Raw genomic sequence first — 56628 nt, 5'->3', positions numbered from 1 at the left:
TTTCCTTTTCAACCAGTAAAAATATAATAATGTCTATATCATATTTACTCTCTTTAACTTCTCTATTTACAAAAGATCATTGATTTTCATTCTAGGTGTTTGTAAATGCTGTCATTTGTTGTATTTATTGATGCCAATAATCCCAATAGATTTTTAACTGGATAACACTTTTACATATTCATCTCAACCCTTTGTTGTAATTTTGTCATGGTAGTGTTTTTCCAAGAAACCAACAGTTGTTTCTAAGATAGAAAATCTTAAATATCTTGACAGTATGAGGCAAGACAAACAAAAATGAGCTCGAAATTAGATGAGAGAAAATTGGTTAAAATGGTTTTCTGGGTAAAGAGGATTTCATTGCAGTTGTACTGACTGGCCTGATCAAGTTGAATTTGCAGAAGGGTTATGATTTCCTGCAGTGTATTCAAAATATAGGATTCATTGTAGATAGAGCTGTATAAGGGAGCAATTCCACTGTAAATATGATACATTGGGTCTAGCTGAGGCCGTCTAAAGTTGAATGCTGTTAATGATACAGTATACATATCAGATAAAGAGATTATTGGGCATGGCCGAACAATAATGTCTTTCTTGTTAAGCCCTTTTATCTCTTTAGCTAAGCTTGTCATAAATCCTATTTAGCACTATATAAAGAATAGCAGAGAACTCATCTAAAAGAGCAAAGATGCCTCATGGGTGGCATTAATTATGGTACTTAGGGACAGAAAGCGAGAGGGGTGGTTGTTGGATTCCCTCCATCGCTTACTCATGAAGGTGACGCAAAGCAGTGACGTTGAGAGTGACAAGAAGTCAAAAGAAGTCATTACATAGTGGATACAAGGAAGAAAAAAAGCAGTGTAGAAGAATCTTGTTCCGTATTATGTACATGAGTTCACACCCCACTTGGATGCACTTAACTGCGGCAACATACCAGGAAACTTCGAATCAGTTTTACCTTAAACATATCAAGAAAAAGTATTAGTGTGAATACATATATATGTAATCCTAGTTTTTTCTTCCCTGTAAATTAGATTCAAAAGCTTACTTATATACACAGTTCATCGTTCAATCTTCAGTCATCTCATTTTGTTCTAGGAGTGCAGCTTGCATTATACTTTTTTAGAGTAGCCATGAGAAGTAAAGATAGAAACTATTCTCTGCTTGATAATTCAATGGAGATGGTGGTGAATATCATCAAACTGTCATCTTATTCCATTGCCAACATCATTCTTGGAGCTACCAGACCTTCCACAACTGCCAAAGGTCTCGGACCTACACAAGGCTTTATTACAGGTGATGATGAACCGCTGCTTCCTCAGTTTCTGGGGAGCCAAAAGTCAGATAAGTCATGGACGATGCATGAAGAGAAAAGTGTGGACAGAGAGGCTTCTGAATTCATAAGTTGGGTGCATCAGAAGAACAAAATTTCTTCTGAGACATCAAATCTTTCGGAAGACATACTGCCACCACCACCTCGTGCAGTAATGTAACCAACTATATCTTTGTTATGCATTTAAAATATGATTCTAGTTATGCTGTTTAGTATAAACCACTAAATAAAACAAAATAATTTGCAGTGATTTTTCTTTATTGTTCTGTTTGTTTTGGTAAGTGTACATATTATAATTCCTTGTTGCCTGGAGCTTATGGGGCAGGACATGATAAATGCTCTGTTTCTTTACCATCTAATTAATATTATATTTTTTGTGTCTCCTCCTATTTACAGATAAATTTTCCTTGTGATTCAATTCCTGATTAATCTACTCTTCATATAATTTATCATAGAGATATTATACAAACATCACATCTTGATTGGAGATAAGGTTACAGCCACTTGAAGATTCCAAATCCAAAACTAATATCTCTGATAGAACTGTTCTGTTCAGGCAATGCTTTCCTGTCAGTTTAGTTCAATCTCAAGAATCAGGGGAATCCATGATCTGCCATGTAGGTACTGGGTGATCTAATAGTTTATATTATCTCTAATTCAAACAATCAAATGATGACACATTAGTTTGTTTATATCTGTTTCTATCCAACCGTCTGTATATGAAATATTACTAAACTGATAAAGATTGTATATGAATATGAAGCTGAAAATTTGATAGAAAATGAACAATATAATAATAACACATGTCAAATATATATTTATTTGTGTATTCAAAATAGATACGTATAGCTTTATTACATAATGAGAGTTTTAAAAGAAAAAAATGGAGTAAAGCAGAATCTTTATTATTCTTATCCCAAATTTCTTTATGTGACGACCACCTGGTTAACAAAAGTGCCAAGACTAAATTACTTTCTTTATATTCCATTTTTCAAAAGGAGCATCTTCTAAAGTCTATTACCAGGCATTTTCCTTCCGTGTGAACTAAGTCCATCATCTTGAAGGAGAAATTCTAATTGAAATTTTCTTGTAGACTTGAATTGCAGCCCTACGATGATCTCTATGGAGTCCAGCTGGAATTCTGCAATCACTCCATTTCAAGGAAAAGTCGATAGCCAAGATTAGTTCTTTAATAATATTTTGAAACGGATACGATAGAGACTAAAATTTCATATTTAATAAATATAATATAAGTTAGTAATATATAAGTATATGAATTAGATTTTAACACAAGTCAATTAATTTTATATAATATGAGTTTCAATTTTTACACTTATATATTTAATATATATTTCCAACAGGATATATAAAGTCTTCTAAAATGAATGAACCCAGTAAATAAAATTTTGCACTGGCTTTGCTTTGATGAAGCAGGTTCCTAGAACTTACATGGAAAATCATTTTAGTTGTATCCATTTATTTCTTGGAAGCCAAAAATTCATAGTTTAATGGAGTCAAGCAATCGCTAACTTCTGCTCGTTTTGAAAATTTTGATTATGTTATGGCTGTTGTAAATTGGCATTTTTATTGAAAAGGGTTTCCAATATTTTCTCCATCCTCTTCAGAGGAAATTGTTAAACATCTACAGCTCTAGTTGCCATTCATTTTACATGAAGCTTGAACATGTTGACAGAGAAATTTCTGAGAGGGGATTCTTTTATTTTTGATTGCGTATTCACAATCTTCCTGCCGGTTTCCCAAGTTGTTTCTGAGAAAAAAAGCAACTTGAAGATACAGAAATTGAATTTCAAAGACAATCTTCATTTCTCTATCTACGCATCCATCACACCATTCCCATTGGTTACCACCCAAGAAAAAAGAATCCAAATAGGCACACTTGAAGTTGCCCACAGTTTCCACTTTCTTATCTGTCCCCTGTTTCTTCATACTTCTAATTCAACTTGCTATCCTCCACCAAACTTTCCATGGAGTCGGTTGAAGTAAGTTTCCAATCCAATGTAATCAAAATCAAGTGCTTCTTCATTGCTTTTTTAACTAATATTTAGAAAATTATTTACTTCTATAGTGTTGAAAATGACAACCACTTCTACATTTTATATTTTTATACCATTGATATAACAATTCTTTAACAAATATGTCTATTATTATAAAAATAGTGTTGTGTGTTGTGACCTGAAGTCTCACATCGCTCCCGTGCAGTCTACTGTGCTTGTATATAAACAGGGGCCAGAAGCCCTTAACTCAATTGACGCGTTTTCATAAGAGAAACAAAACCGTGCGGGTCTGAAGCCCAAAGCGGACAATATCGATTGGGTTGTTTATAACACGTTATCAGCACGATTCGCAATGGGGGGGTGTGTTATGACCTGAAGTCCCACATCGCTCCCGTGCAGTCTACTGAGCTTGTATATAAACAGGGGCCAGAAGCCCTTTACCCAAGAGACCCGTAATAAAACCTTGAGGCCTCTGAAGTGGCCAAAGCGGACAATATCTTTGGCCCATGCAGGTCCCGTAGACCTTGCCCTCCAGAGACGCGTTTTAGGAACAAAACCGTACGGGCTTGAAGCCCAAAGCGAACAATATCTGTTGGGTTGTTTATAACACGTTATCAGCACGATTCGCAATGGGGGGGTGTGTTGTGACCTGAAGTCCCACATCGCTCTCGCTCAGTCTACTGAACTTCAGTCTACTGAACTTGTATATAAACAAGAGCCAGAAGCCCTTAACTCAATTGACGCGTTTTCATAAGAGAAACAAAACCGTGCGGACCTGAAGCCCAAAGCGGACAATATCGATTGGGCTGTTTATAACATTGTGGGTGTATTAAAATAATATAACTTTGTTAGATATTATACTATTTTGAATGGACTGAGATAAACCGTGTTTTCTTTCTTTAAATTGATTATATTGGATTGAATGTGACATTTTAATTTATTGATTCTTCATCCTTTCTTCTTTATTCATATATAATATTATATGAATATAACTGAATTGCAATTCAGCAGAGTAGGTCCCCTTCAAACGACCACCATGCAAAGTGGAAGGCCATCAACATAGACATGAAGTAAACACTGATGATTAAACCACAAATCTCAAACTTTTCAATCTCTCTTTGTTAACCTTTCCCATCTGATGGAATGGGACTGGCTTAGCCCACATTCAATTTATCAGCTCCTCAGTATTTTAAATTAGCCCTATTTTTGAACAGAAATCAAATAATATCGTCATAAAAAATAATAATAACTGCTGCTTTTTTTTTTTTATTAAGAAATTTCATTTATTTATCATCTACCAGAGAGAAATGTCTTATCAACTGTGCTCAAATCAAAGCTGATTTTCATGTAAATTGCATTTCCACATGAAAAAAATTAGTATATTGCTACCCAATAGAAGCTCTTCCTATGGAGGAAGGCCTTTCACTGTAGAAGTTGCCCACCTGCAGGAGATAACAAACAAGCCCTATCAAACTGACATGACAGCACCATCTGCCTGTCTAATTAAAGGCCAATGGAGCCATACATCCAAACCCACCACACAAATGACAAGTCACTTTGCACCTTATATAAAGGCCAAAGATAAGGCAGCCTCTGCATGCCCCATACCACCAGTCACTAAAAAGACCATATCTATCCAAATCCGTGAATGAGGACCATATTCAATTGCACATTCATTCCCAAATTCAATCACAGAAAAAAAGACGAAGAAAAATATGCTTCCCCTGCCACTAACATCCAACTCGATATTTTTTCCCTCCTAAAGCTATCAACACCACTAGATCTACCACGATCATTAATGCAAAGAAAATATAAGTTTTAAGAATTGAAGATAATTCCATCATAAAACCAACACCACAATAACAGGAAATCATAGTCATTTATCATACTCTGTACAAAAACAAAGGATCAATAACACTCACCTAATTATCTTATCATCATCATCATCACCCTTGATTACCCACCTTCCTTCTAACTCAAATTTCCCTTCTCAAGCAACCCTGATCATGTTATTGTTATCCCCATTTCTTAAGGTGGGCATCGCCTGAAAAGCTGAATGCCTTGATGATGATTCCCTTTGACCCGATGGCAAGGACAGCCTCAGGGACAATGGAGATGGGTCCATCGTTAGATTCAAATTCAAGTTAAGATCGGACATTGTTACAGCCTGAGGAGCTGGAACTACAGGAATTGGACGGACCAGGTTCGTCCCCATTATGTTTGATTGATTGAGTCGTCCTACTGTCAGATTTTCCACCGGATTCTCAATCGTTACTGGTAAAACTACATGCACAGGAGGAGGCATCATGGCAAAGTTGTTTGTTTCAAGGTGTTGCAGAGTCTCCGATGGACTGTTGCCTTGCTGATCAACTTGTTCATCGTCAATTGAAATATCAGCCACCTGAAGATTCAATCAAGAATATAACTTTTTGGTTATTTTAAGATCTATAATTTGTACTTATTTGACTAAAATCCAATAAAATATACTTTTTTCTTATAGTTTGAATTGATTTATCTGAGTCAACTTATTCAGATTCAACTTCATTTTATCATAGATTTTCATTGTTTGAATCTGTAGTGATTACCGATTCTGTAGTGATATCAAAGAGGCTAGATCGGCGGCGTCGACGGTTGAGATTGCTCCGGCGAAGAAAGTACTTCTGAGCATGACTAGCCACCTGTGTTGGTGTTCTTGTTTTAACGAAGTTTCTAGAGATTCCTCTCCAATCTCCTCTCCCTACTTTCTGTAACCCCAACAAGAACAGCTTATGCTCTTCCTCCGTCCACGGCACTCCTAATAATTTTCAATTAAATTAAAAAAAAAATCAAAAACAAAATTGTAAATAAACAAACAGAGATCTGAATCCAACCTCGTTTCCGCTCACGACTCGCTCTAGAGTTCGGAACGGCGTCGTCGGCAGAGGCATAACCAGCAGCCGCCACGTCATCCTTATTGTTACTGTTGTTTTCGTGAGGCTGTACGTACTGAGACAAGTTATTCATACTCACACTCTTCCTCATGGAGTCCACCACCACTCTCACACCGAAAAGCATAATCTCGCCGCCGTCTTTGAGGGCGGAGCCACTGGTATCCGACATCGTACGACGACTGAAAATAAAAAAACAAATAACACAGCACAAGTGGAAGAAAAAAAGTAAAAAGCAGTACTATAGAGCGTGATGTGAAGAGCTGTAACTTGTATTTATAGATGAGATGGGCTAATCAGAAAGCACATGCAATTGCATTTCTGAGAGAGAAAAATAATTTCTTGAATTAGGTCAACCCAGCTTGTCGTATCAACTTGACTTAAAAAATTAATTAATAAATTTAATTATTAATTAAGCAACTAAACCAATCTTTACGAAAAGCGATTAACTCAACGTGCGGTTCATTATCATTTACAGAAACTTATTTATCTCATGAAAGCATCGGCAGCGCACACAGTTGGCTTCATGAGAAGATATTTTAAATCTGTAATGGGTCCTTCTTGTTCAATCACCTTTCATGGTGATGGTGGGGTGCATCTGGAAGATAAGCCAAGATAAGGTTTTTGTGGGTGCCACCATCTTCTCTCTTTCCTTAACCCATTTTTATGAAAAAGATGCTTCGACATTTTTTAATCCTCTTTCTCCCATTCTTTGCAAATTGCAGTCTCTGTCAAAGTGTTAAAGCTACCTAATTAATATTATTAAAAATAAAAGATGGGTTTCAGTGCAGAATGTGAATTGAGATTAGAGATGGATTAATACTAATTAAATTTGTCTTCAGAAGAAAAGGGATTAACAGATGCAAGGTTTTCTCTGTTCAAAGCTTTTCACCTTGCTTTTGCATTGAGGCATGTGATCTTAATTCTCTTTTTCATATCCAATCAATCCAGAATATCTTCAATACCTAGCACATTTCCTTTGTGTTAGAGTAATTCAGGTGTTGATACAGCTGGGAAAGGAGGCCATGAAAGGTCCCAATGAGCTTACTTTCTCTTTTGACAAGTAATAAAAGTCCTTGTACATATTTCATGGGTAATAAATTGATGAATTAATATTTAACATTTTCAAAGGCTTCTAGTGATCAATCTGTTGATAGAAAAACCTTTTTGGAATTTGATTAGTAATCCACATGGGCAATTAACCAAATCCCATCACATTACCAAAAGAAATTTCCCAATATATGAATAGGGAACCAACGCAAGTGTGCGATGTCTAGGTACTGGGGAAGGATTGGTGCTTGTCTTGGATAAGAAAACAAGAAACTAAAGTGGGTAAGCACATCATGGCTTGCCTGCCTTTCCACATAATTGTTCAATAATCTTTGCTAAATATGTTAAAATCTCATCTCTGTTATGAAAGAGGCATGGCTTCTAGTTTTGAGTAAAATGGCTACTTCATTAGTGGCCCATGGCTCATATAATTGTAGGTTTTCTCCCATTTTGGTTGACAAAAAATATTTGGTTTTGATTTTGTTTGAGAGCAGAGGCCCACACGAAACGAATTTCATTATTCTTTCATGTGGTTGAAATTCTAAAGCTCTGTGTCTCGACATGCTTCATACATATCACTGTCAAGAGGATTTCATTGAGACTACGTGAAGATCCTATTCAGCTAGAATTTGAGACCTTTGACTAAGAAATATAATGTAAATTTACTTGTAAATGAGGAGAACCTACCGCTGCAAAATCAAATTACCTCTTTTCATAATCAAAACTCTCCCTGCCGTGAATCAAGGAATCAGAATTGCTTTAACCAGTAAGCAATACTGCCCTGAGTTTCAACACTGCAATTTTTTTACCTGCCTCTAGCTTTGCCTGAGCTGATATCAAACTTGTCACGACCATAGTTTTTTTGTTTTTTTGTTTTTTTTCACTCCATGCAAACATCAACCAGTATAACAGCATAATTATCCTCAACTCTTCTCTTTCTTTCAAGCTAAGTGGGAGACACAGATCTTCTGAGCATTGAAATTGATGAATGGATTTTGTATATCTATTTATGCCGTGCTTGTCATAAGCTCTGTTCTTGTATTTCTTGTTTCAGAAGCAGAAGTATCATGATAATTATTTTTTACATCTGTTGCATATGTTTTTGTTCTGGGTGGAGAAAAGGGTGAGTTACTTAAAGTGATTATGTTATTCTTCTTAGACCCATCTGAAGATGATTCTATGCCTGTAAGAATTCGCTTGAGTTGAGACCGCGGGCAGATAATTCTCCCTTTATTCCATCCTGGGAAATTAAATAAAGGTGATACATCCTGCAGGAATGTGCAAGCAGCCTTTGCTATGGGATAATCTGGCATGACTGAGTTTCTCTCCATGTATCCCCGTCTGATCAACAGAAGGTGTAACATCATTAGTGAAAACTTAAAAATTAGACAATTATGTCAGGTCTAATGAATTGTCAGCATATGCAAGAGATACAATGATCAATATCCCTTCGAGGACATACTTGGCTTGGAACTATAGGCTCTAGTATTCTATACATGAAGTTAACATTCATATCTCAACTCAGTCATCTTCTAACCTAACAGTTTTCAACTACATGGGTCTACACCAGGTTCACTAATCACACAATCAGTTCAGAATTAAGCCTGTAGATTTTCCTCTAAGCACAATCCAAATTCGTCAGCTTTCTGCCAAACAAGGGTGAATAATATAGGTTCACATATAGAACTACAAATTTTAGTGGCCAGCCTATTGCCCAATTGCCAAATTTGACTTTTAGGTGGATAAGGTTCAATATTTGGCCTACTGAGCTGGATTGGGTTGTATCATACTAAGGTCCACGGATTCTTGCCCAGCACATGTTATGTAACATATCAGAAACAACCTTGGGTCCAACCTTGATTTATTTCACACATATAATTAGATTAATAAAACTGTACGTACTCACTTTGAATACACAAATAGGTACACACTTATATGTGTCACAATGTGATTAGATAATCTTGAATTAATGATAAAATAACAACTAATCACATAATAACATATATAAGTGTGTATCTATTTGTGTACTCAAAATAGGTATGTATAGTATTACTCTAATTAGATATGCTACATGAAGAAGCAAAGGTATTAAAGACTATTCATCCAAGAGTGAAGAACAACAATGAATATATAGCAGCAGTTAGGACAAATGATGTGATAAGAAGTTAACAAGGACAAAAGAGGCTGAGAAGGCCATGGCTTAACAAAGTCAAAAATTCAGAGACAACATGGCCCTAACATAACTACAACAAAGAAAAGGTCACAGGGACTTTCAACTGTTGCCGGACAGAGTTGGGCTGGGCAAACATGACTCAGACAAGCCAATCTAGCATTCTCTCCTTCAAAGAGGATAAAACATAAATCATGATAGCTTCAAGGAAAAAAGTACTTACACTACAACAACAGTTGCAAGTTGAGGCAGATCCTCACCATTTACGAACATCTCATACATATTTTTGAGCCAAACTGATATTGCTGTATATGCACAGCCTTCCCACATTCTGTAAAACAATCAACTTAAAAATTAAAAAGAAATTACTATAATAATCCAAAAGAAAATTACCTGAGAAAGTAATTTTGCATTATACCTGTGAACATCCACAGACCAAACAAGTCTGTTGTGACGAAAAAGTTCAGGGAAAAGCCCCCTCTTTGTAGCTTCAAGGAGCACTTTTGCAGCCCGTTCTCTCTGACTGAGCCACCAAAGTGCTTCTGAAAGTGAATTGTAGAACCTCATTCCCAAACCGGACCCTTCAGAGTTAAGTTTGTCAAAGACATACTCTACCATCTGCCAGTTTGACTCATTATCATATTCTCCTTTTATCATCTGCCCGGTTACTTGGTGGATATTTGACACTCTATTTGTGCACATCTCATCAAGTAATTCATAGGCATCATCCCACCTAAATTGAGTTAAAGGGATCAGATATATAGCCAAAAAGGAAAAAGGCTGAAACAGCTTCTGTGACATATATAAATTACTTGAACAAATTTAATGTCACAAGTTAACAAAAACTAAAACGCATAACTTCTGCTTCCCTGGCAATTACAAATTAATTACAGTTGGGCTAGTTCAAAGATGTTATATGCAAATCAATAATTATTTAGCAGATATTTGTTTGCCAAATAACACTCATATCTCCCTTAATCATTTTTTTTTTCCAAATTTTGAGCATCACATCCATATACAATATACATGGTTCTGTGCTTTCCATAACTCAAATTCAGTGCACTTCAAGGCAAATTAACAAGATGGAAAGACTTCTGCTGACAATGACAGCCAGAACATGAACAAAAATGCTTATCTAAAACAGCAAGAAGTTGAACAAATTAAAGACCTGCTGAAAATGTATAAGCATGGAGAAAAACATATTAAGCAGTTGACAGAAAGTTGAAATTCCACATCCTGGGGCCTAAAATCTCCAAGCAAATGTTTGGTATTTTCTATGCAGTAACACTACAATATTTGCTGAGCATATAATGTTTTAAAGGAAAACATATCACAAGATGTATTACTCTTGAAAGTTAATTTTTATGAAAGTACAACAGGGTAGCAAGTGCAATGTCTTCTCATGCAACCTCTTGCCAAAAAAGACTTCCAAATCCTATTTCATTAATAACAAGCTCAAAAGGATTAAGTTGACAACTTTTAAATTTTATATTAGAAAGCAAATACCTGTGCTTCCAAGTGTACATTTCAGTCACCAGCCATAATCCTTTTTTTTTATAAGTTTGAAGAAAGTACATAAATTAAATTTCTGACCAGCCATAAAGAAAAGAATTTATCATGCTGAATGCATGTTCATGGTTACCGTTCACATAGACTTGCCGTTGGGCATTAGCAACTTAATTAACTTCTGGATGAACAATGCGTTAATTTGTATTCTGAGATGAATTAGGATAGCCTGTATCTAAAATTCAATCGCTACATAACAGGATTCCTCATATTCAAGTTCTTCACACATTCATGATCTTGAAAGAGAATAAATGCAATTAATTGAGACATCTACCCTTCATGAATGAATAAACCAAGTGAACACTGACCTCTTACTCTTTGCATAAACAGCCAACATTATACAGTAGCACATAACATTTGGCAATATCCTGGAAGCTTTAATTTCCTGGAATTGTTCCCTACTCTCATCAACAAGGCCTGCAAAGCAATAAACACTTAAAACTGCCTCAAGGGTCCTCTCATCAGAATCACATCTCACCTTTTCCATCTCAACATATGCTTTCATAGCTTCCTCAAATTGGCCTCCTTTCCTAAAAGCTTCAATAACAGCATTGAAGGAACCCCGATTCCTTGAAACACCAGCCTCACCCATTCTTGACAAAATTGCCTCACACTCTTTGTACTGCCCACCTCTTGCAAAGGTATGCAGCAGTGAATTGAAAGTTTCAACAGTTGGCTTGCTCTGCATTTCATTCATTGTGTTAAAAGCAACAAGCGCTTCCTCGTACAATGCAGCCTGCCCATATGCTTCAATAACACCAGTGTATGCCTTGGAACTTGGTACTATCCCTCTCTCATTCATGTAAAGTAAAATCTTCTTAACATCCTCTTGTAGCCCTCCCTTCCCACAAGCAAAACTCAGACCCTCGTAAGTCTCCATATTTGGTTCAACATTCTCCTCCACCATATCTTGAAACAAAGTTACAACCTCCTTAAAATACCCACCTTCTCCAAAAACTTGTATCAAAATATTATAAGTAGTTGCATTTGGCTCGGTATTACTCGCTTTCATCTCAAGGAAAAGCTCCCTCACATCATCATACCTACCATTCCTTCCATACAAATTCAACAAAATACTATAAGTTGCAGAATTTGCAGAACAACCTGCAGCCTGCATCTGCCTAAAAACTCCCATGGCCTCCTTTATTGACCCAATTTTTGCATGCGCCTCCAATAACACATTATATGAGGTTATATCTGGTAAATTACCTCCTAGCTCCATCTCCCCAAGAAGCTCTGAAACTTTTTCTAATTTCCCTAATTTCCCAAACGTCTCAACGAGATAACTATATGTCGTTAAATCAGGTAACACCCCACCTTCATTCATTGTCCTGAAAACCATCTCCGCCTCATCACCTAAACCTCTAGCACCACAAGCACTTAACAGTGTATTATAAGTCACAATATCAGGCTGTATTCCTTCATGTCTCATTTCCGCAAATAATCCTAACAAGCCCTCCCAATCTAATCCCCCTCTCGCACATGCATTAATCACAGTATTATAAGTCAAAATATAAGGCACAATTTTTTCTGTTTTCATTCTCTCCAAGAGTTCAAGAGATATTTCATACTGACCGTGACGTCCGTACGCATTAATCAACGCTGTGTATGAGAAAACACTTCTTGGCACGCTTTGACTAGGCATTTCCTCGAAAATCTCAGCCGATTTCTCAAGCAAATTCTCGCGCCCTAACAAACTTATCATTATCGTGTAAATTTGTTCGTTCGGTTTGCACCAAATCTGTCTCTGCATATATTTAAACAAACGAAGAGAGCGTTGCCAGTCTCCACGTTGAGCGAATTCCTTGAAGACCAAAGCGAAGTCGTTTAGGGAAAGCTTGTTTTTTAATACGTCGAGGCATCGTGCGATACTGCCACGAGGCGGAAGGGAGCTAAGCTTGTTGATTAGGGTTTCGACGTCGTAGCTATACTTCCCTTTCTCAACGACGACAGAGGGATTGCCAAGGACCAGCGCTTTCGGCTTGGCTCGGACTTTCACGGCGACTGAAGAGAAACTCCGGTATCCAAGGAGGAATATTCGGTGCCCGTATAAGAGTTCTTTGTCTCCGGAGAGGAATCTCCGTTGAAGGGGGAAATCAGATAGGTAAGGCTTCAAATCTGGTTTCAGAAGCGAAGAATTGGGTATCGAGAGGATCATCGCGGTGAAATAAGTTGCATGAGCTTCGAGAAAATAAGGGAAATGAATTTTTGGGGTGGATTGCTGAGATTTTCAAGGGAACGGAAAGTTGCAGGGAGGAAGAGAGTTGAACTTGAATTGAAGCAGCTTTTGAAGAAAGACACGTGGAGTTTCTGTGGATAACAGGAAAGGAAATTGTAACAGGGTTTAAGGACCCTGATCCGATCCGAGACCCGATGTTGCCCTTTTTTTGGCGGTAAATGATTTTTAAACGACGGCTGCGTATAATGTTTGTTTATGGCGATGCTTGTAACTTTCTCAAACCTTTTCAAGTTAAAACCAATTCAAATTTAAAGATTATAATCTTTTTTGTTTAATCTTAATATGACTCAAGTTGGAATTTATAAATTGAGTTTATATTTAAATTTTATTTGAATTTAAATCGATTTAGATCAAATTATTTTTTAATCAAATTTAAAATTCAATTTATTGATCTCGAATTGATTCTTTTATATTTAAATCAATTTTAAATTAACTTTCATCTGAATTTGATTCTAATTGAATTTGACAATAAGAGGATGATTCATATGTAGAGATAACAATAAATCAAATAAGGGATGAACATTCTAATCTCTATTCTCATCCCAAACTTTTCTCTGTCCCTTCTCTGTAGGAAAAATTTTTTCTTTCTTCTTCTCTCGATCCCAAGAGAAAAGTTATTCTCTTTCCCCTTCCATCTTAGCTACAAATATAGTGGAATATTTATTAATTACAATGGTACATTTAAAATAATTTAAATATTTGAATAAAAATTTAATATTTCAGATTTCAGAGAACAGATAAACCAAAGAGGAGTCAAGTCAAAATATATTTATTCACTTTTCTGTTTTATTATTGATCAATCTTGTCCACATCTTTATTTTTAATGAAAAATTATTCCTCTATCCAGAAAGACGAAGGCCAATGACCAGATTTAGAGTCTTATATTACATCCCTATTCATAAATCCTTGCTTCTCATGCCAAACGTATATTCTTACATGCTATATGTTGGGACATTACTCGTTAATTCATAATATGTCGATTTATTTTGATATTGTTATACACAAAATGGCTTCCCACCATGAGAACACTTGACATGGATAAGTCTCTATATATGACTTTTGAGGTAAAAAGTTTATATACATTTCCAATTTGCCTCTCTATTCTTATTCTGTTTAATCTTTTTCAGCTCTTATTTTTGTTCTTATAAATTCTTCTGCACATATTATTTATTATATTTACAACAGATATCTGAGTATTAATGTTTTTAATTATTTATAGTTAGCTGGTATGACATTTGAGTGGATTCTGTTATAACAGTGACGTTGACATCTCAAAGCCCCAACCACCGTTTTCACATGGTTTGTTGACCAAGGCACAGTAGGCCCCCAAGGTCCACCGGCCGGCTGTCACGTTTCTGAACGCGCCTCTTCCCCAAAATCACAACATCTTGTTGCTACGTGTCAATGATTCCACCTGTACGCCCTCCACTACTGGAGGGAGCCCCTGCACTCTTACCTCGCGCCAAAACAAAACCTAACGGAGTTAACGGTTTGTCTTCTTACGGGGAGTCTTGTAGTTTTTATGAACTGACGAGGGTATTTTGGTAAATTTATCCTAAATTTCAGTTCGTAACAGACAGTTGCTAAGGGAAAGCGAAATTAAAAACAAAAACATCTCCCTTTGTTTCTGCTTGAATAAGCTTTGGTCCGGAATTGAAACGGCAACACATCACTGTGTTATGGACTTAGATAATGTCCGATTCTGAGGTAAAATTTCTTTTTCCCCTTTTTGTGAACATCTCAGTTACAAGTTTCTACTTAGACCATCAGTTTGATATTTTTGTTTTATTTTTTTTGTGGGGTTTGTGGGTTCAGTGGTTGATTTTGATCTTGTTTGTGTTAGTTAAGTTGTGTGTTTGAAAGATGGCTGTTTGATGGGTTTCGTCTGATTTTGAGTATAATTATTTGGTGTGTTGGTTTTGGTGTAGCATAAACTGATGGCCCTGAAGAGGGCCTATGCGGATATAATTTTAAACACGGCGAAAGAGGCGGCGGCAAGGATAATGGTGTCGGAGAGGAAAGCGATGAGGTATCAGAGGGAGCTGTTTGCAGCGAAAGAAAACTCGTTGCGTATGCTGCTCAGGCTTAAGGAAATGCTAGATACTAAGGTAGTCTAGTTTTTTTCTCTAATGGGATTGTGTTTGATGTTGCTTTGGTGTTTTGATGTTGGTGGGTGTTGATGAAGGGTTCTTTCTGTTTGATGGTTGCGTTTTGTGATGTGGGTTTGGTGTTAATTGTTTGTTTCGTGATGGAACTTTTGATTTAATTCGTTTATCTATTCATTTCATTAGGGTGTTGTTATGTTTTTATTATTATTATTATTTGGCTTAGCTCGCTGGAGAGTCTCTTATGGTCGATAATGTGTTGTGTAGTTTTTGTTTTACATTGTAGAGAGTATTTCAAATTATATGGTTTTTTTCTTCTGGGTATAAAAATATAAATCCTGAGAATGCTATGATGTGGATGCAATGTGTGACAATGAGGTTTCACTTTTCCGGTAATGTTTGTTTTCATAGGCAGTCTTATATTGCAGCATGGTTTTTCTATGCTTTTCATCAGTTAATGATGGATCCTGTTGGCTCTTATATTCTGTTTTAATAATGGCAATGGCATGTATAATGTCTTATACCCTTTTTATTGTCCAATTGTTGGAATTTTCCTGGAGAGAATGTTAAATGATATTCCAATTCTATTATTTAAAGGAGTTTTCATCATCTTAAACTCATATCTTTGTGTAAATCTCTACCTTTATTCCCCAAAATCATCGTGTTAGACATTTGTCATGTTCATCAAATATTTATTCTCTTATTTCCTATGGTTTGGAGTTCACCTGTGGGTGATTGTACTTGAGAGGAATGCAGGTGGGATTGGAGATAAGCCGTATTATTAAAGTTGTCTAGATAGCGCTGTCTTCATTCTAATATTAGAGCAAAGCTTATACTACTTTTAGAAACTGAAGAACATAGGCGATTTTGTACCTTCTCTCTCTCTCTCTCTCTTTTTTTTTTTTCCTCCTATGGTTCTTTCTTCTTTCATTCTGATTGCCTCATAGATGTTTTCAACTACATATTTGTACGTTGCTTGCTTGAAAGAGCGTGTCTGCTGTGTCAACCTTGGCAAATGACTGAATTGACCAAACAAACAGTGGGTACACCATACATGGCTATTGCAAGATTTTCTACTTTTGACTACAACAGTATGTTATGTGTTTTGACATTGTTATATTATTTATTGTCTCATTTATATGTTTTTAGAGAATATTTTGTGTTACCACATGGTTTAAAGTGGTAAAATGGATTATTTATTCTTGTGATAGCTGGAAGAATGGGGAATTACATGTGTTGAGTTAGTCCAATCTTCTATTTGATAGTTTCAGCCCGTTGCTCTCTATTTTGGACCCTTGCTTATGTTTTCAGCTTGTGTAAGACAACTAAAACAGTTAAACTAATGGTGCATCGATTATAGGTTAAAGAAGCACAGGTGGCAGCCTTTTGTCAACAAAGAAAGATAGACGAACTTGAAGCACAACTTGGTGAAGCAGAAGATATAGTGAAAGACCTTAGAACAGAATTGAAAGAAGCACAAGATGAATTGGAGCGAGCTACAAACAATCAAATGCGGCTTTTGGATAAACAGAATTCCTATGGTGATATTGCTACTATGATGACAGCATCACTGGACAACGGACTCAATACTTCTGGGACTGTGGTGTCTTCTCTACCTGATGCAATATCTGAATTGGTTGTGACTTCTGATCTGAGGAATTCACCTTTGAAGATGACATTTGAACAGAACCAATGTTATGGTGAAAACGTTTCTCATAAAGATAATTGTTATTTTTGCAACTCTGACTTTGCCTCCATAGTTATGAGAAGAAAAGAACCTAAACTTTACAGGAATGGGTGCACTCAGAGAATTCATGCATTTAAAAGGAACCTCTTAGATGGAAATCAGTCTCTTCCTCCGCAAGTTGATGATGTAAGAAATGGAACCTGTATTGGAGAAGAAGAAGAAGCATGCAAAAACCTTGAAGCTGGGGCAGATAAATTATATGGAGTAGGGAATAATCCAGATGAATTCAAAGTAATGGGGGGAAATAGCAACAGCATTTCAGTTCATGCGTTGAAGTCCTTTCGCTGGAAAAGGAAAAGGGCTGCTAGATATAAGAAAAGAAAAGGTTTCTTTAGGAATTTTCCACATGTGGTCGTAGAAACAACTCAAGAATATGGTCTTTCCTGCCCCAGGAATTTCCCTGATGCAGTTAATGATGATGTCCAACTTGAGGACTCTAAGATATTTGAAACTAAACTTGAGAAGGATTCGGAATCTTTGTTGACCTTGCAATTACCGTCAGATAATACTAATGTGATTCTTCAGTCAGGACGTGCAGAAATTATTGAAAGTGATTTGGAGTTCCACAATGCTTGTGCTATTCAAACTGTGACAAAAAATGATGACTTATTGATAGATACATTGGAGTTGGCAAGACAGCAATGTGGATCTGTTGAGAGTTCTGAGGTTCCAGCTTGCACTGCAGATGTTCAAGCTGTTAATATTTGTTCAGTAAATACAGATGTTAAAGCATCTAATCTAACTGAAGGGATTCCTACTCAATCTTTAAATGATAAATTTTTGAAGTACACATTCCAAAGGAAGCGGAAGAAGGAGTCTTCAAGTGGTTATGATGGGAATTCTTCTGCTGAAGAAAGCATTGTGAAGACAAAGTTGGGGGAGAAGCAAATTGGTTCTTTGGAGTCACAGAAGTCAACTGAATCATCTCAAGATAGTTGACGACTACGCAGGTTGCTTGTCAGGTTGTCTATATGTTTAATAATGTTTCTGCATTGTGTTTGTGTGCATGTTTTTGGAGTATGTTTTCATGTGATTACTCATCTAGAAATGATGATGTCTTTATTTAAAAGTTCTAGGGTTGTGATGAACTGTGGCTCAATTCGGATATTAGCTTCTTTTTTATTTTCTGAATATTAAATGCCTTTGTTTAGCCTAATCAAGTTGTGAATATTGTCTGAGATGCTGGTGGGTTATAAATTTATTTAATTCACATGTTTGTTGGGGACTTCCAATAATACAGTCATCTGAGCTAGGTTTAAATTCTCTCTTTCCATTTTCCCTTAATGTCTTGGCTTTTCTGGGAAAATAGGTGATTTGTCCATTTTATTACCCACAAAAAATCATTATGTTTAAGTCTTGAGCTGTCACAAGCAAGTGTAATTTTGAGTCTTGAGAATGGTTGCTTTGTTTCTTGCCATTTTATTCACGCATTCCTTTTCTATTGGCTTTTCTTTGTTCCTTTTCTATCTGTGTGTGCAAAGGCAGGTAGTAATTAGGGATTATAGTTGTGCCACAGTTTTGGTTGACTCACAAGAAGCTGGTGGGTGATGAGAAAACTTGTGCTTTCTAAAGCATTTCTTTATCAATATCCGTAATTTTCAACTAAAAATACGTGCAGAAAAGTACATGCTTGCTATTGACTTTGGACTGTCCATTTCTAAACAAAAAACGAACTTCTATTCTATGCAGCTTTTGATTATTCCCACAAAGCTATGTTCGAAGTTCCTTGCTTACAGAATCCACATCTTCTGGTCACCTTTTTTCCGAATCATGATATTATATATGTTTAACTTGCATGACAATTGTTATGTTCCGTTTCATGTAACGTATTGTTTAGAATTAATCTCTAGCTTCCTCCTTCGCAGCTTGCATCACTGTCCAAAAAGAAGTGCTGTATTTGCCTGAATGGAGCACAGAATTGACCCGACTGGAGATGGTGTATCAGCAAACATTCCTGATGAACAGGGGGCAGAGCTATAAATTCCCAACTTTGTGACATATAGACATTATATATTCATCAAGAAATCAAAATTGTTGTACTTCTCTGATGCCGCTTTATCTTATATTTATAAGTTGTCGAATGAAACTATTTGGGGCAGATCCATTCCATGAAATGAGTTATTTTCTAGTATCCATATATATAATACATGACTACGAACTCTTCCATTTCTTGGTTCTGAGATCAGTTCACAAGGTCTTCAAATTTCTTGCCATTACAACGTTGAGAACTTGTATATACTCAATGCTGCCAGTTGTTATTTTCAATTGCTTGCACCATCAACTGATCAATTCAAGACTTTGATTCAGTTATTCTTATTTGTAACTGGAGTTTGAGCCTACAACTCCATCTCATCAAGCTTGAAATTTTTATAAACATAATCAAACCAAGTTTGAGCCAAACAATACTCTATTTGGTCTGATTTGATTGCAGCCCTACTTGAAACATATCATTTTAAGTTTACATTGGGACAGTAATATATAAGATCTTGGTGAAGATGATCAACTCCTTGACCAGGTGGCGGAGGGAGGGGGTGGTCAAGAATGAAAATTTTTAACTATACTGACCCCCTATATAATTTTACTGTTTTCCTTAACCCCCTAATTTTTATTTCTACCTTCGCAATTGCCGATGTGTCGAGTTAGGAACAGAACCCAACAAAACAGGTGTTATATATAATATCTGTAAGGGACAAAAATACAATCTTGAACTGGAACCAAAAATTTATAAAAACCCTTTTGGTTTTTGGTTGCGGGTTGAGAGTGAGAGGTTGAAGTGAAGATGGGAGTGGCAAGCAAAGCAGGGGATTTGGTATTCAAAGCCTTCACAGCTGGTCTTGGTGTCGCCACTATTTATCTCACCGCTACTTTCTCTGTTAATGTCTACAGAGGCCTCGCTTGGCATAACGCTCAATCGGTAACTACCCATTCCCTTTCACGCTTTTTACAAAATAATTTACCCATAACAAACCCTAGTTTTTATAGCTCAATCGATAACTACCATTCCTTTTTTTTGTACAACAAACCCTAGTTTCTTGACGTATTTGATGTTTTAAATTTGTAATTTTGGTATTCGTTTGTTGGGCTCGTGATTGCGCAAGCTAAGACCTTTGTTACATAAACTTCCCTCGTTCTGTTTATGCATATACATGTATATTAGGGGAAACAGATATGTAGCTCACTTTTGGAATTTAGCGGCAATCTAATTCGGTCCTTGGGCTGCTGTGGCAATATTGTCTTGGACTGAAGAGTTGAAACTTTACGGGGGTCTTGTAGTTCACAAATTTGGCTGTGAAAAATTGTACGACTTGGAATTAAGAATTTTGTTTAATAATATGCGAATACTGGGGAATGGGGCAAGGTATCAGAGCGATTTTTATAACTATCTATATTTATGTCTAAAGCCCTTGATGCATTGCTTACTTCAGTGCTCAACAACTAGATGTTGGTTTTGTTCTTGCATCATTTTAAGGTCTAGTTATAGCCCTCAAGTTTTAAATGTTCATTTGATGTTTTTCTAACTTCTCAACAAAAAACATGAGTAACAAATCCTGGTCTGAGTAAAAGATTATTGGGATGATTGGTATATAAGGGTTTTGGATCTGGCCTATACATGCTTCTTTTTTACTGATAAATATAAATTTCATTTCAAGATTTATATTTTTCAACAAGCTTTGCAGAAGCCTTTTTGATATCAACAATTGCATAAATGAAACTTTTCATTTTTAAAGTTTAGCTGTCGGAAACTTGGCATGAAATACCAGTACAAGTGAGATCCCAAACCCAGGCCTGAGAAAAAAAGTTGAAAACCTACCTGGATTGGGAATTCGAACTGTGAACAAAATTGAAGTGCTTTAGATGCTATATTAAGAGTCTCTATGTTTACCTAGAGTTGTATGTCTATATTTATTTATTCCTACCATTGGTGACTTGGTTTTACATATTCATAGTTCTCTGTCATTTTGGTCCTTGTATGTAGTGAAAACTAACCATTGAAATGGTCATGGGTCTTTAATATGCAGATGCGGTACGGGAAATGAAATGCTTTTGATAGTTTGTTTGATTACAGAATAACACAGTCCCTTCCATTCTTGTTCTAGTACCCTACTAATTAAAAGTATTTGTTATACTCTGAGCTTTTGAAGTGTTTGTGTGATAGCTTCAAGACTCTGGAACAACATATGTGCTCCTCTCTGTGTCTTTGTGTACTATGGTCCTTCATTTGGATTTAACTTTAAATTCGCTGATCATGAAGTAATGAAAGCTAGTATTCTTTGATATTCTTTTCTTTAGTTTTGTTTCTAATATATGCTGAAAGACAATGTGTACAAGTGCAATCACTTAATTTCATAGCTTGTTAATTCATTAGTTGCTGCCAAGTTAATTTGATTGAGATCTGAGATTTGGCAATTTTCTGCAGAAACTTGAGAAGCCCAACTCCAGTGAGCAATCCCCTTGAGTTTTTGCTGCAATGGGAAGTTAGAAGAGGTTACATGTTTTGCCTCATGAAATTAAAGTGTAAACTTTGTGCGCCTGCTTGATTTTTTACCTTCTATTCAGTTACTGAGATTCAGTTTCTATAAAACCATAGAGTTTTCAGTCTCTATGAAAAATGTAGTAGTTTAAAGTACACTGTAAGTTTAACATGATTCATTTTAGTATTTGTCTGTTATTGTATTGCCTCATGTTGAATATAATGCTACCGGATGTCAGAATAATACAGAGGTACAGATTTTATGGGATCTGATCACAGCTCTGGTGCATTTAAAGAAATTAGGCTCCTTAAGTTCGTTCTCCTTTCTTCTTAGTTATTAGTTGAATTTAAGATATGTCATGGAATTTTCTTCTGGAACTGGGAAATTACCTCGAAGTTATGATTTCACAAGTTAGATGTCAATAAGCTTGTGCTATAACTATAACATAGAAAATTACTGCAATATCATGGTTGGCCAAAGACATAATTAGATGGGTTGTAATGCTATATTGACACTATTAGATTCACAATAGTTTGTTATTTAAACTACAGGGGCATGCTTAAAGATGTCATAATTAATCACGATCATAATCTCCATTTCATATCAAGCAATATCCAAGCAACAACAAAAGAAAATGACTTGGTAGCCATCATCAGGAGAGGAGAAAAAGGGCTGCCCTAATCTATACACATCTCACACTTAATACGGTGGTGGAAATATTTGGTGTCAAGTGAAGTCTCCTCTTTCGGTCTTCAATTTACTTGCAAAATAAGGGGGAAAAAAATGTGCTAAGCTAAGGGGGCTACTTTCATGGGTAAGTAAATTGAAAAAGAAAAGGCCAAAGGACTATTTCCCACCCAAGGTATGCTTTTTTTTCAAGTCCCCCTATTAACTTTGAAAATCCAATTTACCTATTCATAGGCTGTTAAAAAAAATGGTTTCAAGAGTAAAATCGTTATTTTATCTGTAATATTAAAAATAAACTTAAATTTTATTTTATTTTTCCCCTTAAACCCTAAAAATTAACAATTTTTTTCTAGCTCAAGTTTTCAAAAACAACATTTTCCCCCCTAGGGTTTTCAAACTTTCGGATTGAATTTTCCGACAACAATCGACGATCTCCAGACGACGTCTCTTCCTCTCCAGCGTCTCCTCTTTTTGGCAGTGAGACGTCTTCCCCTCTTAGGCGTCGTCGTCGATGAAGACGACGTGTCTTCGTCAACAACAATACCCCACGGCATCAGGAGATGTACGACCAAAAGGAGAGGCAATCGGAGAGGGAGAATAGATGCTTGGAGATCGCTGGTCGTCATCAGAAAAATAGGATCTGAAGGTTTGGAAACTCTAGGGGAAAAATACAGTTTTTGAAAACTTGGGGTGGGAGAAAATTATTAATTTTAGGGTTTTGAGGGAGAAAATGATATGACTAATGGACTCAGTTAATTTTAACAGCCCATAGATGGGTAAATTGGATTTTTAAAGTTAACAAAGGGGAATTTGGAAAAAAAACATACCTTGGGTGGGAAATAGTGGTTTGGCCAAAAGAAAAAGAAAAATCTGCATCCATGCGCCCAGTAAGTATGGGCCTCTGATATTACCCGTACAATCAGGCGCCTAATGATTTCCTCATGGCCTGCTAACTTTGCACCTGCTGGAATAAGGAAAGTACAAATCAAATGGTTAGCTGGATAGCTTTGATAGAAATAAAGATCAAGGGAAAACAACATTCTATTAGCATTGATCTAATGCGCAACTTGGCCTTGTAAAAGACAATGGCAGAAACTTCATGGAAAAGGGCGTCCATGTGAATTGAGCCAGCTTGGCTGGCCAGCAGATACTTGTTTAGGAAAAGTTGCGGGTCCTTCTTTTGAAAAAGCATTACAGAAAACCTCTAAATATTATTGTTGAGATAGTAACACTAAGTTGCTAGGCTGGCGAAGTCCTTGGATAAAAATAAAATATGAGGAAAAAAAAACCAACCATGAATGCTATCTCTCCAGGAAATCCCAAGTAGAACAAACCATCTTTTGGATGTCCTCCCACCTATCAGGGTTTATCATCAATTGCAAAGATGGGATATATAATGCCTGGCCTGACAAAGACATCGGGAAGGTATGTACATACCCCTGACATGAAATATCTAGACAAATCCACAGTCAATGGCAATGCAATAACTAGTATATCAAGCATCACAGGTCAAAGGGGGCTAGAATAGGGGAAAAAGAGAACCCATGAACTATGCCGAGTTGCATCATGCATGTACTATTACCGAGCAGTTTAGCAAGATTATGAAAAGAAAAAGAACAAATAAAAAAGTAAACATAGAGACTGTTTGAAAAATCAAAGGCCAAAATCCATTTTATTTTATAATACCTACTGATTCCACTAGTTACTGACGTGCCAACTCTGCTACACCTCTTGAGTCGGTGCAAATTTCTGCTAATGGATTCACAATGAAACCACCACCCTGATACCTCAACCTACGATTCTGCGACTTATGCATTTCAGAATTGCCGCTAATATCAGTTCTGTGACACATGGCACTCAATGATGAGGCGCCACCAGAAATAGTAACTCTTGAGGTTGAACTTCGGCTTTCTGTCTTCCTCCTGAATTTGGAGCTTAAAAATTCTGCACCAGGCAGCAGACAACAGGTGGTTCCATGGGAGTCAGTTTTGGTCATCCGTCCAGTTGATACAGCCAAGTCATACGATATTTCATCAAGTGCCAGCTCAAGGCCATGAACTCGTGTCTCCAAAGAGTGCATCCCATTTTGTGAGCTACCAATGAATCTCTGTACATATTGAGGAAATATGAGCAACAAATGAGAAGAAACTTTCATCAGAATGCACTAAGAATTGATTCAGAAGTACACATATACTGGAACTCATATACAATTTCAGATCTCAAAAGTGCAGACACATGTATGCTTGGATTGAATGGAATTAGCGCATACCGTATAAGTTTTCACATATCATAACTTCCAACTATGGTATGCAGATTTCAAATTATTGAGAGAAAAAATAATGGAACTAAATTAATCATCATTTAGCATTTAAAGACTATGAGGACAATAAAACATCTTATCGAGTTATTTGTCTTTCATATTACTTGTGTCAAGCCCTCAAGTGTGGATAACTAAGTGGCAGGTTTATTGTAATTCACTGATAATGTCATTTTAAGGATGCCCCTCGAAGATGACAAATTTTGTCTAACAAAACATGGTTTTGTATGTAAGGTAAAGTTCAATGATACAAGAAACAACTCTATAACACATCGTACTTCATATATAAGTCTAGACAGCAAAATATCAAGCCAAGAATGAAGCCAAATTTCCAGACATTATGAACTAACCTGAAGGAGATCTAGTAGATTAGACTGCTGTTTTTCAATCTGAACAAGTTGATTGCGGATCAAAGATAAATCTTCACAATCTTTATGATTTGTCTGCAAATTCACACAATTGTTACTTATTGCAGAAGTATTTTCATAGCTCTCAAGACATGGAGCTACTCGAGATCCAGATCTCAACCCTCCAAATTTGTGCGTCTTGTCATCAAAACTCTTATTAAAAAGGGCACGTTTTGTCTCAGACTTTGGAAGCCTAGTATTCTCGTTGTTCCTTCTTTCTAAGACATTCCCATCTCTCTCCTTGACATCATCCTCATGAGCATCCGTCAAAGAAGCAGAGCTAGGAACAGATATCTCAACTTTCCAGTTGGAAGGTTTCTTATTCTCCAGCTTTTGGAAGGTTGCTGGACTTGTTTTCTTCAAGGGACCTCTCTTCCTAGCAGTGGTCGAAAATGAACTATCTGGTGGAGTTGACTTGCCAGCTGGAATCGATTTCCTCTTCAATTCAAGTCTGGCTGTGAAATTCTTGGATCCGGCTAGATATCTTCCATCAGTTGCATTTTCTGATCCCAATCAACATAAAAGGGGGGAAAATAAAAAATAAAAACATCAGAGAAATGATCAATGAAAAGAAGAGAAACATGCAAATAGCACAAATCATCATAAATCGAATCCAAATACCAATTCAGCAAGAAATTACAAATTCAAATCTTTTAGTTCCCTCAACAATTCTAAAACAGACGATCTAATTAGCCTAAAGATCTAGGGTTTCTCAATCATAAATGTAAAAAACATACCTTTAGATGAACAATGCGATTCCGGTGGCGTAGAAACCTCATCAAATATATCTGGAACTTGTTTCCATGCCTCTATCATCTGATTCATAACCTCCCTAACAGCCTTTACCTATCAAAGGAAAAAACATGAAATTTCAACACCAACCATATAATTAACACAAAAACTAAAATGTAATAATTGCAAACCTTGTCAAATCTCCTACTTTCAAAAACTTTCAAGCAATTGGCCTTAAACTCTGCCAACGAATCCTTCTCTACCGTTGCCAACCTCCAAAGCGCTTCCGCGGCGGCTTTTCTCGCCGCCCAGTCATCGCTACTCAAAGCCCCAAGCAAACAGCTCACCAGCCCCGTCAGCCCCGCCCCTCCCGCAGCACCAGACCCGATCACACTCCCAACCACCACCAAAGCTGCCGCCTTGGCCTTGAACCCTTCATTCTTCACCAACCTCTCCAATCTCGCCAACATCCTCCCCAGCTTCCCCGCGTCTGGATCAGGCGCCGCATCGATCGCCGCCGCAAGGCACAGCGCTGCACCGACCTGCGCGTTCACATCCTGCTCCGTGAAAAGCGCGTCGGACAGCAACTTCAAAATAGTGACGAATGCCGACGCACTGACACGCGACGAGAGAGAGGAAACTGTGCTTATGCACGTGGCCTGGACGGAGGAGTTCTTGTCACGGAAATTGCGTGTGAGACTGTTGACGATCTTGGTGACGTAAGGCGACAGATTGTGTGACGACGACAGTGTGGTGATGACGTGGATGCATTCTTTCCTAACTCCCGGTTTATCGGAAGCATTAGTAGAAAGAATGCAGGAGAGAAATGTCGGTAGCAGAGCCGAGTCCAACGTGGAGGCGATTGAGTCCAGTTCAGTTGCGGCTTGTGAATACGTGTCACGGTCCGAGAGTTTCGTCAGTAAACCGTACACTTTGAGCTTAAGAGGTTGAGCCATTTCAGTTTGCAGTGAATGTAGCTTCTTCAATAGCTTCGCGGAGGAGGAGGTGTTGGCACCGCGGGGATCTCAGGAACCGCCGGTAACATTTGGCGGTGGTGAGTGTCAGTGAAAGTAGGACGGTTGTGTTTTGAGTAAATTGTGTAGTGTGTGGGCTTTTTAAAAGTATGAAGGAAAATGAAATAAAGGGGAAGGATGTTACGGCTCACGAGGGCTGTTACCTACGGTGTCGTTTTTGTTGTTTTCACTTTACTCAAAGTATGTTGCTCTTTAATAGCTGTTAATGATCTCAATCTTCATCTCCGTTTAAGGAATAACAAAGATTTTCTGTTTACTTTTAGTATAAATTCATAAAAATTCTCCTCTTGCACCTACAAGAAGAGGATTTTTTTTTTTTATATTTTTTAAGAATAATATAAATATATTAAATAATAAAATTATATACAATTAAAATTAATTTATTATTTTAAATATTATAAATATTATATATTAACTATTTTAATATGTATAATAAAAATTTAAATAAAATTTTAAAAATATTAATAATTTAAAGTTATAAAAATATGTTAATATTTTAAATAAATATATTAATAAAAAAAGATTGAAGGCAAATATATCTCTATTTTTTATTATAAATTTTTTTTTTAATAAAAAATACTTCTTTTGTTAAAGTTGGAAAGGGTTAAAACTCTTCAATTTGAATTAAAACTATCTTATCTAAGTTAATGATGGATTAATGACAAACAATCCAATGCAGTCTAGTTCATCATGAAACTTGCAGGAGTGCCACGTGGAGGATTCTCTTATCTATTTTATTTATTTATTAGGGTTAAAATAATGAAAAATAAATTCCAGATAATGCGGGCAGTGCAGGGTAAGGAAGAGGAGTTCATAATGGCATCAGAGAGCGTGTGACTGAGAGAACTATACATAGGCAGTTAATACCGGTAAATTAGCGCCAAATCACGTGATTATCTAAATTATTCAACATTAATCATGTATTATTAATAATAAAATAAAATTTATAAAACGTCGGCTTTTAAATTATTTTTTTAAATTAATAATAAAAATTTTGTTTTATTTTAATCGATTGAGTGTGGAGCTGGTTCAGTCGGAGGTTGAAACCAATTGATTTATTGTCTCAACCTCTTCACCTACCAGACTTTGATGAGGTGATGATAATAATAGGATTCCTTACGGGATTTGTATGGAAGGAAAAACAAGCCCAGTTGGTGAAAAGTTCTATTAGTTCAGTTGAAGGAATGGGTTTAGTTCAACGGCTGATTAATGGTGATGATGAGTGACGATCACATATAGCCATAGTTGTTTGTTGCTTGTAATATGGAGGTTCTAATCTGACTATTTGAAATGATACAGAAATTAAGTCCTGCAAAAATGTTTTTCATTAAATTAAGTTAATTAATAATCCCTTCTGACGTGTCCAATTTTGACAAGGTAGGGTAACTTTGAATTTAAGGAAGAAAAAAGAAAGCAGTATTGATATATTATTTTCATAGCATTTTTATGTTAGATGCCCTCTGACGGGCCCAATCTCTATCAATGCCGATAGCAATGGAGAAGACCAGAGCAGATAGAGGATTGATATCTTTGTCTCTATTTTTACAAGAGATATTAATTTCTATCATGTTACGAGGGTGATGAAAAATTTATATTCCCTCTCTAAAAGAAAAAAAATCTCTTTTATATATTTTTTTTATCTTATATAAAAAAATCTATTTTTCATACCCTCAAAATACAATATAAATATATTAAATAATAAAATTAAAATTATTATATTATTTTAAATATCATATATTAATCACTTTAATATATATAATAAAAATATAAATTATTTAAATTATTAAAAATATATTAATATTTTTAACAAAAAGAATAAAGATAGTGATAGGGGCAAGATAGAGCAAAGAGAAAGCACATATATCTCTGTTTCTAATTATAAAGATTTTTTTATCTCTATTTTCACCTCTTTTTTTGTTTTCATTAAAAATTTCTTTTTTGTTAAAGTCAAAGAGGCCTTAAATTTGAGTTGAAATTGTCATCCCTCCATCCACACCCCTGTTTTCGTGGCAGTCATCATCTATGGCTATTTAATTTCCATGTTATGTATTTATGATTAGCTTGTCCCCAATTATATGAAAAGATTGTGAATTAATTTATTAGTTTGGGACTGGGACCAAGAAGCAGGTTTGATCTGTGGGCTTGTAAGCCGGCCTAGCTTAAGAGGGCAACCAGTCAACTTAAAACCCAAACTGAGTTAGCCCACCCGAGGTTTAAGAAGGACCCAGTGAAATAGACTAGCTTTTAGACACACCACATCAAAGTTAAAAACAAGCATTCAAACTATGTGTATCATCTATATATATTTAATGTATATTATTATATTATTTAATACTTTTAAATTAAAAATTAAATAATATTTAATATATAATAATACATATAAATATTTATTTATTTATGTGTTTAAAATAAATACATATAATATTTTTAAAAAAAATTGTCATTTTTAGTATGCATGTCTGTTGTAATAACTCAGTAATTTCCAAACCTTTCAAATTCTTTTTAATAAAGATTTGGCATGTTATAAATGATGATGGTGATAATTCCGTAAGGAGAAGTATGTAAGATGAGTAGGGTTATCAATCGGGTCTGTTGAACCAAGCCTGATTTGTTTAAGTTCAGGCTCATAAAAATTTCGGACTTGGGCTTTGGCTTTGATCTAAAATTTTTGTTTAAATTTTGTTTATTAAATTTTTTCAGACTTGTTTCAAGTCATTTCAAACATATTTTATAACTTTAAAAATATGCAAAAACATCGCTATGAATTCCTAACATGCATAAATTCCTAAAACCTCCACTCACTATAAATTATTGAGTCTCGAACTTAAACAATTTGAACTTGATAACTTTATTATTATTATTATTATTTGACCCAATTGACAATTTCAAAGATGAGTGAGAAGAAATATGTCAATTACTTTTCATTTTCTTTAAAATTAAAAAGATAAAATTTAATTAAATTTTGAAAATAAAAAAAATGTCAAACAAAAGAATAAAAACAAAACTCATTTTCCTACCGTAGTTGCTGAAAATTGCACTAATGAAAAATATATGAAGTTGTGAGTGTGAATTTGGTGTAAGGTGATTGAAAATAGTAGTGGATTGCCCGAGGCCCAATAAAGCCCTAAATTTCATTGTGGGGTAGGGGTATTTATCAAGTTTTCAAATCTATTGTTGGGTGTTTTATAGATTTGTAAAGTTATAACGATAAACTCGAAATTGTTTGAAACCCTAAATATTTATATAAATCAAGCCTCAACAAAAAAATGTGAGGCCTAAATGGGCTAGCCAAAGTGTGGGCCCAAATTTTGTTATGATCACAAGTTCAAACAATTCAAATCTGATTCAATAAATCTAATTAATAGACATATCTATTCTATTGAGTATTTAAGTCTGTAATTCAACCATGTAGCAATATAATATTTAAAAAACAATCTTATAGTCTAACGAACCAATCCCTTTCCATTTCCTTGGCAGGGCATGCCAAAAGTCAAACGAACCATCCACAATTTTGTAATTATTCCTGGTTTTACTTTATTTTTTCTCTTAAAGTATTGTTTTGTCCTATACTTAACGTATTATGGATTTGTAAATTGGCGATAAGGCAAGTCCCATCAACCCAGGCAGGCGCTTTTTTTAACAATTTAAAACTGCCCAACTCCGGCTCTGATTCAGTTTAATCACTGTATTAAATAACTAGATAATGATTAATGAATGTAACCACAAATTTCAAACGAGTGAGAAGATGCCACGTCACTCAGCATTTGTTCAGGCTAAGTGACTTATATTTGTAGAATCCACGTCACTCTAGTCAAGCAATTTTCAGCCAATGCTCGAGAGGAACTGCTTTTCCCGTACGCATCATCTCCACATCTTTACCCTACACGTGTTATCTAATTTCACCAATCACCATCTTTAGTATAGTAGGGTTACGATATTGAACATCGCATAAAACAAGTTCTCGTTAGATCAAAGAAGACTAGTCAACTTTCATTACGTCACATGAACCCATGCTGACAATATTTTTAATATATATATATTTATTTATTTATTTATAAAATCTATTATATTTGTATAATTTAACAAAAATAAATAAATAAAAATAATTATTATATTTAATCAAAATTAATAAAAAAATATTAATATATTATTTTACTTAAATATTTTTGAGTTAACTATTTTAAAATATTTTTATATTATTTATTATATTAATTCAAAATAAAATTATTTTTATCTTAAAAATAAATAAATAAGAATATAGTTATAATAAAATTAAGATTACTTTGATAATTTTTTAATATCAAATACAAATATGATAATCAAATTACTTTTTATATTACTTGTCATTTCACTTTTAATAATAAAAAATAATCAAAATTTATTATTATTTATTAATAAAATAAAATAAAATAAAATAAATTATTAAAATAATATTTTCTCATTTTTATTAAACGTTCATAAGAGCTGAATAAATTAGGCCCTTGCCCGGTCCAATCAAGATTTGATATTATTATTAAATTATTAAATATTAATTTTATAATTATTAAATAGGATGAATACAAATTATAATTGAAAAAAATGAGTCCTCTGTAGTATTCATATTCAGACTTATATTTGTATTCAATTTTCAAAAAATCATATTTTTGTTTTTTGGTTTAATATAATATTAAAATTTGTTTTACTTTTATTAGTATAACAGATATTTATTATTTATAAAATTAATATAATCAATAATTAAATAAATAAATAAAATCAAACCTCTTTCAAAAAATAAGTATTCAAACTTTAGAAATAAATAATCAAAGTTTTAAATTTTTATCCGTAAAAGTTTTCACAACAAATTTTTAACAAAAATTTTAATTTATTATGATATAAATTATCATATTATTTTGTATTTAATATGATAATATATTATTAAACTGTATCATTATCAATTGTGTCAAAAAAGAATCAAAAGTTTATCTAAAAGCATTTCGACAAAAATTTTTTTGGTCTATTTTAATTAATATATCTTTTTATCCCTTTCACTAACGCGACATAGTATACTATTAACCGAAACCCGAACCTATTTTTTTATATATTTAATTAAAAATTAAAAAAATTATTATTATAATAATAAATATCATTAATATTTATTTAAAAATAATTAATTATATAATAATAATATATTATTTAAATATTAAATTAAATACTGAAGTTACGATGCAGTATTTTCGGTATAGCATACCATTGACCCAACCACCCCTTTGTTTTTCTTTCTACTGGAAAACCTTTCGTTTCCTCTTCGTAATTGAATTGCTTTCATTAATTAACAAGTGCATAATAATATTATTATAATATATTTTTTCATACTAATTATTTTTTATAACATAGTCCATTTTTTCCATTTTTATTCGTGATTCTGCCTTCATGCAAATTTCATTATTAATATTTTAAGGGAAGCTGTTATTTACAATATTTTTAATAAAATAAAAATTAAATTTTATTTATTTATTTATTTATATTTCATGCAAAGATTCAACATTAAATTTAAATGCATAATATTTGCCTTATCACGCAACTATCATGACTCGTAAGCTGCCATTATTATTATTATTATAATTATTATAGCAAAATATTTATTGAATTTTCCTTTTTTGATTGTTGATGTTTGATTAATATGCCTAAACAAAGTTGTATACGAAACGTTTAGTTAAAATGGAAAATAAAATTGGTTAAGTGGGATTTTTCAACATTTAAATTTAAAAAACCTAATTTTGACTTTTACATATAATTAATTATATATATATATACATATATCATTAAAACTCTTTCTTCCAAGAAAAACCCTAACCTTTCTCTTCCATCCCTTTACTTTCCCAAGACAAAATTTATTGTTCAACTTTGGTACCAAGTTGTGCAAAAGTAAAGAACAACTTTAAATAGACAAAGAAGAAACCACAACAAACATAAAGTTGATGATATAAACTAACCCAACTTTTCCCACAATGGTATTATTCAAAGCTTTTGATATATGAATAGATATTTTCAAGATCGTTAGTAATTATATTTTTATTAAACAATTGAGTTGTGTTATAATAGTTAAAATGAAAAATAAGTTTCTTATACAAGACCAAGTAAAAATTAAAACTCTTAAGAAAATAAAGACTTTTTACTTCTTCGTCTTCTTCAGTAGAGAGAAGAAATTACAAATGCAACAAAAAAATTGCAAAGTTTGCTTATATTGCTCGCCTGTTGTGACTTTGTTGCTTTCTTTCTCTTTTCTCTTGCTACATGAAACAGAAAAATAATGAAAGTGAAATTCTGATCAAATTATAAGGTTTTGAGTGTGATTTGGTTAAGCAATAACATAATCACATATGATATGTGATTTTAACAAAACTGTATAATTTCAATATAATTTGATCGAAATTAAATTTTGTCTGTCGTTTGTATTAAAACATGTACCTAGGAAGAAAAAAAAGGGAAAAATAAGAAAAGTAGAAACAAGAAAGGAGAAAGAGAAAAAAGTGGTTGATTTTTTCACAAGTAGACAAAAATACCTTTGTAAAACTAAGGTTTGACTTTATATGTATTAAGATGGGTAGAAAAGTGTACTTTTCAAACTTCACTGGTGGGAAATGGCGTTTGTCCAATAAAGTTATGGCTAAAACGTGCAGCAAAATCAAACTAATTGAACTGCCCCATTTAATGACACCTGTAACTATTAAATAAATAAAATCAGGATAATTCAGAAACTAATCACATGCCAGGAGAATGGATCGTTAATTTCTGAACACTTAACCGACGTCGTACCGGTCCAGAGCAAAAAATTCGGTGAATATGAGGGGTATTTTGGTAACATCGTGGATATATAAATGAAACGCAGGGCCACTGCCATTTGTAGGTATTGTGAAAGGAAGGGCCAGCGGAGCAGAGGAATTTCCGTTATCCACATTGTCGATATCTCTCTTGGAAATTCAATTCAGAGAAAAACCCAGTTTCAATCAAGAATTTATTTCCAGTATCGAATCGTTAGGGTTTTTTTTTTTTTTGAATCCTAATTCATTATCAATCGACTGTTGTTGCTAGAAAAAATGGTTTCTGATTCAATCACCAACGCTTCGATTACATCTACCCCCAACTCCAAGGATTTCGGCAAGAAAAAGAGGGTAATTAGTTCATATTTTCCTTCTTTAATTTTCATATTGAAAGTTATATATTTAAAAAAAAAAAATTTGGTACTACTATTTTGTGTTTTTGCTTGGGTTTCAGACCAATAGGTCTGCAAAATTGAAGCAGTGCAAGCTCGACGCTCGTCGCGAGCAATGGCTGTCGCAAGGTATGCAAAGGATTTTTTTTTGGCTCTTGTAACGTCTTGAGTTTATAATGATTCTGAATATAATTGAAATGATTTTGTTTTGTTTTTCTTGTTAATTTTTTTAATCTCTTTGTGATGGTTTGGTATTTGTTAGGTGCGGTGAAGAGCAAGGGATGCAAGAATGGATTAGGGGATGACCGGAAAGAGAGGGACCTGTCGTTGGAGAATTCAAGGCAAAGAGACGAGGACAATAACGGCAGAAAGATCCATCACGAGAGCGATTTAGAATCCCCGTCGAACAGCCCAATTGACAGTCTCTTTAGTGGTGGGGGAATGGATTCAACTGCCAATTGCGGTGGAAGTAGTAGCGGTAGCAGCAGCGGTAGTAGTGTTTGTGGTAGCAGCACTGGTGGCTCTTGCTCCAGTAGCATAACGGAAGAGGAAGAGGAGGAGGAAGATGGTTGTTTGGACGATTGGGAAGCTGTAGCTGATGCTCTTGCCGCGGATGATGATAACAATAAAAATAAGGCGGAAGTGGAACATGATAACCCCTGTTACCAGTCACCTTCCCAGTCTCAGTTGGACTCTCCGCATGATTTGAACAGTGAGTTAGGTTTAGATTCTCTGAATTCAATGCCTGATGGTGCCAGTGCTGTGCCAAGAGTATCTGGGAATAATACGCGGGCATGGAGACCGGATGATGCTTTTAGACCTCAGAGTCTGCCTAATTTAACAAAGCAGCGGAATTTTCCTGCTTCAGATAGGCATTTTGGTCAAGGTGGAGTTGCATGGACTTGCAACAATGTTTTAACAGTGCCTTCTTCTTGTCCTATTTGTTGTGAGGAATTGGACTTAACGGACTCAAATTTTTTGCCCTGTTTGTGTGGTTTCCGACTCTGCTTGTTTTGTCACAAGAGGATTCTTGAGGAGGATGGGCGGTGTCCCGGTTGCAGGAAGCCATATAAGCATGATGAAATTGAGTCAGAGGCAAGTCTGCAAGGAGGCTGCCTTACATTTCGGTTGGCTCGTTCTTTTAGCATGGTTGCAAGGTCTTAGGAAGAGGAGTTGTCTTAGTTCCTGTTTTCTTGAATTAAGTATGTTTGGTCTATCTTTTTCATGTGTCTTTTGTGATGTTATGTTAGTCTTAGACTTACTTTATAGACATTTTAGATGTTGACATAGGGTTATTGTGTTTTTGTGCCCGGGAATTGAGCTGCTTATCTTATGAGTTTGGTTCTTATTTGTATGGTGCATGTGCTAATGTAGAGAACTTACATTGCTATTATGTGAATAGATAAGGTGGTATAGAAATTGAATACATATAAAAGTGATTATAATAATTGTTCTATGTTTTACTTAGTTTCAATGTTGTGTGGGCCTTTTTTTTTATATATATTTCTTCCTTCTTCAGAATAACTTTATCAGTTTAACTTCCATGTTGAATGTAGTCATTAGACTGTTGATAATCAGATTGGCCCCAATTAATTTTGAAATTTGTTGTCTGCACATGATTTCGTAGGAGCCTTGGAGCTGACATAATTCTCACATAAAGATGTTTGTATTTCCCTTTTCCAATTATTCTAGTTTTGTTTGTATTCTTCGTTAACGTATTTCTTAGTTGTGTTTCGTTTAATGACCTTAGAATGCTTTCTAAAGGGTTATGTGAGGTGTATACAAGGAGATATTCCTTTTTTAAGACTTGGACTTCAAATTTGATTATTAGTCATAATCTCAGTTACCATCTAATCTTTGAATGTTTGGTTTATATGCATGGAGGTGTACATGCCAAGATAGTAATGCATACATGATAATTTTAGTTTCTCTCTATGGTCCTGGTCTGTGCTGTCTCATTTGCAGGTTCATATAGCTGACTTTGACTGTAGTACATTCCGAGATAGTAATGCATAGTTGATAAGTTTCTACATGTACACACCTTATATATTTATATGGTTACCTCCTTATGACAAAATTTTCTATTTATTGATCATCCTTTCACATTCAAGTAATTGTTATACATAATTAATAGCAGTTATTTTCTCCAAGTGGGAAGAAAAAGAGAAGGTGATTATTTTGATTTTCATGTGAGAAGAAAATGAAGAGCAAATAAAATTTATGGGTTATTACTCTGAGATTGATGTTGAACTGTGATATAGTTTTCCTCTGCTGCTTGCTTGAACTAATATTTTCATTACATGAGTTGATCAGTGTAGCCAGGTGTCATCTTTTTCAAGCGATAGATGTAGGTGGTGAACAGATTGTATAGAAGTTTATGAAGGGTTTGTTTATCTGTAAGTACTTCCGATCTCCCCTCTCCACACATGTTTGAATTTTTGTGTTGAAACCTTAGAGCTGTAGTGTTTCTTTCTGAGTCATTCTAATCTGTGTGTATCCCAGTGGATTAGCATGTGACAGTTGATAATCACATATTCATGATTATGTTTGTGGTTCTCATTTGATTGGCTTCTTATCTTTATATGCTTTTTTTGTAGCAGAATATTCTTGTTAAGGGACCCTTTGTCATGTTTTGCCTGCCTTTTCTTGATAGCTAGTAGCATTTGTTGTAGAGGGATGACCAATACTGGATCTTGACAATGAAGTTATATCCTAACCCAACTTGAAGCTGAAGTGCTCCTGTGTCTGGGGTAGGTATTAGCAGTTTATTTACTCATTATTTGTGGTTACTTATTATGTATTCATTTTAAGCAATGAATTTTTGCATTTTCCTAACATGATTACTTTGGTGATGGTTTGGTTCCTGGAAATCGAAGTATTGAGAAACCTTCTGGTCCCATCACTTTTAGTTGATGCAGTCTTATATGCTAAATTTTGTCCAAATGTACTTATCATAACTTCATTCATGTTGTATATATGTTTAACTACAAACTAAACTACCTTTGCGTCTTTGAATTTATGTTTCTATAATTGTTGCAAGCATTGTTTTCATGCAGTATTTTAACATGGCTAACTCTTGAATCTGTTGCCCTACTGGTACTTAGGGTCTGTTATCGTTTAAATTGTTCGTATACCTTAATTTATATTTCTTTCAGTAGCAGTCAATCATGTGTATACTCGGGAGTTCTTACTGCTAATGGGGCATTTATTTGGATTGATTGCATGCAGCAATTTCAATTAAAACTAATTTTTGGTAGGGTTTGGAGATTTCTGATGCTTTTATATGTCATCTCCTGTAACTGCTGATGGCCAGAGTTTTTGTCAGAGTCCCAGTATGTTAAATTCATTTTCATTAAGTCTTTAACTTTAGATCCCAACGTGGAGTTTGTCAAATTTTGTCATCTGAAGGATATAATTTCATATGATGGTTATTTGACATTTGTTTTCTGGGACATTTTGAAAGAATCTCAGTTGAGACGGGTTTCTCTTGATTTAAAAGAATTGGAAGCAATGCGGGAAAATAAGTTTTGCAAAGAAGTTGAAGCTCTGTTTTTGATAACCCATGAATAGCAGATACATAAAACTAGAACAAACAATTATATGCAACAATTCTTGAAAAAGATGACGATGGACAAATTTTTTTCTTACTTGTTTATGAGTCTTGAAATGCGAGAATCTGATCTAAGTTGCTCGGGGAGCATGTTCCACCATTTGATGAAAGTGGAACCCTCGAAGAACACATCAGCACCTAGCTCTTGCCGTTCAACCCACTTCTCTACCTTTTCATGAAGGCACAAAATGCTATTCATAACACCTTCAGACACTCCGGGATTGTTACTAGTTATAATTAATATCTGCAGCTCTTCTACCTCTGCCCAGAAACAGGATTCGCAGCTGGATTCTTTCTCCATCTTTTGGGCATACTCAAGCCAATTCTGGGTGAATTTGTATCGTTTTGGTCTGCCCTTTATCATATAAGATCCCGTATCTTCATTCTTTAGGTGCCTGTAGTAGTTGGCGATATCTAGAGGTTCAACAATGCGGCGGTACCTTGTTCCAATTTCTAACCACTCCTTACGACCTTCAAACCCATCAGGAAGTTCATATCTTTTTATCATTTCCATGACTTCGTCTAGGATTCCAGCCAATTCGAGCCTCTTCACATTTGCGTCAAAATCATCATGGTCTCTTGATTTCTTGAAGGCATCATAGTAGCTCTCTTTGCGAGCCTCACACTTTGTTTTGTACCTTTCCAACATTTCTATTCCTCTTTTGATATCTGCCATTTTATGATCAATCCTTTCTTGGTTTCTCAATTTCTGCTTCTCAAACTCTTTGGCAGCGCAAAGGCACAGTCTGGCTCTCGGGCTCTGTAATAGGAAGATTCAAGATGTCAATACAAAACAAACATCGGTTTGTTTGATTCGAAAAATCTAAAAATCCCATAATTAAAATCGTCATTGACTTGAAAACTTACCAAACCGAGGATATTCAATAGAATGTCGATTCTTGCACCTCCATTTGAAGACAATGGAAGCCCATCCAAAGAGTCTAAATGGGTCACAAATTTCCTATCGAAGCTCTGCAATTCGTGTTGATATTTCAGGTGTTCCTCTACACTTCTTAGAGCAATCTGTGGACCTTCTTCCATGGAGAGTAATTGAGAAGAGTAGAATAACATCTGCAGAATAGCGTCAGGGTTTTTCACTAGCACCACTTCCGTTCCATTTTGTGCATAGAAAACATAGTTTCCAAATGGCCTATACGGGCTTAGCTCAATAAATCTTGACCAAGTTTCGGATAACTTATTTGTGTTTCCCATTAGTTGACAAGCGACATGACTGGTTAGAGATGAAGCGCTCCTCATTACATGTACGAAGAGATTTGATGCTTGTCCAACTGGCTCTTGTACGGTAAGTGTGGATTTGGGATTCAGGTAATGCAGGATATCGTGTAAGTATCCCTTGATGGAAGAGAGAGGAGCAAAAAAAACTCGAGGCACAATATCGTATCTTGAAACGAAGTGGAAGAAGTACTGTGACCAATTTTCTCGCCCCAGAGCATGACTGAATACTTTATCGCCAACAAGGGGAGAGCCAAACGTTATACATAACGGTGGCATTCTTGGATCAGGTTGTATGTATGGGTGCTGAAGGTTTATTGTTGGATCAGGTTTGTATTGCTGTTGAAGGAACCATACTGTCATTAGAATGGCAATAGCTCCACCTGAGGAATGCCCTGTAAACACTATTTGCTTATTTTCTGTCACAGCTTTTCCCACCTGAAAATAATTTCAATGAAAATCTGAGGCCTTTATAAAGAAAAACCTAAATCTGAACCTTTAGAATGGATCATGGAGATTATGGATTTACCTCCTTCAGTAGATGCGGCAAAATTGTTAGGAATCTATTGAGGAAAGCTTCGTTCACTGTTGCAACTTCATCAATTCCTATACTTCTGAGCGATGGAAATTGATCGCGATCGATCTTCCTTTCTCCGAATGGGTTTGTAGTGAACCAATCCTCTACCGACCAAGTTCCCGCGAAGCTAAATATCACATCGGTTTTACTTGACTTGTCTAGTAGATAAGGCTTCTCCGGCGACTTATGAGCTTTCATCGCCAATAAGCAGGCTTTATTGATGTGGTCTTGTCTCAATCCAAGCCTTGAAGCCTCCATTATTCTGAATACTTCGTGGAATTTGCAGCTTTGCTTTTGTTTGCTGCTGTCTTCTTAATCTCAGAGCTAAAATTTAAAGGAGAGGACACACGTGAAGAATGACTAAAAAGACTCTTTTATTGCTTTATCGGATGATGAACCCATGTGCATGTGATGGAGCTTTTTGGTATTAAACAATCATTGACCGACTTAAGATGCTTCCCCTCAATTTCACGCAAAGACCTTGTTTCATTATAAGGTCAAGTCATTCCACTCACAATAGTCTTCTTATTTGTTTCTATGGATTGTGCAATTGCTAGGAAAGTGGTCTTCTAAAATCAACCGAACCGGCTTTTCAAAACGGTTTGATGGGGATCCGACGGTCTGTCAAATCATAATGGTGTTTAAACTAAGATCGATTATGATGAATACTATTCGATTATGATTTAACTATCAAATTAATTGGGTCAAATCACCATTAAAGTGAAGATCTAATTGGTCCACCTGCCCCTTGATCGGATGAATGCCTAGTCCAAGTCTAGAACATCGAATGCTACACGTGAAAATGTGAAGACATATATATTTATACATATATATATTTTGATATTCAGAATTTTACCCTTATGGATTAAAAGAGTAAATAAAAAATATAATAATCAATATTAAATAAGTTAAAATTTTATCAATATAATAAATATTTAAATTTATTCTTTCATTTTAAAAATATTAATATTTCACTAATTTTGTTAACCTTTACGATCATATTTTTGGTTTCAAAATGTTTGGATTTATATTTTACTTTTATACATTTTTGTTTCTTGAATGATTAAGGTGTAAATTCATACATGGAGAGGGCAATTCGATCTAACTGGTAGTTAGATTGATTGATCAGTGGTCAGATTAATTAACTATTTAAAAATAATATTAAAAATTTTTTGTATAATTTATAATCAAATATATTATTTGACTTATTTAATATTAAAATAAATTTAGTTTGATAGTGTATATATATTTAAATATGATAAATACGGTTTTTGTTCAAGTTTTTATAATAAATTTTTTTAAAAAATAATTTTTTATATTAACTTAATTAAACCTTATTTTATATATAATTTAATCGATTTGATTAGTAGGTGAAGGCATCACTGGTCAGAGCAACCGGCTCAATTTGGTTTTTAAAATTATGTTTATTATGACTTTAATTTTGGCCCATATTCTTGTTACCTTTACACAAGTGGAGCCACACGGGGTGGATGTTTAATTTTCCTCCTCCCCCTCACAAGGCTCAAGAAGACTTGGATGGTCACTTCCTCAAACAACCAGGTAATTTTTCTCATGCACCATACGATTGCTAGAAATCTGTTTGCTGAATAACAAGATGCTAGTTCACCGTGAAATTTATGTGGTTGATTTGGGTTCATTTGCAACATTCTCGTTAAGTATCTTAACAGAATGACCAAAGGACTTATTCCCACCAAGCTTTGATATGTTCTCAAAATCTTATTTAGAGAGTTTTAAAAATCTAAACATCCATCTGTGAATTATTAATCTTAATCAAAATTGTTGGTTATAAAGGATAAAATTGTTATTTTTCTCAATAATTTGGAAAACTAACAATTCTTCACTACTCAAAAGTTTAAAAAATTTATTTTTCTCCTAAAGTTTTTTCTTTATTCTCTAGCGACGGGAATTCGCTGTCATAGTCCGCCAACCACCTGGGAATCTTCTTCTCCCGCTGTTGACCTTCTCACTAAAGCAAGTTCATCGGACGAAAACGATTTGTCTTCATCCAATTGACGGATCAAACATCAAACGATTCTTTTAATGTTGATTCATCTCTCGAAGAAAAGGTACAAAAACTCAGTCTTCACGCTGCTTCAACATAGAAAGGGTCGGATGCTTGTTCGTGGAAGAATTTCGTATCCCAAGTCTGCTCTCAACATGTAAGCTTCGGCCGGGCTCGAGCCTTACAGCTCAAGGGTTCGGGATGGATTTGCTCGGTTAAACAAGACAGTTTGTCTTTGTTTGATGAACTTGCTCTTGTGGAAAGATTAATGGTTGGAGAAAAAGATGTTAAGGTAGTCAATCAACAGTGATAGTTGATTCTCATTGTCGAAAAATGAAAAAAAACTTTTTAAAGAGAAAAGTGAATTTTTTAAACTTTTGAGTAAAAAATATTATTAATTTTCTAAACTATAAAGAAAAAAATGATATAAACTTTTAAGTTTTAGAGTTTAATAATAAAATAACGATTTTATCTTTTTTTTTATCAAGATTAACAGTTTATAGACATTTTGATTTAGACATTTTGATTTTTAAAATATCGTGATTGGGAGTTTGAAGACCCATCAAAACTTGGGTGAATAAACAAGGGGAAATTGAGCATGGAAAATGAATCTAGGACTGAATACTATTATGTTTATTTCTAGGGTTTCAAATTTTAACATAGAATTAAAACAGATCTTCTTTAAAAGCTACCATCTGATTCACTGGAAGATTTTGTCTCAGCTATATTTGACATGAATTGTGAACGGAAGTTTGGGAATGTAGCCGGAGTTCTTGCTGCTGATGAAAATGATGGTGACGTCGACGATATTGCACTCGTCACATTCTTCCTCTGTAAATTCTGAGTGATATCGGTGCAAACTCTATCAACCATGTCAAGAAAATCTTTCACTATTCCAAACAGTTGAATGGGGTGTGCCCATTTATCTTTGGCACCTCCTGCTTGATAATATTCTGTTGTTCGCTTCACAAGCTCCATAACCCTTATCTGCTCCTCTCTAATCACCATAAGTTCCTCTTCACACTCCTCTAGAAACTCTTTCATTGCGCGTAGAAACCCACCTTTCTCACCATTGGCACAGCGTGTCACTAGCTGCCGAATTTCTGCAACATGGGATGTGAGAGAGGAGCATGTATTGATGAAAGGGTCATATTCTATTGTGGCTGCCTTCTTTACATTTGAGAACTCAATACTTAAGCTTCTTACTGCTGGCAATCCTAATTCAAGGTACACTTTGTCTTTGTCCTCTGCTGCGAAGCTATCTGTATTTAAATCACTATTTATGCTTCTTTGAGTATTACTTCTTCCAAGGCTATGGTTCCGATTTATTACACAGTGTTTACCCTCTGATCGGATCACTTGTTCCACAACAACGTGGAGTAGAGTAGTTTTCCCATCGGTGCTTTTAACATCAGAAAGCTTGCGAAGGGCAGTTAAGTTGAAACCTTGTGCATCTCCCCTGGAGGTTCCGGCATTCATCTTATTACCAGCCTTAAGAATGGCTTCCAGAAGTTTTAGGAAGAGCCCTCGGGTTCTAAGCTCCTTACATCCCAATTCAAGAGCTTGCAAGGACTCTTTTAGGTGAAGAATTTCTGAATCATAACTTGATCTGAAAAGCATTGCATTAATACGAATGAATGCCGAAGGAACAGCTTTCAAGATGTGGAAAAGGAAAGACTCCGCATCTGCAAGTTTAGTTGGGTTGCCGTTGAATTGGAGGATTTTTGCTGCTTCTTCCTGGCTTGGAGAAATTTTTGTAAGTTTTTCTAAAGTGTCACTGGTAAGTCCCTGACCCTCAAGGAGGGCCTCAGTGATTTCTTTACGGGAGATTGCTAGAGATCTTAGTACAATGGCTGTATTCTGGGACTTGCGGGGATCAAGGATAAAAATTTGGGGTGGGGTTGCAGGGCTTGAACCGATGGACATATTTGTGCTTCCAGGGGTTCTGCGATTGGCGGTGGTGTATCCAAATAGATTTTCAATCATTTCATCATCAAATCTGTTCACCATGCAGATGAATCAGCAATAAGAAATATTGCAGTGCATCAGGAATCCAAATTAAGTTATAAATGTGTTTTAGGCAAAATTACCTGAGAGATCCATCCTTGATCTCATTCCAGACCATTGAATGATCAACATTTGTTAAGACCTTGTCCCAGTGCAATGGTTTCAGCTTCTTCTGGCCAACAACAGTCCTTTTTGAGTTCTCCGCTGCAGCAGCTCCTTCCTTACTCTTATCTGCATTCCGTCTAGGTACAGGTGGAGGTTTCAATAATGAAATCGAAGTGAGTCCCTTGGGTGTTGGAAGTGATGCAGGATTTCTTTTTACTGGTATTGGAGGTGGTGGCGGCACTGGTGGACAAGCAAGCAGAGGGGGAGGAGGGGGAGGAGGAGGGGGAGGGGGAGGGGGAGGGGGAGGAGGAGGAGGAGGGGGAGGGGGAGGAGGCGGCGGTGTTGCTGAAACTTTTCCAGTTGTAGTGGCTGGAGGTGGTGACAAATCAGATGGCTCATGGAGTAATACTGCCCTTGGTTTTGGTTTTCTCACTACGTCCACTCTTTTTTCTTCGTCATCGTCTACTTCATAACTAGGATTGAACACAATCTTTGGTAAAGTAGCTTTAAGTTGCCCATCTTCTAGTCTCTTCACATACAGGACATCTTGTCCATTTTCATCAACAATCAAACCTTTTACTTTTCCTTTAAACTTCTTGAAGTCTTCATAAGTGAGTGTCGCTTCCTCTCGACGAAAGCTAGAGATGGTTTTAGTTTTCTTGAGATGTTTAGCAATTCGATGGAAGAACAAGAACGCCACTCCAGCAAGAAGTAGAGTAATTGCAGCAGTGGCAGCAATTGTCTTGACACTGCTTTGATCTGATGATGGCATTGCTGGAATTTGTTCAGCAGGAAAGATCACTGTTTGAAGCTATGTTATTTGACTCAATAGAGATTTTGACCTAACAGGAGTATCAACTATCAGCTTTCTGCGAGGAATCTTACAGGGATGAAGGAAGGAGAACAGGAAATAAGAAGCACAACAAAAGGAGCAGCAGTGTAAGGACATGGTGGACCATTTTCTCAAAGAGAAGTAGTTTGCAGAAACTGCAGAGAGAAGTGACAGAAAAGTTCGTTGTTTTAATGCTTTTTGATTTTAGACAATGAGAGTAAATTTTCCTGTCATGCACATTGGTGTGGTTTGCTGACAGTTTCAATGCAGGTAGTTGTTTCTGGCTGGATTCGCTTAACTCTTGCCGGGCAAAGTCTTAACAAAAGGGGCAATAATATTCTCAGATTTTGATTACTATATTAAAGTTGCAGGCAGAACAGAAGGGTCTTCAAGTGAGTCAGCTAATTTAGATGTTAGAATAAATGCATAATTAAGATTTGATACAATAACAGTTCTGGCCGGCCTTGCAACTTAAATGTAATCGACAACAAAGATAATAAATATTATTTTATCTGTTGGAATATCCTTTGTTGCATTGTTAATAATGTTGACAAAGGTGTCCAGTGTGCCATGAGTTACAAATGTAATGAAGACAAACTTTGAAGACCAAACCAGAATGTGTTGCAACCTGCCATTGGGCATTGCAGTACTGTGAAAATATTCAACTGATCCACTTTTCTTTCTTTTCTGAAGTCAGATAAGGCAACAAGCCATGCTGCTACTACTCTCAAATCAACACGAGCTCAGGGAAGATTGAATGGGCTATACATCAAGTTGAGAGTAAGTTTATAAGAAAAGCCTGACATGCCATCCATTACATGATTTACTTATTTCAAATTACTAGCATTAAAAGCTTTGCACCACCCCAGTTATGGGCGTGGTGGAGGGCATATACACCAAATCCTTTGGTGCTCCTGGTGTGGCTCTAAGGAATTCAATAGAATTGAAGAGTGGCTCTGTCTATTGTTGATAAGCTTGAATATGAACCAAATTGAGCCTGAACATGGGCTATCTCAAATTTTGTTCAAATAAATATTAGGATAGTTCAAGTTTAATTTAAATTTATTGAATTGTATTAAAAAAAAACTCAAGTTTAGCTCGGTGAAAAAGTTCAAAGTTTGGTTTGTATTTGTTGATTTGGCTAGAGTTTTAGCACTTAAAATGACGGTGTTAGATCAACCAATTATACTTTTCGATATTAAGGTGGCTCAATATGACTCAAATCGAATTTGAACCAAGCAATGTCAGTTCGGCTCAATTCAATATTTGGTTTAATTTGAACAAAATTTGAGTTAAAACTTTAGTTTAATAACTTGACTCAAATTCTCTTTCTATAAGCAAATTTCATTCAAAATTTTGTGTGAACTAGACCCGTGTTATTTCTTGAGAGCAGTTTCCAAAATGTGTTACTTCTCAATTCAAGGTTTCAAATAGTGTAGTCTAATATAATAGTTATAGCATCAGCCATATTTAAATATGATAATACAAAGGTACTTGATTTGTTGTAGTAGGTGGGAAAAGTTGAAGAAAAAAGAATAATATTATGTTAATGAGGGATGGGAGTCCATCACGAATAGATTGTGATACATTGATTAAAGTGTTGAACCAAGTGAGTTTCAGGAGTTGGAAGCTCAGCCGGACTAAGCGGTGATGAGGGAGAAGATGGTGAAGTTGCTGGTGAGGATGAGGATGATGGTGAAAGCTGATCATCATCATCCCTTAATTTGCTTCCTCTTCTCATGTATTGTCTTACCTTTCATTCCCCTTCAATTATGAACAAAATATGTAAGATTTTTCTTCTAAACATTAAAACATTTTGCCTTCAAAACATTAAGATTCAGATCCTTCTTGATTATAAATTAGACAGTAGCTCCAACTTCCAACTAACACTTAAACACCATGTGCAGGCTTTATAATAAGTTTCTTATAATAACCCACAAAGCAGAACTCAATGATGCACAATTATCTGTGGCATCGCTATTATTATGTCCCTAGTGAGGTAATAAATGGCGTTCGCCTGATCGTTTGAGAAGTCGGTTTGCAGACGACTGTACATGGACCCAGCCCCAGGAACATCAAGGCCTTAAGCATAACCACATCCATAACATTAACATCGGCCCATATCCGTCAATCTAAAACGACATCGCTGCATTGAGCAAAATCGATCTCCATTTTGTGAGAAATGACCCAAGTTTGAGCAGTAGCAGGAAAAAATGGAGGAAGAAAAAGCGGCAGCTTACTACGACGAGTTGACTCGGAAAGGGCAGGGAGCCGCTCGATTTAAGCAAGGTCTTGGTTTCTCCTCTTCTTCCCCTACCCAAAATGACGACGTTTTCACTAAACAAACCCCCTCTTCTTCATCATCATTTCTTAGCAACTTCGTAAAAGCTTCGAGTCCAACCACAACCTCCAATCTCGAGAAACAAGCTCAACTCCAGTCCATCCAAAACAAGCTCAAGAAGAAACCCGATGAGGGAAAACAGACCCAATCTAGGGACAGCAGAGACCCAGAGAGGGATCGTAGGGACAGAGACAGAAAGAGAGATCATAGAGATAGAGACAGGGAGAGAGATTCTAGAGACAGAGATAGGGATTATAGAGACAGAGACAAAGATAGAGATAGAGATTATAGAGGCAGAGACAGAGATAGAGATAGGGATTATAGAGATAGAAACAGAGAGAAAGAGAGGGAGAGGGATTATAGAGACAAAGACAGAGACCGAGACAGAGAGAGGGATTACAGAGATAGAGGCAGAGACAGAAACGAGGACAGAGAGAAGAGGAAGAGAAGGAGTGTGTCGCCGCGAGATAGGAGAAGGGAAGAGAGGAATGATAAAGTTGATTATTCGAGGTTAATTGAAGGCTATGACAAGATGGTATGTGCGTCCTTGTCAATTCAATTTTGTCCATGCATGGGTTTTTTTTGTTTAATCTTTGTTAGATATTGCACTGAGTTTGAGCATTGGCTAGTTTGTTATTAGAAATTGCTGTTAAACGAGGTGAACTTTTACTTTGAATTATAATTTATCGTGTAATACTATTGTTACTTGTTAGAATTAAAGTTCTTATAGTTCATGGTGAAAGCATGGAAGAAAGGAGCTTGGAAACATGACTGTTTTTTAGAGTTGTAGCGTATAAACAGATTCAACATTGAATTAACACCATTTTGTAAAACCTTGAATTTAATGGAGTTTCAGAGTTGTTGTAGTCATAAAATTGCTTGGTAGCAATGAGTTCAAGATTTTTATCTTCAGCTCTGCATGTCTTAATGTGAGCATTCCATAGTCGGGCAGTTGAATAGAAAAACTAATGTGCTTCAATAAAGATGATGGGTGTCATGCACTTTTTAACTCATGAGAAGACAGATATGGAGATGAAAATAGTCCAGGCTTGGCCATATATTCAATGTTCCTTCCTTCATGCTTGATGTCATTTTAATTGATGAGGAGCATGCTTGTTCTGTTTAGCACTGAGATGGCATTGTCGCATAACTTTTGTTCAACATATGCACAACTATGGAAAATTATTAGATCAAGGCACTAAAGTTTAAAATATGCCCTTTTCCCTTTTATGAAGTCCAGATTTGTATATCTAAGGTTTAGTTCAGTTGTACAACTCATGGTTCTTTAGAATATAGAACTGTAATAACTGCGAACTTGACTTCAATGCATTATGTTTAGTCATCTTGTACTGGACTAGGTAGTGAGAGCAATCTTTCTTTTGTGAACAGATACCGGCTGAAAGAGTTAAAGCAAAGATGAAACTTCAGCTTGCTGAAACTGGTAAGTTACCATATGCTTGTTGGCAGTTTATGTTCATCTTATTTGTCAGATAATTTCTGGCACAGAAGTTTAAGAGTTTTGAAACTTACTTTTTCAGTTCATATTACTGAAAGGCTGACTTTTAAAGCACAGACCCCTTTTGTGTCTTAACTCTTCTATGAATTTTTATATTATTCATCTCACACCACAATTCCCCTTTGGTAAATTTTTTCTTAATTGAATTTCTGTGCTCATTGTAAAAAACTGTGATTTTAATACAGCTGAAAAGGATGAAACTAAGGGAATGGGCACCGGATGGGAGCGGTTTGAGTTCAATAAGGATGCCCCTCTTGATGATGAGGAAGTTGAAGGTTGGATATGTTTTCCCTGCTTATATTCTGACGTGGATGAATAGCAACTTAGAACTGATAGTATATATTCATCCTATTAACAGCTGCAGATGATGATGCTGCCCTGGTCAAGCACATAGGGCAGACTTTCCGGTTTTCTGCTATTGAGGTATTGCATACCACATCTTCTGCCATTGATCACTTATTCCAGATTCCAGTTTTCATTCGGTGCTTCTTGCTATTGCTATTTGGTTATTATGTTTAACTTTTGAGAAATTCAGCAAGAAATCAGTTTTTTAAAGAAATTTATATTATGTGATTCTGAAGGCTAGAAGAGAGGAACAAATAAAAGCTGCTCATGATGAAGCCATGTTTGGAGCATCAGCAGTTCCACCTTGCATTACCTCAGAGAGTGAGCCAGAGGTAGATGACAGTGAAAAGAAGAACAATGAAAGTGGCAATGCTACAAGCCTCTTTAGTGAGAAGGTCAGTTGATTTGATTTTCTTTAGAAAATTCTTTCTTTCTGCAACATGGGACCATCAAATTTCAAACAACTGTTACTGTGGTTTATGGTAATAGGTTCTTTCAAAGCAACAAGGTTCTTGGCGTGATCGGGCTCGGAAACTTTAGAGATGGATCTATAAGATGATATCCAGTCTCAGAAATTGACCTAAGGATTAGTCAAATAGTTGTAAATAGCATTTGATATTATTGAATTTTAACAGCTCTTATGTTGGATTTATCTTGTACCAAAGAGCTTCTCTTTCAATTTCATGGTGGAAAAGCCTGTTTTATCACAAATCTACAGATGACAAATATTTTGCTCAATGTTTCCTTGTTAATACCCGACGTTGTTTCATTATGAATATGTGTTGCTTTAGTTTGCGGTGTTAAATATATACGAGCAGTATTCAGTATTTAGATAATGTTTGATCATGTGATTGGATAGTAATATTTACTCCATCATCCGGATGTAAATAATATGCACCAAATTAGAGGGTAAAGAAGTGATATTAGATTAAATATGATATACATTACTAGAGAAATGAGAAACTGGGAGGTGTGAGCTTGTGAGAGCCCCCGGTAGATAGCCGATAAAGTAATATCCACGTGTTGAAACATTATGGCATGTGATCTATCAATGACGAGTCGTCTTATATTAATTTACCTATATGACATGTCGGCCGTATTTCCAAGACATCAAAACTTATCAAGTTGACGTTGACGCATGCTATTATTACTTTATGGGAAATCAACGTGTCACTATTCCATTCGTCAACCAGTAAAGCAGAAAGATTAGGTAAAGACGTTTCTTCCCCCGAACCAACCAATCAAGTTGCACAATTTCCAGCTGAAAAACCGATAAATAATTATTAAAATATTAAGAAAAGGGAATTACATTTTCGCACCCAAGGTTTGGCTCAAAAACACTCTCCACCCTTGATGGCACAAATTATACGTTGGTCCTCAAAAACTAAAATGCAATGAAGGTAAAATATTGATTTTACCATAAACAAACTTGAAAAAATTTTTTAAAAACCCTTTTTACATATCATAGTTTAGCATTTTAAACATAATATATTTTTTTTGATCCACAATTTGAAAATCTATAATTCAATCCCTACAAAATATAAATATTTGAAAACCTTTATCATTACGAATTCATCACTGTCTCTAACTCTATCCTCTTAACGTTAATCAAAATATTCTCAAAGTTTTTTACTTTGAGATTTTGTCATGGCAATGGATGAAGTTGACTTGGGGATTTCATCACAACAACGTAGATTGACTTGCTAATCAAGATTTTTACTGACCTTTTCAACTCCTCAATCTAGTCTTTTTGGTTTATTGGCCGACTGTAAAAAGTTACTATCTTCAAATGAGTCAAATGTATTGTTAAAAATTCTTAAAGATACAAGGAAGATAGCGAAAACAAGTTAAGAAAATGATAAGATGAAATGAAAGGGAAATAAAGAGTGATCATGCAAAATTGGATATCTATGTATATTTTTTAAATCTTGATACTCTAGAAAAAATTTTGAAGAATGAAGTAATTTGGGATAATATAGTAATTCATCTTTCTGATGGGTGGAAAAGTGTGATTCCTTCCATCAATGGGAGGGAAAATTGTGGGGTCAAACTTTGGGCGGGACCATGTGATTCACTAAAAAAACAAAACCCTAGTCAAGATAAATACAGCGCGTCTCATCCCTTTAATCGCCTCCCTATTCTTTCTCTGCAGATTCGAAATTGTTCCGGTACCAATTTATACAGTGCTTACAATGGCTGGAGGGAACCCATGGATAAGGCCCGAGGTACTCATAGATCCCTCTTTTTAACGCCGTAATTGGATGCTTTTATATCGGTTTAGATTTTCATCTGCTTTTTCTGTTTACGAGATCTGGTTTATCGGATATTTGAATTTTGATATAAATATACGTGTAGGTGTTTCCACTGTTCGCGGCCGTTGGTGTTGCCATTGGGATGTGCGGGTTTCAGCTCGTCCGCAATATCTGCATCAACCCTGAAGTCAGGTATATTAACATATATACATGTATAAAATCTGCTCTGCGATTTTTTTTTAAAGAAAAATAGAATAAATCGTTGTGGGTAATTTAAATTTAACTGCTCCTAATCTAGAATTTGATGGGTTAGGGTTTGAAAAAACTTGCTTTTGGTTCCCAAGCTACAAAAAAAGTTGAAAATAAAAGAACAAATCGGAGAAACACAATTCTAAAAAGTTAAATAGCAATGTTTTGATTTTTCAACATAAAAGCCTAATAGCGGTAATTATGAATTTCTAAAGTTCTTTCTGGAGGGTGTCTGTGTAGGCTCTCTTGTGAAAAAAAAATTATGTCCTGAATGTAGTACATTTGTTAATTGGTTCATATTATAGATATTTCATAACAGATCAGCAAATTAAATTATCTGATTGTAAGTTTAGTTTTCATAGCAAGTAATCTTGGGGTTCTTGTTGCCATATAATTTAAGTGATAATATTTTCTGTCTGTTTTGATGCTGAGTTTGGTTGAATTTCAAGTATGGTGTCTTTTTGACCAACTTCAATTGAGAGCCACATGTTATAATGGAAGTTGAGCATTTTAATTGCTAGAAGTTTTTCATTTTGAGAAATGATTGACCTCAATGTGACTGGCATTTGTTTAAGTTGATCGATTGAGTACTTTATTCTATCTGAAGAAGGTGAAAATTGTAGCTATGCGTTGGGGTGCCTAAAGTGCTTGGAGCTTATTTTTATTGTCAGCTTACATCATTCCTTTTGGCCTATTTAAATCAGGGTGAACAAGGAGAACCGGACTGCCGGGGTTTTAGAGAACTTTGCGGAGGGAGAAAAGTATTCTGAGCACTTCCTGAGAAAATTTGTCCGCACCAGGGCCCCAGAAATTATGCCAACCATCAACAGCTTCTTTGCTGACCCTAAGTGAAGCAATTCAGTGATGTTCAAAACTAATGTCCTTATTTCTTTCATTGTTGGTTGTGATAGAAGTTTGTGTCAACTTTCCTTTTATGTCAAATGAAAATAAGATCTGAATAACTATAAACTATGATTGGAGTTTGTACGGTTTGGACTTGGCAGTCTTGCATCTGGAAACAACATAAAGTTAATTGATATAGTTCTCTTTACTGTCTTGGTGTTTCTACTTGATTTCTATTGCATTTTGTCCATGTATCTGGCCGTCACTTGAGGTATGAATGATAGTGTTATTTTTAGTTTTGTAACAATTCACATTTTCACCGTTAATGTGTAGGTCAAAAATATGAATGACGAGGGTTAACAAAACTGGTCGGCTATTAAAATTTACGAGTCCTGGTTTGAGCTTTTATCGCACACGTTGAGACTGGATCATGCCCTCTAACTAATTTTACTTACAAATATATATATATATATATATATATATATATATATATATATATATATATATATATATATATATATAAACAGGTTAATCACAGTTGGCCTAATTTGTGGTATCAAACTCTTAATGGGACTGGATCAGGCCCTGCCCGCAGGGATGTGAGATATTGTAAAATGTTAAGGGAAATCTTTAATGTATGTTTAAATTTAAGCGTGCAATTAATTCCGACAATGTTTTATTAATAAAAGAATTATTACAATAAATCATTAATTACTTTATATGATTGATATTATGAAAAAAAAAAACTATTGTGTTTGGTTAATATTTATAAAATATATATATATATATATATATATTATTTTACTAAATATCTTAAAAAGATATTTATGTTAATAATATATTATAATTTTTTTTCATGTTCTTAAATTATTTTAAAATGACATTTTATTATTAATATATATTTCCTTTACATGTTATTAATTGTTATTATCTTAGAATTTTAATAAATAAAAATAAAATTATAATAAAATTAAGATTATATAAATAATCTTTTCAAATAGATACTTAATATAGATGGATTAATTACCAAAAATGAAAAAGTATCAAAAAAAAAAAACTATAAAGATAGATTAATTATTTTGTATAAATTAATTGATAAAATTGTCATATTTAAATTATTAAAATATTTGACAAAGTAGGCATTAATATTTAACATATCTTAGGTTAAGGTAACATTTTATGCATTTTCTGAAAATACAATCAGTGTTAATAAAATTATAAAAAAAAATTTAAATTATAAAATTAATTAATGTCTTCTTATTACTAACATATTTATTTCTAAAATATTCTTAATGCAATCTATGATATTTTTGTAACAAAATTAAGATTAATCTTTTAATATTTGGATAATCAAATTAATTTATATTACTTATTATATCACCATTACTTATTATATCAACTTATAAGGTAAATTATAATAATAATCAAATATTATCCAAATACAAATGCCCCCAAATATTTTAACATGAAAAAAAGCACCTTTTAACAAGACTTTATCATATTGATTATCCATCAGCAGAAAAGCCATTAACTCCCCATGAGAATTTAGCACATCACCCCAAGAAGCCATACATTTAGCCTTAAAAACATCACTCAGTCTTTAACTCTTGAAATTTTTACTTCTATAACGTAAATTTGTTGATTACATCCCGGGGCCAAAAATCCCAAAAACAGATAATGATGTGGATTACATGGAAATTGAACAGAAAAAAAAAAAAAAAGTTTAAGAGAGAAATAAAACCGTTTTAGGCCTAATATAGACTACTATAGCATCAATCTAGCACCTACCATTCAGCTATAAAAGAATAAGAATTATACAGAGTTCCAGTCACATCTTTCAGTTGTAATGTCAAAATACAACACCAGTGGTTGAGAAATATGTGTCTTACTGCTACATTCTTGTAAAGATAAAATTACAGCAACATACTCAGGCTGGAATTTCCGCCGTTATACTTGTCTATCCTTCCTAAAAGACAAACAAATAAACATAAAAACAGCATACCAATGGTTTCTGAATCACAGAACACCAATAGAAGCATAACACTATAACTAGACATATCTTAAGTGTTTCACAATTTAATAGTTCCCTCTAAATTGAAAACAAAACAAGTACAGCTGTTTCAAAGGCTTTTCAACTTACTATGAGTGATAGCCAAAAATCAGGTAGGAAAGTGCTCAAGATCCATTGGTGGACGACTTGATTGTCCTGTTCTCATTCCCCGAAGCATACTCTTCGCCGTTTCTTTCTCCTGCAATCAGGCACAAAGGAAATATGTAAGACAGTTTTGAGTTTGGCATTTTCATGAATACATGATTTCTATAAAATTGATCATTTATCTCTTTATAAACTCTAAAAGAAGAATATCAACGCAACTTACTGGGCCAGTAAAATCCAGAAGACGTGTACAATACACCTCGGCTTCATCAAATCTGTTATGGGTTCTGCAGTGAGTTGCAAGAAATAACAAAGCTTCAACAATATTTGGTCCTTCCCTCTCTTCAGCTTCCATCCTATCTAGATCCTTCTTGTAGTAGAATGCTGCTTCCTCATCACGCCCAAGTTCATGATGCAGCTTTGCAAGCTGGTTCAGGGCAAATGCTTCCCTGTCGTTACAATTTGCAGCCCTTTTATAGCATTTTATTGCCTCTTCAAGCATGTGAAGCTCTTCAGTTTCATAACACTGAGCCATGGCAATCCACAACCGAGAATCAGTTGGCTGCAAGAATACAGATTTTCGAAAATAATGAAGAGCATAGAAAGGCAAATGCATCATCTCATAAGCTTGTCCTAACCCATACCAAGCTCGATAATCACATGGATTTATATCTACAGCTCGTCTATAGGCATCAATAGCAGCTGGAGTGTTTTTCATCTCAACATATTCATGGCCCATTAGTGTCCAAGCTGACAAAAATTTTTTGTTCAATTTAAGTGCCCTCCTAAAATACACAACTGATTTCTCATGCTGCCCCTTTAAACTGTAGTAATTCCCAATTATGCAACAAGATTCAGGTCTATATTTATCAGTCATAAATACTCTGTGGGCAAGGTAACTTAAAGCAGAGAAACACTCCTTTGCATATAGCACATTAGAATACATATCCATGTCTTCCACTCGATAGGGGTCATTTCTTAAAAGCTCTTCAAAAATCACTTCAACCTTCTCAAATTCTCTCAAACTGTATTGTGTTTTTGCAATTTGAGCCTGTATGTAACTGCTGAAACTGAAAGTGCCCTGCAAATATTCATATTTTGTTAAGGATTCATTGTGCATCCTAAGTTCTTGATAAGCACTAGCAAGAAAAAAGTCCTTCATCCAATGGTCATTTAGATTAAGGCCATTCAAGATGTCCACTGTAGTGCACAAGGACTGCAGCTCCAACCAGGCACTCCAATTCCAAGGGTAGCTATTCACAGACTCCACTAAAACTGCACGAGCAAGATACTCACTACCTTTATCTTTTAGCACCATACCATATAAATACAAACCAAAGGGATCAATTATTCCATTCTTGCGAAATGTAGATAACTCTCTCTCAAGGGAAACAAGTTCACGATTCACAGCATCACTCTTGCCCAATGGTCCCTCAAGTTCTATAATTTCTTCTTCCTTCCGCTTTTCTCCAGCCTTATGAACCCAAAAAAAAGGGGTGAAAAATGTAAATATAAGTCCTAAAATATAGCATATCTTTATCTGATCATATTAAATTTAGAAAATAACAGGACCAACAACTGCACAGGTATTGCTGAGAGTGGCAACATCATGCATTGCCGAGTAACCACGTGAACAACAATACAAGACCATTGTATGATTGCAATTTCTGATGCATTTAAGAAGGTAGTAGAATTTATAAATCAATTCTTAAGACAAAATGAAAGTTCTCCTTCATTGATGTCATCTATCCCTTTGCACTATCCCCACTAAGTGAAGCCTTTAAAAGTAAAAGTAACCAAGTAATTTGAGGATTCACATGAATGAGTATTTCGTTATCCAACAGTGTATAAAGCTTGGCAACAGTAGGGAATGGTTAAGTACATATGAATGAATGAATATACATTCCATGTACAGATGCAATGCAACAGTATAAATATATGGTTAAAAAAATTGCAAAAAGAGAACCCTAGTTTTGATTCTGAATGATCAGCCATTTGAAAATGAAATAATGAATACAAAAAATTGCAGAAATAGTATCAAGTGGCAAAACATGTGCAAAATAGTATATATATTTCCTTTTCTCACTAGCTTCTCTCTCGTGAAAAATTTCAAATACGACACAATCTCGTAACCAAGACCATGGATAAGAAAAGACTAAATGCCAGAATGAAACAAACCAGATACAGAGCATAACAGCGCAAAAAACACGCATTTCTTTCCATGTTGATCACGGAGCACGTGAGCAGCCCTCCTGTACTCTCTACAATCAAAGTATGACTTAGCCAAAAGATAAAAATCACCATCCACCACCTCATCTTCCTCCATGACGGAGTGGACACGTAAGAAACACCGGCAAACGGCGTTGAAGTGATCTCATTAGTACGAAACCTCCGGCGAATGCTTGAGCTTCACGTTGGAATCTGGTGTTAGAGGGTGTATACTTGGCTGGGTCTTGTTCGATTCCAACTAATTGTTCTGCTGCCCTGCATATCAAAAACATTAATTAAAAGTTCAACCAATCAGAATCTTGAAAATAACAATTTCGTTGC

The 56628-nt window shown here is 35.1% G+C and overlaps 10 protein-coding genes and 1 long non-coding RNA gene across 21 annotated transcripts; 5 read left to right on the top strand and 6 right to left on the bottom strand.

Annotated features, from left to right (window-relative positions):
* Window positions 1-2747: 2747 nt before the first annotated feature.
* On the top strand, window positions 2748-4974 carry LOC123208006. The gene is made up of 2 exons (XR_006500613.1): window positions 2748-3330; window positions 4357-4974. It is a non-coding gene; the product is annotated as an uncharacterized LOC123208006 (long non-coding RNA).
* Window positions 4975-5205: 231 nt separating this feature from the next.
* LOC123208005 (transcription factor MYB1R1-like) lies at window positions 5206-6641 on the bottom strand. The gene is made up of 3 exons (XM_044625477.1): window positions 6216-6641; window positions 5931-6139; window positions 5206-5746 (listed from the first exon to the last, which is right to left on the bottom strand). The coding sequence occupies exons 1-3, from the start codon at window positions 6442-6444 to the stop codon at window positions 5336-5338; spliced, it is 849 nt and encodes a 282-aa protein (XP_044481412.1). The 5' UTR covers window positions 6445-6641; the 3' UTR covers window positions 5206-5335.
* A 1371-nt stretch (window positions 6642-8012) lies between these two features.
* LOC123208001 (pentatricopeptide repeat-containing protein At1g74850, chloroplastic-like) lies at window positions 8013-13381 on the bottom strand. Of its 2 annotated transcripts, none has more exons than XM_044625466.1 (4): window positions 11367-13379; window positions 9911-10225; window positions 9716-9823; window positions 8013-8663 (listed from the first exon to the last, which is right to left on the bottom strand). In XM_044625466.1, the coding sequence occupies exons 1-4, from the start codon at window positions 13214-13216 to the stop codon at window positions 8330-8332; spliced, it is 2607 nt and encodes an 868-aa protein (XP_044481401.1). In that variant the 5' UTR covers window positions 13217-13379; the 3' UTR covers window positions 8013-8329. The 2 variants fall into 2 exon arrangements, with proteins under 2 accessions (XP_044481401.1, XP_044481402.1); XM_044625467.1 differs by having other exon boundaries at window positions 8454-8663; window positions 9753-9823; window positions 11367-13381.
* Window positions 13382-14865: 1484 nt separating this feature from the next.
* Window positions 14866-21919, top strand: LOC123208004. 4 transcript variants are annotated; one of them, XM_044625476.1, is made up of 6 exons: window positions 14866-15004; window positions 15226-15405; window positions 16763-18099; window positions 18839-18900; window positions 19015-20063; window positions 21567-21919. In XM_044625476.1, exons 1-3 carry the CDS (start codon window positions 14990-14992, stop codon window positions 18086-18088), a joined length of 1521 nt encoding a protein of 506 aa, XP_044481411.1. In that variant the 5' UTR covers window positions 14866-14989; the 3' UTR covers window positions 18089-18099; window positions 18839-18900; window positions 19015-20063; window positions 21567-21919. The 4 variants fall into 4 exon arrangements, with proteins under 4 accessions (XP_044481411.1, XP_044481410.1, XP_044481409.1 ...); XM_044625475.1 differs by having other exon boundaries at window positions 16763-18111; XM_044625474.1 differs by lacking the exon at window positions 18839-18900.
* Window positions 21920-22187: 268 nt separating this feature from the next.
* Window positions 22188-26935, bottom strand: LOC123208002 (TORTIFOLIA1-like protein 3). 4 transcript variants are annotated; one of them, XM_044625470.1, is made up of 5 exons: window positions 25956-26935; window positions 25770-25878; window positions 24976-25535; window positions 23995-24415; window positions 22188-23269 (listed from the first exon to the last, which is right to left on the bottom strand). In XM_044625470.1, the coding sequence occupies exons 1-4, from the start codon at window positions 26718-26720 to the stop codon at window positions 24011-24013; spliced, it is 1839 nt and encodes a 612-aa protein (XP_044481405.1). In that variant the 5' UTR covers window positions 26721-26935; the 3' UTR covers window positions 22188-23269; window positions 23995-24010. The 4 variants fall into 4 exon arrangements, with proteins under 4 accessions (XP_044481405.1, XP_044481406.1, XP_044481404.1 ...); XM_044625471.1 differs by having other exon boundaries at window positions 23999-24415; XM_044625469.1 differs by having other exon boundaries at window positions 22188-23272; window positions 23999-24415; window positions 25956-26931.
* A 6638-nt stretch (window positions 26936-33573) lies between these two features.
* LOC123208010 lies at window positions 33574-35457 on the top strand. The gene is made up of 3 exons (XM_044625482.1): window positions 33574-33949; window positions 34053-34119; window positions 34253-35457. The coding sequence occupies exons 1-3, from the start codon at window positions 33875-33877 to the stop codon at window positions 35152-35154; spliced, it is 1044 nt and encodes a 347-aa protein (XP_044481417.1). The 5' UTR covers window positions 33574-33874; the 3' UTR covers window positions 35155-35457.
* A 148-nt stretch (window positions 35458-35605) lies between these two features.
* On the top strand, window positions 35606-49369 carry LOC123208008 (RNA-binding protein 25-like). 3 transcript variants are annotated; one of them, XM_044625480.1, is made up of 12 exons: window positions 35606-36386; window positions 36644-36740; window positions 44395-44555; window positions 44648-44769; window positions 45071-45157; window positions 45998-46162; window positions 46285-47253; window positions 48108-48159; window positions 48420-48509; window positions 48593-48657; window positions 48816-48974; window positions 49069-49369. In XM_044625480.1, the coding sequence occupies exons 7-12, from the start codon at window positions 46591-46593 to the stop codon at window positions 49117-49119; spliced, it is 1080 nt and encodes a 359-aa protein (XP_044481415.1). In that variant the 5' UTR covers window positions 35606-36386; window positions 36644-36740; window positions 44395-44555; window positions 44648-44769; window positions 45071-45157; window positions 45998-46162; window positions 46285-46590; the 3' UTR covers window positions 49120-49369. The 3 variants fall into 3 exon arrangements, with proteins under 3 accessions (XP_044481415.1, XP_044481414.1, XP_044481416.1); XM_044625479.1 differs by having other exon boundaries at window positions 36591-36740; XM_044625481.1 differs by lacking the exons at window positions 35606-36386; window positions 36644-36740 and having other exon boundaries at window positions 43874-44555; window positions 45998-46118.
* Window positions 37516-39771, bottom strand: LOC123208007 (protein EDS1-like). The gene is made up of 3 exons (XM_044625478.1): window positions 39363-39771; window positions 38468-39271; window positions 37516-38360 (listed from the first exon to the last, which is right to left on the bottom strand). Exons 1-3 carry the CDS (start codon window positions 39666-39668, stop codon window positions 37635-37637), a joined length of 1836 nt encoding a protein of 611 aa, XP_044481413.1. The 5' UTR covers window positions 39669-39771; the 3' UTR covers window positions 37516-37634.
* On the bottom strand, window positions 42040-44317 carry LOC123208011 (formin-like protein 4). The gene is made up of 2 exons (XM_044625483.1): window positions 43524-44317; window positions 42040-43432 (listed from the first exon to the last, which is right to left on the bottom strand). The coding sequence occupies exons 1-2, from the start codon at window positions 44315-44317 to the stop codon at window positions 42115-42117; spliced, it is 2112 nt and encodes a 703-aa protein (XP_044481418.1). The 3' UTR covers window positions 42040-42114.
* A 1275-nt stretch (window positions 49370-50644) lies between the features above and the next one.
* Window positions 50645-52131, top strand: LOC123207999. Its single transcript, XM_044625463.1, has 3 exons — window positions 50645-50804; window positions 50935-51023; window positions 51785-52131. The coding sequence occupies exons 1-3, from the start codon at window positions 50772-50774 to the stop codon at window positions 51930-51932; spliced, it is 270 nt and encodes an 89-aa protein (XP_044481398.1). The 5' UTR covers window positions 50645-50771; the 3' UTR covers window positions 51933-52131.
* Window positions 52132-53680: 1549 nt separating this feature from the next.
* LOC123208000 (anaphase-promoting complex subunit 8-like) lies at window positions 53681-56335 on the bottom strand. Of its 2 annotated transcripts, XM_044625465.1 has the most exons (4): window positions 56257-56335; window positions 54302-55552; window positions 54064-54172; window positions 53681-53889 (listed from the first exon to the last, which is right to left on the bottom strand). In XM_044625465.1, exons 1-3 carry the CDS (start codon window positions 56299-56301, stop codon window positions 54083-54085), a joined length of 1386 nt encoding a protein of 461 aa, XP_044481400.1. In that variant the 5' UTR covers window positions 56302-56335; the 3' UTR covers window positions 53681-53889; window positions 54064-54082. The 2 variants fall into 2 exon arrangements, with proteins under 2 accessions (XP_044481400.1, XP_044481399.1); XM_044625464.1 differs by having other exon boundaries at window positions 53681-54172.
* Window positions 56336-56628: the final 293 nt, after the last annotated feature.

The sequence above is a fragment of the Mangifera indica genome, unplaced genomic scaffold (genome assembly GCF_011075055.1).
Source record: "Mangifera indica cultivar Alphonso unplaced genomic scaffold, CATAS_Mindica_2.1 Un_0127, whole genome shotgun sequence".
Taxonomy (NCBI): domain Eukaryota; kingdom Viridiplantae; phylum Streptophyta; class Magnoliopsida; order Sapindales; family Anacardiaceae; genus Mangifera; species Mangifera indica.
The sequence above is the reverse complement of the archived record's forward strand: the minus strand, read 5'-3'. Positions and strand labels throughout refer to the sequence as shown.

Bases quoted from the DNA above. Each gene is read 5' to 3' on its own strand.
- LOC123208005 (XM_044625477.1), bottom strand. From the start codon at position 6,444: ATGTCGGATACCAGTGGCTCCGCCCTCAAAGACGGCGGCGAGATTATG. The intron at 6,140-6,215 runs GTTGGATTCAGA...GAAAATTATTAG, and splicing joins GAGTCGTGAGCGGAAACGAG to GAGTGCCGTGGACGGAGGAA. The intron at 5,747-5,930 runs GTAATCACTACA...TTGAATCTTCAG, and splicing joins TTGATATCACTACAGAATCG to GTGGCTGATATTTCAATTGA.
- LOC123208001 (XM_044625466.1), bottom strand. From the start codon at position 13,216: ATGATCCTCTCGATACCCAATTCTTCGCTTCTGAAACCAGATTTGAAG. The intron at 10,226-11,366 runs GTCAGTGTTCAC...AACTCAATTTAG, and splicing joins GTTTATGCAAAGAGTAAGAG to GTGGGATGATGCCTATGAAT. The intron at 8,664-9,715 runs GTAAGTACTTTT...TCTGTTGATCAG, and splicing joins CTTGCAACTGTTGTTGTAGT to ACGGGGATACATGGAGAGAA.
- LOC123208004 (XM_044625474.1), top strand. The intron at 15,406-16,762 runs GTAGTCTAGTTT...CATCGATTATAG, and splicing joins AGGAAATGCTAGATACTAAG to GTTAAAGAAGCACAGGTGGC.
- LOC123208002 (XM_044625470.1), bottom strand. From the start codon at position 26,720: ATGGCTCAACCTCTTAAGCTCAAAGTGTACGGTTTACTGACGAAACTC. The intron at 25,879-25,955 runs GTTTGCAATTAT...TTCCTTTGATAG, and splicing joins AAAGTAGGAGATTTGACAAG to GTAAAGGCTGTTAGGGAGGT. The intron at 24,416-24,975 runs GTTAGTTCATAA...CAATATGTACAG, and splicing joins ATCTACTAGATCTCCTTCAG to AGATTCATTGGTAGCTCACA.
- LOC123208010 (XM_044625482.1), top strand. From the start codon at position 33,875: ATGGTTTCTGATTCAATCACCAACGCTTCGATTACATCTACCCCCAAC. The intron at 33,950-34,052 runs GTAATTAGTTCA...CTTGGGTTTCAG, and splicing joins ATTTCGGCAAGAAAAAGAGG to ACCAATAGGTCTGCAAAATT. The intron at 34,120-34,252 runs GTATGCAAAGGA...GGTATTTGTTAG, and splicing joins CGAGCAATGGCTGTCGCAAG to GTGCGGTGAAGAGCAAGGGA.
- LOC123208007 (XM_044625478.1), bottom strand. From the start codon at position 39,668: ATGGAGGCTTCAAGGCTTGGATTGAGACAAGACCACATCAATAAAGCC. The intron at 39,272-39,362 runs GTAAATCCATAA...AATTATTTTCAG, and splicing joins TGCCGCATCTACTGAAGGAG to GTGGGAAAAGCTGTGACAGA. The intron at 38,361-38,467 runs GTAAGTTTTCAA...TTCCTATTACAG, and splicing joins TATTGAATATCCTCGGTTTG to AGCCCGAGAGCCAGACTGTG.
- LOC123208011 (XM_044625483.1), bottom strand. From the start codon at position 44,317: ATGCCATCATCAGATCAAAGCAGTGTCAAGACAATTGCTGCCACTGCT. The intron at 43,433-43,523 runs GTAATTTTGCCT...CATGGTGAACAG, and splicing joins ATCAAGGATGGATCTCTCAG to ATTTGATGATGAAATGATTG.
- LOC123208008 (XM_044625480.1), top strand. From the start codon at position 46,591: ATGGAGGAAGAAAAAGCGGCAGCTTACTACGACGAGTTGACTCGGAAA. The intron at 48,160-48,419 runs GTAAGTTACCAT...ATTTTAATACAG, and splicing joins ACTTCAGCTTGCTGAAACTG to CTGAAAAGGATGAAACTAAG. The intron at 48,658-48,815 runs GTATTGCATACC...GTGATTCTGAAG, and splicing joins TCCGGTTTTCTGCTATTGAG to GCTAGAAGAGAGGAACAAAT.
- LOC123207999 (XM_044625463.1), top strand. From the start codon at position 50,772: ATGGCTGGAGGGAACCCATGGATAAGGCCCGAG. The intron at 50,805-50,934 runs GTACTCATAGAT...ATATACGTGTAG, and splicing joins ACCCATGGATAAGGCCCGAG to GTGTTTCCACTGTTCGCGGC. The intron at 51,024-51,784 runs GTATATTAACAT...TATTTAAATCAG, and splicing joins TGCATCAACCCTGAAGTCAG to GGTGAACAAGGAGAACCGGA.
- LOC123208000 (XM_044625464.1), bottom strand. From the start codon at position 56,301: ATGGAAAGAAATGCGTGTTTTTTGCGCTGTTATGCTCTGTATCTG. The intron at 55,553-56,256 runs GTTTGTTTCATT...TGGGTTCATAAG, and splicing joins GCTGTTATGCTCTGTATCTG to GCTGGAGAAAAGCGGAAGGA. The intron at 54,173-54,301 runs GTAAGTTGCGTT...GCCTGATTGCAG, and splicing joins TTCTGGATTTTACTGGCCCA to GAGAAAGAAACGGCGAAGAG.